The sequence below is a fragment of the Pseudonaja textilis genome, chromosome 1, assembly GCF_049901715.1.
Source record: "Pseudonaja textilis isolate UNSWEBS1 chromosome 1, rPseTex1.2, whole genome shotgun sequence".
NCBI classification, from domain to species: domain Eukaryota; kingdom Metazoa; phylum Chordata; class Lepidosauria; order Squamata; family Elapidae; genus Pseudonaja; species Pseudonaja textilis.
Window position 1 is genome coordinate 64,440,910 of NC_141990.1, and position 72,089 is coordinate 64,512,998.

Sequence of the window (72,089 nt, forward strand, 5' to 3'; positions counted from 1 at the left end):
TGGAGTAAGGAGGAAATTTAACACTGATACAGCTGCAAATGTATGTAACCATCTCTCTTCATCAGCTGAGGACAAGGTAAAGGCAATGTCCTAGAGACATGGCAGGAAAAGATACTGCTAGGCTATGTTTGTCTGTAACTAGATGCAAATGTGGAAAGGCTCATATGCAGGAATTGTAATCTATTCACATGTGGAAGACCACAGGTTACCTAAAGTCATTTTGGTTATTCAAGTTTTCATTTGCTTAGACTTCCAGTTTGTTCATCGTTGGAGTTGAAGCAGAATCTACGATCATGCACAGTTTTGCCCGAGCTCACTTGCTGGAGGGTCCTGATTGAGACCAGAACCACCCTGGAGGGGTGGTGAAGAAGGGAGGAATCACCTGGAAGGTTGAGGGAGTCACAACCCCCGGACAGGAAAACCACTCCCAAAGGCAAGCTGCAGTGGTGGTCTTAAAATGGCCACCATGAAGACGAAGAACACTACAGAAAACTAAGACTGTGCTGGAGAGAAGCAGCAAGCAGAGTGTAAACCAGACAAAAGACATAATTTTTGAGGTACCCCAGTATTAAAAATAAAGGACTATTTTGGAGGAAAGTGTGTGGAAGCGGCGACCAAAGAAAGTGAGAAGGAAATTGGATTTTATAAAATTGGCTTGAATTATTGTATTGGAGGAAAAAATTTAAAGGAAAATATTTGAACACAACAAAGGCTTAGAAATTAAACTGGTTAACTATCGGATTATGGGCACTTAAAGGGCATAACAAAATGCTGAAATTGAGTGTGTTGAAATGAAAAGAAATAATAGCTAATGATTGAAATTAGTGAATTTAATAAAAGTACTATATTTAACAAAGAAAGTTAAAGTTAAGGAAGGAATGGACTGTGGAAAAGGCTCATGAGCACCACCTGATGGTACAGGGCAAACTTCAGTCACCTTTTTAAAATGGTGCTTGGTCTTTCTAAGAAATTGGACTTTGGAACTTAAAAGAAAGTAAAAGAAACTCCATTATAAAAAATAAAAACCCTGGAAAGTGACATTAGATTACTACAAAGGGGAAGATACTTAAAAATATTGACATAGAACTACCCAGTGATTGTGGGAAACAGTCAGGAAAGGGCCCACTTGAAGATTTGAAACAAAGATTCAAAGACATTGATTGCTGAAAATAAACTTAAAAGATACTGGCTGAAATAATATACTGGACATTGGGACTGAATACACCAATTAGAGAAAAGGAAAGGAAGAAGAAGATACAATGGAAGAATTATTTGTTGAAATGAGATTGGAATTGCAAGATATAAGGGAAATGATGAAAATTAGACTTGAAATGTGTAATTATGTATTATAGAAATTAGAAATGGTGACCCAGCTTGTAGAAGAACAAAGTAAACCAGAGGGGGAGGAGATTAACAAAGAAGAAGCCAGTTTGAAGAACAAAGGGATCAACAATTATTTAAACAGGGGGGAAAAGGAATTAAAGTTAAAAATGTGGGGTCTAAAGTGATAATAAAAGGGAAAATGGTTTGGAAAATGAAAAAAAGGAGAGGGAAAAAGCTGAAAAGGGAAGTTCAAAAGAAAAACCGAAAGAGGGAGGGAGAAAAAATTAATAATTGGAATGAGAAATGGAGAGGGATAAGAATGGGGGGAAAGGGAATTAAAAGAAAGGACCAGAAAATAAAGAAAAACAGGAAGCAAATGAGGATGAAAAGAAACTATATTGTTAAAAGAGCGAGAGACAATGGGTGAAAAAAAAAGATCGGAAGGAGATCCTGCAAGGTAATAAGTTGTGATATATATGAGTTCGTACTGAAAATAGGTAAGTATGTAACTGATGGGATTTTGTTCTTTTTAATTTCTTTCTTTTTCTCTCTTTCCTGTTATTAAAGAATTACTGCTCTACTAGACATGGAATTCAATGGAATGAATATGGAATTGGGAATTTATAATAAAAATATCATATAGTAATTGATGACTCACAATGTACAAGAGAAGGGGGGAAGATGATGAAATGAGAACTATTACGGAAGGATTAATACCAGTTGCTATACTTAATTGATTAGACTAATATGTTTGTAATGTATAGATGATTTATAAGGTGATTGAGAAAATGTAATGGGGAAACTGATACGTGTGTGTGTGTATATACGTGTGTGTTATATAGTAAATAGGGAGATGGTATTAAGGTAGATTGAAGGTGGCTGGCTCGAATCAATAATCAGAGGGGACAATTTTGAATTAACAAACTAAGGATTGATAAAATTACAAATATGACAGAAAAAGGTAATATGGGAAATGAACGTAGAAATGAGATGAGAATTTTAAATAACATTGTAAAATAAGATGTGAGAATATTCTAAGGAAAATGAAATAAGTTATAATATGAATTGGAATTGGATAAGCTTAATATTTAACACTAATAAGGTAAATGTGATATGAAATTAAACAAACAAAGTGAATAGGTAAATATGGTCATGTTTGTATTGAGATGTGAAACCTGCAACCATACTGCTTGCAAATGAGAATTTTTTATTTAAAAAAAATTGAAGAGGAAATTGAATAATGAAATTACTAGGTATGTCTAACTGATATGGTGACATTAGGAGAGAGTATTGAAATCTTAAAAATAAGCAAAGAAGGATTTTGATTTAATGTGAATATGGGTAATAAGAGATACAATTGGTATTATTAAGCTTGCCTATATTAAAATGTATGATATATTGATGCCACCCAATTAACGTATTGATGTATATGTGTAGATTGAAATTTAAAAAATTATTAAAAGAAAGTTTTCATTTGCTTAGCTTACGGAGTCCCTTCTCTCTCCCAAACTTTGAGGGCTTTACACATCCTGGCCTTGCCCTACTGTAGCGCTCTAGTGTAGCTGCTTGTTGTTATGTGTCTTCTAATGGAATACCTTTGCCTGACCCCTTCCTGCATCTCCAGCATCTGAAATAGATAGAAATCACACTGCCTGTGAACAAATGCTGATAAAATAAATCAGATAGCCACCTCCTAGATCTACAGTGTGAAATGTCTTACTAGGGAAATCAGCCGTTGTCCCTTTGAGCTAAATCAATCTCCCAGGCAATAAATGGCATTATTTAAATAATAATAAAAGGAAAAAAGAAAGTGGAAAACATTCCTTTGATGATTTTAAATAATCATACGTAAGATATAAAAACATAGGCAATATCCAGGAAGGATCTCCCATAGAGAAAGCATAAAGGACATTCTAAGATTCCCAGAAGACACAAGATGATAATTCTATTATGCATTCATTCATTCAAACAATTTATATAGCTGCCCATTTTCTAACCAACTCTGCACAGCTCCCAATTAAAAAGGGAGTTAGGAACACAAAAGGCAATTCTGATGCAAAGAAGATCCAGTCTGCAGAAAATACACTCAGCTTGTGTACAGAATATAAATATCATAAACCATAAAACATTTAACTATCAGAATAACTATAGAATAGATGACCCTTGGATCAAATGTTATCTCTATCCAATATCTTGAAAATCCTGCTTCTTACAAATTCCAGCTTTCAGCTCACTTTTGAACCTGAAAGATAAAACTAATTCGTTTTCTAGACTGTTATCCTGCAGCTTGGCTAGATTTTTTAAAAAGGAGGAAAGCTTGCCTTTATAGAAAGGGAAGGGAGTAAGGGAATCTGTTTGTTGCATACAGTAACTATATAACTATTTATTGATTGATTGATTAGCCTATAAGCCATATCAGGTTCAAATACATATTACCAATAAAACTCCAAACAAACAATTTAAAATGAGAGTAGGGTAAAATACAATAGCTATAGGATAAAATACAACAATTTAATACATAAATATGTAAAATAGAATAAAATGACAAAAATTATATTTCTGTATCACCCCTGCAATCTACCCTAATCAGGCCCACAAATGCCAATCTCAGTTGGACCATTTTAGTCAGAAATTGTGCTGTATTAAATGTCATTTTCAGATTCTGCCCAGACATGAGGTATGTTGTTTTAATATGGGCCTCCCACTGGGCCATACATTTAATATGTGGATCAAGGTACTTATCTCTCATCCCCTCATACAAATAGCAATCGAATAATATATGAGTCAGATCTTCTACCTCTTCAGCTCCACAGATATATGTATGTTCATTGTATGGGATAGAATCGAGTCTCCCAAATCTAACCAAGCTGTTCAAATCTTGGTCAGGTAAATCTTTCCCTGATATGTTTTGGCAATTATGATTTTAAATAGTTGCCCATTTGGAAAGTGCATTTATATTTGCTCAGCCATTTCAGGCTACCAGCCTTACTCAGTGTGGCTATATCATTTTGAGCTTCTATAGCCATGGTTCTTTGGGCAACTCTTTTGTTGTTGTTGTTGTTGTTCTCCTGTTACACAGGGGTTAGGAAGACCACAGCTCTTTATATAATTTGACAATTTAGTAATCCAAAGGGTTTGTGGCTGCAGTTTTATCTGCTCCAGCTGTTAGATCTGGGAGGATGGGTCCAAGAACGGAGACAAGACTCAGATAGCAACAACAGCTCCTTATTAGTGACTTCAGATCTGAGCGAACTATCCCAGCCGCAGCAGCCCCTTATATAGGGCTGGCTGCGGCTAGGCAGCCAATGATGGCGATTTGAGTTTGCCGCGCTTGGCTGGGCCAATCGCGGCAGCCCATTTACTAGCCAGTCAGATCAGTCTGCGGTGACCAATCACGATCCGCTATTAGCGGGCCAATCAGAGTTGCAGGCTTTCGAGCCTGCTAGTCCGGAACACCAGCAGACATAGTTTAGGGAGTCTATCCACCTCCATTTCATTAATTTTGAGCCAGTAATTGTAAGCTGTGGTTTTAGGAAGTGCATGAATTGTGTAGATTCCCAATTCCACTCTACTGGGCTCTCGTTTGCAGAGTATCTCTTGACAGTTTGTTCCTTTATTGTTGATGGTTGATCCTAAAAGGCAGAAGCTATTTACAATTTCAGTATCTTTATTGTCAATTCTAAGGCTAGTTGCTGTACCTATTGTTATTTGTTCTTCTTTATATTTAATTTAGTTCAACTTTTGCACTGTGCTCCTTGATTGTTATTACTAGAGCTTGCAGATCCTTTGCATTTTCAGCATTCATCTGAATAATGTCAGCTTAGTGCAGGCTATTGGTGTTTCTTCCGCCAATTTTAAAACCATGCTCATTTTCATGAAACCCACTTTCCTCTAATATATGAGGGGAGAGTTTTGTCTCAGTCCTTTGTCAACTAGGAGCTCAGTCTGTTTTATCAAGTTCTATCTGTAAGGGTCTATCTTCCCTTTTGCATTGAGACAATGAGATGCATTGGGATTCCCATTTTTCTAAGCACATTCCACAGGATGACATGACTGACACAATCAAAGATTTTTGTATAATCCATGAAACACATACTGACTCCTGTTTAGTGTTTTGTTTTTTGCTCTCTCAATTGTCCAACATGCACCAATAATGATGTCTCATGTTCTTCAGCTTTTTCTAAACCCAGCTCAAACATCTAGCAACTTTCAAATAGTACTCTGAGATCTTAAGATTTTTGGATGATCTTAAACCTTGTTTTGCTAGAATGTGACACATTACATTACATTACATTACATTAATAGTTATATTATGTAATAATGTAATAATTACATTAATAGTTATATAAGCTATTTATTTTTATTTTGTTATTTATTGCAAACTTCTAAATGTTGCCTCATTAAAGATTCCAGGAAAATTATGGTACTTTTCTGGAAAAAAAACACACACCTTAAAACAGCTATGAACAACATCATTTCAACTATATTACAGTGAATTATTGCCAAGAGCACTTTTGAATTATGTTCTACCCTTTGCTCTGAAGGCTTTAATGAACTACATCATCTTACTGAGCTTTAAGAATGTTAACAGAGCACTGTAGGGACAGGGTGAACCTATTCAAAAGTTACTATCAAGAAAACTGACTTTAAGTCCATGCTTTTTTAACCTCTGTGGTCAGACAAAGACACAGAATGCCATCTGTGGATGCTAATGTATACTTATTGCATAGGTAGATTCTACTTGGAGCAGACAGTCCTGAAGATAACAAGCATACTAACCTTTATAGATAATTACCACCTATAAGCCAATTAACAATGCTGCTTTTACAGTGTGGGTGCTCTTTTCGTGCATTGCTTCTTCCTCATTAAGAAGTGGACAGCTATGCAGAATTGTCTTCAAGAGCCATGGAGAGAAATATGCAATAGTCAAGTATGAGATAAAATTCATTGCCAGAAATCAGAAAGATGACTAAATTGAAATCTAGTCTAATCTAGGCTGATATCACCCTTGCAGCCCTGGAACTGGAGAGTTTCTGGACAAGCATCCGTTTTCCCTGCTGGGATTCATCCGAATCCTTTCCCCTCTTATCCAATACCTTGTATTCACAGACATCTTCTATGCATTGTTAGATAGGTGTAGTCATTTTTTGAAGACGAGAAATAAAGCAACTTTAATCACCACTCCCTTAACTTCAACCTATCCACTATTGACCTTACCCCATTCCTAAGAAGTCTGTAAGGGCCGTGCATAAGTGCACAATTGTGCCTACCATCCCTGTCCTATTGTCCCCATTCATTCGTACCTATTTCCTGTATTTTTCTCATGTTTATACTTATACTTGTTAGCTTATAAGCAATTGACAAATCAAATAAATAAAATAAAAAATAAAACTTGAAGAGAGAAAGAAAGTACATACTTACTCAGCATTAATCTTAATACTTCTTTTATTTATGTGTTGATATTTTGTATAAGTGTGTGAGAGGAATTAAGTAATTTCAATAGCATATATAATTAAGAATTCCATTCTTCATTCATGCTTCATGAAGAATGCCCATGCAATCAATCCATGAAAAAAAGAATCAAAGCAACCTACACCAAGAATGTGCATTAGCCTGGCATAATGCATGATTTCTAGTAGCCTTACAAAATACTGTATATGCATTTTAAATTTTTATTTACTTTATAGATATATAAATATGGCTGCCCATCTCATACACATGGTTCTGGGCAACTAACAGTTAAAACAGAATAAAAACAAAGTAAAAATAACCCAAATTAAAACAACATAAATAATAACAAATTGCATAGCAGCCAAGAACATTTGGGACATCTCATCAATATAATCATGAGCAAGAAATGGTCTCATCTTATAAATGCCTTGTAAATGCCATTGTTCCTATTGAATTATGTTGTTACTCCTTATTAAGTATACCACAGTTACATATAATATTTCAATTTGCAGCAGTGATCATTGTTAACTAAAACAGTGAATATGAAATGAATAGTATCTATCTAGTAACATTCATGCAGAATATAGTACCTATATTTGGTAACATGCATATAGAAGATAGCATCTATATTCAGTAAGATTCATATAGAATATAGTATTTATATTCAGTAACATCCATATAGAACATCTGTAAGTCATGATCTATTCCTTCTCTAGATCCTCAGTGACTATTTGAATAATATAGTATATAACACCAATTCAGACAATATGATTTATTCAATGGGAGCGAAGATTCATCAATGAAAAATTAAATCAGATCTCAGTAATATTTACTGTATATTTGTCAAGAGAGTGAAAAAATTACATCAAGAAAAGAGATTTAATAAATGCAAAATTGTGTTCTAATGGATGGTTCCTTACTTTATTTCTGATCACATTGAAAGTTGGGAATTACATGAATTATAGCTAGTCAGTTTCATATATTCTGCCTATTTTTAGCAAACTTTCAACCTTTATCCATATGTGGTTTTTTTTTATTTTCTCCATGTGTTCTATTTAATCAAAAAAATCGTCTCACCACACTACTCCAGGTCTATTGATTTTTGTAACATATTTCACAACAACCTGCAAAAAGAAGCCAAAATGTGCTGCCTTTTTATTCTTTGACTGATACTTCCTTTTACCATAGATGACAAAGTGATAGATGTACTTAGTTAACTTCCTACAAAATCATTAATGCCACCCTTACCAGCTGGATGCCCAGGTATTGGTTAAATCTTTGTCATAGATTTTGCTACACAAAACTCTGCAATACTGAGTAAGAAGACCATTGATTTGCTTTCGGGGTCCATAAAGAATAATAGATATGAAATGTCACAACTAAAGTGGAGTGGCTGTTCATATACTGTATTGTATCAGACATTTTACTTATTTGCCATCAGAAGAGAATGAAATGGTAAATTATTACCTTTTTGAGGGCAACGGCAAGACATGAAAATATGACATTAACCTGTTTTCACTGAAAGCCTCCTTGCATTAGGATAGGGCAGGAAAAAAACACAACTAAGATTCCTCAGATGTAGGAATCTTGCAAATATTTTCAGGAGTACCCTGAAACTATGCAGCTATGAAAGGCTCTTGCTTTTTGAAGACAATCTTTTCTGCTTCAAAAGGCTGGATCTGTTCCATCAGCTGGCTCAATCTAGCTTCCACTCACTTCCTTACCCTACTACTCATTTTCTGCTCCATTTAATAACAATACTGACTGAAGACTCAAAGATTTAATACCAGCACTTCACTACATGTGATTAAAAACTTTACAAAGACTGCCTGTCCCTGTGCCAAGTTGACCATCTGACATTGCAGTCAGAAAAAAAGGAACTGGAAAGAAGAGTGTGAAGCTTAGGAAAAAAATCTGTTTCCAGATGTTGGACAACCTCAGATTCAAATTTGAGAAGGCCAGATTCTTCAATCTCCTCACTGATTTGGCTAATGCCCATTTACTTGCTACTATTGGCTCTCAATTAGCACTACATACCAAAGATAGAAATGGGTGGGTTATTTGTCATTTTTTCTTGGTCTTCTCACTCCTCACTCCTCACTCGGGACACTGCCACAGAAGAATCATGCACCTACTGGATTCCATGACCTCACCGTGGTCATGAGTTGAACTGATTTATTTCTGTTTCCATCCATTTGAAACGGCTGCAAAACTAGCATTGTATTTTTGGGGGTGGGGGGGGGGTGGGGGGTGAGGTTTTGAAATGTTGAGCCTGGAGGCAAATCTGCCAATTTTCACATTTGTAAAAATTCCTGCCTCATCCTATTGACTTATCAATTTTACCTTTCACTTACTTCACTAGATTATTCTATGCTGAGAAGAGTTCCAAGGATCTGCAAACTTTCAGACTAGCTTGAATTAGTAATGGCTATATTTCCCTACACTTACTGCAATTTGCTGCTGTTGCTGCAAAAAGAAAAAAAATCACTGAAACGTTAAAGGTATTGCATATAATTCCTGAGTGCAAAAATTACCAGCATGCTCTCCTTTCAGGTAAGTAGCTTTCAGTGGCTTATACACAAAAAAAAAGGAAAGAAAGAAATATCGGAATTGTCTATGTATGTGTGTGCAGCATATATTTTAAAAATCTGGTGCACCTGTTGCATTCTTTCTTTCCTGCCACTGACAAGAGTAATTCAAAGCTTCATCAACTCAAGACTAGATTACTGTAATGAGTTCTACTTGGGGCTGCCCTTGAGGACAAACTTCATTTGGTGTAGAATTTAGCTGAAGGATAAGAGCAATACAGCAATGCTATTCCTGTACTAAGATTCTGCATTGACTGCCCTTGTTTCTAAGTTTAATTCAATTAATTTGCTTAAACTATAAAGTCCATGGTGTCATGGTATCTTTGATACCATCTGTCAGGGTCAGCTTCAGGGTTGACACCATCTTTTCAAAATAATATTTCTCATTTTGTGCAATCCCTCTTTGTGATATTAGGTAGGAATTGGATCTCGTCCCTTTTAGTTTTAAGGAAGGTAACAAAGACTATGGTCTTTGAAGTCTAATGTTAATGCACTTAATTTTGCACCAAATTCAATAAAAAAATAATGTACTTAATTTTTACAATATTAAATATATATTATTTATTGTTGATATATTTACATATGTTTATTGAATTCACATGGCATACCCATGAGCATGCAGTAAGTATGAATTATATAACCACGCAAATGATATGACCTGTGTATCTGTGTCAGATGTCAATATTCAAGAGGGTAATGATGTGCCTTATGTGATGACATCACCATGCCCATGTTGCCATTTGGCATCATAAAGATTTGCTGAGGCTACCTGGAGTCAACTGAAGGGTGTAATATAAATATAATACGTACATACGTACATACGTACATACATACATACATACATACATAAGCAGGTCTTGGTGTGTTCGGGTCTTTTCCCATGTAAGATTGAGAGTATCTTGGCAACGTTTTGATGAGGTCCCACTCACCATCTTCAGGCAGTGCTTTTGGCTTCGCGCTTGTGCGAGCAAAGTGTGATCGCAGCTGCCGTCTCCCTATATATACTGGTGGGGAGGTTGGCTGTGTTGTCACTTCTTGATTGGTTGATGGAATTGATGTTTGCAGATTGCCTGGCTTTTTTGTAAGAACATGCGTGGCTGAGGTATTGGCTGTGTGTCTATCCACCTCCTGTGTTGTAACGACCTAGGTAATGGGTTGTGTGATGACCTTCTGAGTTCTATTGTTGTGACATCCTGAGTCTTGTGCTGTAATCTCCTGGGTCATTGGCTGTGTTGTGACAGCCTGAGGTTTTCGTGATGAGTTTCGTGATGTGATGGTTGAGCCTGAGGTTTTCATGATGAGTTTCGTGATGTGATATCCTGAGTAGGTGGCTGTGATGTGACATTCTGGGTTTTGGTTTGGCTCCGAGTTTGAGGCCTGACTATGTGTTCATGGTGTGTGTCAGTTTGCTTGGGTTGGGGTTTGGGGTGTGTGGCAGCTGGTGATGCAGCCATGATCTGGTTTCTGGATGGTGGTTATCTTTCATCTATGGGTGGGTTTGGGTTTGAGTCTGGTGAGGGAGATTGGTGGTGGCGTCATGTGTTGTTTTGGGTCCGGTGTTGGTTTTCGTGGCTGGGACTGCAAGCTTAGGACTGCAAGCTCAAACATCTTACCTCAGCAGTAAACATAACAACACAAGCCACTGGAAATCTTTACAAAGCTGTAAATGATCACTGTCAACTGTCCTAGTTTAGGGGGAAGTACAGTAAATTAATTAATGCAAGAAAGCAATTATTTTAAAATTATGGCCACAGAGGATGTTTTTCCCTGATGAACTAGTATCTTATTCCTGGCCCAAAAAGATCAGAACCTTAATTTCTCCTATAAAACAATAACCATTCTTTCTGTGGTAGATTTGCTGCTACTTCAGAAGCAAATATCCCTTACTTTCATTGAGTTTTAAAGAAAAGAGAGAGGGAGAGGAAAATAATCAAAAAATGAAATAGGGATCACCTTCAAAGTATCTCATGTAGCTAGAAATAAAATAATTTTGTTTCATGGAGTGATCTGTTTTAATGCTTTTTCTCTCTTCAGACTTACCAGCTTTTGGAAAAGAAACTTAAAATCTACACTGAAAGGGGGAAAAGAGGGATATTTGTACTCTTTTTCTGAATGAGGTTGAGGGAGGAGGCAATATAAGGCAAAGCCAATAAAAAGGAATCATAAAAGGCAGCAAATCTTGGCTTCTTTTGATCTTACAGATTAATCAAATATTAATCAGCAAAACAAAAAGATTCTCAACCCAACATTTATTTATTTGCTCACCCAAAAAAAAGTTACAGAAAAGCTTGTGGAACACCATTTTTAGAATCTTTCCCAATAACAAAAGGGGGCATCTGTGCTTTTTTCTATGTAATGTACTGCGTCTGTGTGTATTGTTTCTGCACTCTGTATGGGTCTGATCATTTTTATTTTGTTTGTTTGGCTCATTTCTAGCAGCTTGCTTGCTAGGTATGTAGATGAGGGTCTAACGTCTTTTACTTTACTTGCAAGAGTGAAAAGAATGGAAAGATAAAGATATTCAAAAATTAAACTTCACTCCTGTTGACTGCACCCATGCCATTTTCTTAGCTATGTGATGAAAATGATTCAGGGATGGTGTCTGTTTTCTTTTTATTTTAGTTCTCAATGTAGCTTACAACTCTAAGATTTCTGGGGAGTTTCCCATGCAAGCACTAGCTTGGAGTGACCTTTCTTAAGTTGCAAGTTCAGAAAAAATGAACCAGGTGCTGCCATATTTTTACATATTTGTCTTTAAAATATTTTTAAAGTAGTTAATTTGTCCTGCCTTTGTAATAATATCAAGTGTTCCAGATGACTCATAAAAATGAATTTGAATAAGAATAGAGTACAAAGTAATATCTATGTTTTATTTTCCCAGTTTGGTGAAGTTAAATCAATCCCCATGATTGGAGTGTTGCATTTGGCAGGGGAAATTAAAGAATGAAGTCAAACTAATTTCATCAGTGGATAGTCATAGACTAATCTGTACTTTTTAATCAATAATATCCAGTGTCAGTGATTTATATGGTTGCATGCACGAGTCCTTAAATAATGAGCTTCCAAATACTTATTGTGAATTTCTAGAACTTCTCACAAATTCTCAAGAAGAAAGAGAGATGGCTAATGGGATATACTCAGGGTGGAACTGCATTGCAGTTGGGCCTCAAAACCAATTTAATTTGGAGGCAAAGAAATATGGAGGGACTATGACACTCAATTTTTCCAGTAGGGAACAAAAAATATCATTAGAAAATTTAACAGTACTGGAATCTATTTCTTCCTCTCTGAATACTGCAGCTTCAACTATATTGGCTGCCAAACCACAATTTCCAGTGCCTACAATATGTTAGACTTTGCATTAATATTCGTAGAAAAGAAATATGAACTGTGCAGGGGTCAAATACACATTCTTATTTGTTTATTAGATTTATATCTTACCTTTCATTCAGGAATCATGTACAAAACACTGCAGTTTTTGAAATCTGTAAAGAAGGTTGAGCTCAGAGGACTCAATGAGCATCTGTGGTGAAAGGTCTTTCCACTCTTAATCCAACACTTCAACCTTCCTATCTTTGGGCTTGAAGCAACATCCAAAGTGTTCTTCCTCTTCTCTCCTTCAATTTCCCCCACAATAATTATTCTGTTAGGTTCCCCTATTACCTGATGAACTTCAACAGCAGTGGACACACTCAGATATCAGTTTTGCCAGCACCTCAATCACTATATCACACGGCTTACAGTTTGCAATTATCTGGCTCAAGATGGATTTTTGCCAAACTCTTAATACTTTGCTTTATTTAAAAAGTGAATTGGAATTTTATCTAATGCTACTTTTATGGAGCATTAAGAGTATACAGACTCCCAAATATAGCAGTAATTAGGGGAAGACTGAGAGTACACTGTGATACTGTGAATGGTGGGTGCATTGTTTGAAGTTTACATATATAAAAGCTTCCATCCATTTAAAATCCCAGGTTTCCAGATTCTGTTTCAGCCTTTGATACAAAAAAGAAACAAAACTGGAATTAGGTGATATAAAAGATGGGATTATTTAGTCCATCTGACCTTGCAAAACTAAACAGGATTGGTCCTGGTTAGATTTGGATGGAAGAAGAGGATTAAAGAAAACCTCAGAGCTGTGGTCTACACTTGGGAAATCATCATCATCCTGGAGGCAAACCTTTTCTAAATTGTTGCCAGGAAAACTAAATGGAGATGTCCTTAAACATGTCAGGAGTTGATTACTAAGACTTCAAGAAAACTTCCCCTAATGTTGCACACCCATTAAAGTCCCTCTCTGATATAAATATTGGAGAAGAACTAATGAGACACTCTTCATGTTGATTCAGCTACAGAACATTGCAGAGAAAACTACGGGTAGATGTTCTACAGATGTATGAACTGTACTTTTTAAATATTCCATTCCTCAATGTTGTAATTATCTTTGATAATTGATAATGTGGCTTGTCTTCTGCTTTTATTTGATTAGCATTATTTTCTTTGAAATAAATTCCTTCAACAGGTATTTGGTGGCTACAACAGGCTGAAAATCCTTGTTGTATGTATGTTTGATAGTAGGGGACAGTAAATTAAGTTATAATAATAGATCTTAAATTCTGAGGTCTCCAGTTCTAGAAGGTAATAGGTTAAGGGACATGGACAATGATGTCGGATACTATTTTTATATGTACGTAAACATTACAAATCAGGACACAAATCCTAGAAAGCATGTTTTTTTATTATACTGAATACTCACTAAAAGACTCATGAACACAAGGCCAATTTTTACTTAAGTGAGGGAAGATTACCTATCTTTACATCTGACTGTTTCTCTGTGGGCATACAGTAGATGGTGCTTTTCTATTGCATCTTGTAAGAGTGCTGCTGAGCTCATGCCCTTTGACATTGAGAAGCTTCATTTGTACTAGAGAGTTTATTGGGTCAAACATCGCTTCCTCCTCATGGAACTATTACAGTGTAAATCCTTGTACAGGTGTCTGAACCAGTCCTTCGGTTTCCTCAGCTGAGCTGTATACAAAACAATTTTTATGAAGTGGGATATTAAATCTACATTTAATGTTTGATAGAGTAGTTATCATGGCTGTTATGTTTGCTTTAGAAAATCTTCTCAAATTACTCTGAATTTTCCAGAGTAATTGAAAAACACCATTGGATGACCTTCTCACTACAATTAGGAGAACATAAGTCAGTTCTGATAATAAGAAATAATGAACCAAATGTTCTGTTCAAAACACAAAGCAGATGCAGTCCAGCTGGGACTTATCAAAATATAAGGCACATAAAGGCTTTGAATGAAAGGTTATTCTTGTTCAAAGAAGAAGCAAAAATTGTTCATCCCTTTACTTAAGAATAAATTAGATTGAGATTACTTTTGTCACACTGAGAATGGTGGTTTCAAGTACAGCTTCTTGACTACGCAAAGCTTCATATGACATTTCCATTTCAATGAACCATATTCTGGGATCTTTTGTTTATCTTAGATGGTCTTCATTAAACTACTCAAAGTTATATTCACATAACTCTCTCCAAACTTCCTTGATTTTTCCTTCTCTTTTCTTCTCTTAGGTGAACCAATCTACCACTGGGTTGCCTAAGGAAATTAATGCAGCTAATAGGTCATGGGGAAAGGTCAAAATTGTTCTTTCTTGTGAAGAAACAGCAGTAATAGTTTGAAGGGAAAAACAGATGCAAAGAGAATGAAATGGTTATATGCTTTTTCACAGTGTAAAGAAGTATGGTGTCTTAGTTAACTATCAACAACTATTAATACTTGATAAAGGCGGGTGCTATCTATGAGGGAAGCAGCTCATTGTGTAAACTAGCAAAGAGATTGGAAAAAAAGAATATTGGGACTATGCTAGACATTTTGTGGAAACATGTAATCATATTTCACTTTAAAAAATTAAAATAGCGGTTATGAACATCCTTGTTCAGAATAATAATGATACATGTGTAATTTAAACTTTCATCATCTGCTACAGTTCTGATGAAAAGTGTCCACCACAGATCTCCCAAAAAAACATTTCTAGAGAGTAATTTTATGAGGATCATTTTGTGACTGGAAAGACTAATTTCAGCCAGGGCACCAATTTTTCTTCCATCACCGAATAGCTCTTACCATTAAGAATTTTTCTCCAAGGATTAACTCAAATCTACATCCTTTAAATGCAGAGGTTTGTCTCCTGTTTTCTGGAATAATTCTACTTCATTTTCTACATGATAGCCCTTCATATTCGAAGGCAGTACTATATCATGTTACCATCACCACCCCAGACTCCCTTCCCTCAGGTTTTCTCTTTTCCAAGTTAAACAAATGAGAAATGGTTGCAGGTGTTTTGTCATTTTTTCTTTCCATTTTTGCTATCCAAACTCTTTATCATCTTTACTGTCTAGGATTGCTTTAACTATTTGATAGCAGTTTTACACTAGTAGCTCATATTCCACTTTGAACTACCAAGAAACGCAAATCCTTACCACTAGTACTGCAACTCACTCCCCTCCCCCAATTTCATTTCATTTTGTTTCATTTTTCATTTCATGTTTCCTTTTTCTTAACCCAGTGTGAGACTTTTCAGTTCTCCTGCATGAAATTTATCTTGCTGGTTTATGCCCATTGTCCCATCTTGTCAAATCTTTTTTTTTAAATTTGTTTTTATTCTAATTTTCAAAAATACAAATCACATTTATATTCATAACAATGATTTTGCATGAACAAATGCATATATCTTATATATCATATAATGTTGAATCTTAATACTCTCCTTTAAATCGTTTGCTATTCCCTATGTGCAAACTTTTCTATGCTTCGTCTAAGTTATTTCTGGATATTTTGAACAGCCCAGGGCATTGAACAGAGTCATAGGTACAGCCACTCAACACTTTCCTATAGCTAGATGCAAAATAATTGACTCAGAATGGTTTGATATAATTGTTCAACCTGCTCTGGATTCAAATAACAATAGCTTAGTTTTTCATTTTGTTTATGACTATGTTATGGGAGACTTTGTAAAATGCTTTGCTAAATTCAAATGGCATTTTATGGTCCACTAAACTAATTTTTTATCAAAAAGGAAATCAGATTGCTTTGGCATGGTTTATTCTTAACAGATTCACACTAGCTTCAAACAAGCAAGAGCTTCTTTTCCAAGTGCTTACAAAATATTTTTTTCTAAATATTTAGTCAAATAAATCCCTGTTTGTCAATTGCAATATTATAATTTAGAATTTAATTGCTGCCATATGAAACAAGTAAAAAAGAGTGTTCTCTATCATCCCTGAAGCAACCCTTTAAATATCTGAAGATGATACCTTATTACTTTTTAATTATCTTCTGTTCAAATTAAACACTTCTAACTTATTTAATTTAATTTTGTAGAACTTGGTTTCCTAATCTCTTCCTTCCCCAGAACTTCTGATTAAGTTTAAATACTTTTCTGACCATCTGATTTATATGGCAAACCATTGATTTTCAATATTAAAGTCTTACTGCAATACCTAAATGATATATCTCTTTTATCTTCAATATAAAAAGAATAAAGAGAGCAGAACATGTTTCCCAGGGATACACAAATGAAGGATTTTTAAAATATCAATAGAGTCTTTGAGTTCTTCTCTATAGCCCTAATACTACAATCTAAATACAAATAAATCTGACTTTTTAAGCCTCTTGAGATTAGCCAAGGATGTGTAAGTGCTGCCAGTAAAATTTGCCTACTGCAAGTAGAAGGCCAAAAATTCAGTGAAAAACATGGGCTGACATTTATCACTCATAATGCAAACTGGACAATATTTTACTTTCTTGGTGCTGCCCTAAAAATATTATGCATGTAGATCAAAAGAGGGTATCATAGGTGTATAGACAATGTTCACACATAAGATATTATTTTTTAAATATAGTTTGGGTCACACAGTGTGATTCACATGCATAAGTCATAAATCATGTCTCAGAAGAAACAGTGGTTACCAGTTGCATGATATTTTTCTTTATGTTTGATGGATAAACAGTTGGAGAAAAAACATGGGACTTGGTTTTCATATATGAAAACTTCAGCGATGCTTTTGTATGCCCAGTGATGAAAAGATATAGAAATTTCCACAAAAGAAAGTAGACAAGGAAATCAACTACCTTGATTAATGAAAATATTTTGTCTAGTTTTGTTTCTATGTGGTAATCACTTTCAGACTTTTTGCTAGAAACCAAAATAAATGCTATATTAATCTAGTGATTTTACAATTAAAATTGTTTATGATTATAAGAATATTGTATAATGCTGAATTTTAGATCAAAGATTAATGCATTTCATATTTATAACTGTTTCATTCATTCATTCATTTATAAACTCCCCTATTTGATTCCTTTTTCATTCTTTTTTTCCCTTGTTTTATTTTATGAGAAATTTAATAAAATCTATTTTTTTAAAAAACTAGTCAAACCATGCAATGGACTTGTAAAATGAATGAACTCTGACACAATGTAAGATACTCAACTATACATGATAGTATATTTTGCCAATACATTTTTCTCCTTATTTGGTAATGAAAATGCATTCATTTTTCATTTCCTGTTTCAGATAACATGGGTATTTAATATGTACAAGTAGAGGAAGTATATCACAAGGGCTCTTTAATACTGTAAAGCAGTGGTTCCCAAAGTGGGCAGTACTGCCCCCGGATGGTGGTGGGATGCCTTAGGGGGCACTAAGAGGCAAGGGGACTGACAGGGGGTGCTAAGAGGGGGCAGGGGGGCACCAGACATGATTGGCAGGGCACAATTCAGGGGTGAGAAAAAATACCACTGCCGCCACGTTCGAGGCAAGGCCCCGCAGGATCATCCCATTGACTTGCACACTCTGGTGCAAAGAGCTCCACCCCAAATGCAGCTTTGGGAAAGGAGAGCAAAGCCAGAGTGGCTTTGCTCTCTTTTTCAAACATCCCGCCTCCGCCGCGTTCCACCCCATTGAGCCCCTTGCACTGGAGGCACCTGCCCAAGCAAGCAAGTCCGAATGGAGCAGTGCACAAAGTCAATGGGGTGAGCCTGAGAGAGAGAAAGAGAGAGGAAAGAGAGAGAGATAGAAAGAGAGAAGGAAGAAGAGAAAGAGAAAAGAGAAAGAATGAAAAGGGGACAAAGAAAAAAGGGGGATGGAAGGAAAGGACAGAAAGAAAAAGAAATAAAGAAAAAGGGACAAAGAAAGAGGGGGGAATGGAAGGAAGGGACAAAAAGAAAAAGAAATAAAGGAGGGAGAGAGGAAGGAGAAAGATAATGAGATATTTATTCTAGTCCAATCACCTGCTCCAACAGGGTTAGAAGGGTGTGTGTGTGTGTGTGTGTGTGTGTGTGTGTGTGTGTGTTCTTGTAATTTACCAACACATTTTGGTTTGCCCTCTTCAGAATTGGCACTGTAATACATTGGGGAAAAGTAATTTTTTAGGGTGGAGATCTGGTCCAATGGATCCTGTTTAAAGCCTCAACAAAATGTGAGAGCTTCCTGATAGTCTTGGCCATGTTTCATCCACAATACCTTTAATTAATAGAAGCCAAAGATGTTTCAAAGTGGTGGACCTGTGGGGCCAGCACTTAGAACGTGCAGTGCCGGCACATTTGAAAAGTAGAGCAAAGACAGAGGTCAGTAATTTTTGCTGCAAAGAATCACAAAAGCTTCTGGGTTGTGCACAAGAAGGGACACACATGTCAATGCAATTCAGCAACATAAAATAAAGAAATACAAATAAAACAAATCAACAAGAATTGGCAAAGCATCTCTGATTAGATTTTTTTCACTACTAGAATCTAATCAGAGATGCTTTGCCGATTCTAATCCAATGACCTGCTCCAGCAGGGTTGGAAGGGACTGTGTGTATATATGTGTGCGTGGCTATCAAAACTCCCAAAACAGGTCAAGTAGTTCTGGGGAGGCCAGCCATAAATTAGAACACTTGCTAAGTAATCGGCCATTGTGAGGACCACTTGTATTTGGTTTGCCAGTCACCAAACCACACTCACCTAATCACATGACCAGCAAGCCATGCCCACTCACTCATGTGACCAGCAAGCCATGCCCACACAATCATGTTACCAGCAAACCACTCCCTCAAATTAGGCCACACCCACAGAAATTTGAATCCCGCCCCTGGGTGGGGGGCATTGAGGATGAGTTTGTAGCACCAAGGGGGCGGTGGACTGAAAAAGTTTGGGAACCACTGCTGTGAAGAGTTGCAAAGAAAAATATACAAGTAGTCCTCAGCTTACAACAGTTCATTTAGTGACTGTTCAAAGTTACAAGAGTACTTTAAAAAGTGACTTATGACCAGTTCACATTTACAACCAGTGCAGTATCCCCATAGTCACATGATCAAAATTCAGATGTTTGGCAACTGATTCATATTTATGACAGTTGCAGTGTCCTGGGATCATGTGACCACCTTTTGCAACCTTCTGACGAATAAAGTCAATAGAAAATCCAGATCCACTTAATAATTGTGTTACTAACTTAACAGCTGCAATGATTCACTTAACAACTGTGGCACAAAAGATCATAAAATGGGGCAAAATTCACTTAACAAACGTTTCACTTAGCAACAAATATTTTGGGCTCAATTGTGGTCATAAGTCAAGGACTACCAGTAGTTTCTGATTTGGCTACAGGAAAAAAAAGAACTTTGATTTCCTAATTAATTCATGTTCTGCTTGCTTTGCATTTTATTCATTTAAATTATCCTTCTGTCACTCACTCTCTTTTTTTCTTCTCCCTCCACTTTCATTTCTAGCTAGATTTGCAGGAAATGTTTTTTCTCATGCGTTTTTTTTTTCAAGACTTTCCTTTTCATTTTTTTAATGGACACAAGAATCTACATATTTGTCCTGTGAAAAAATTCTGAGGAAGAGTCAATTTCTGCTGCTGCTGCTGCAAAAAAAAATGTTTAGGATGGGAATCAAATTCTGAATGCAGTCATCCTGATAAGGTTTTTGCTTTATTGAATGAAAACTGTACACCTGCATATGAGCTGCGTCTTTATTCCTTTCCTCTTTAGCGCTTAGCAATTTCTCATTCTGTAATTTGTTTCCCTTATCTTTTCCCTGCAAGCTTTAACTCACTTTCTGTAGTTTTATTTGGTTTCTTCCCCTCATCTCCATTTCCATTAGGTCTTTGAACAGTCCCTTCTGAAACCCCATATTTCACCACTAATTGATTGCACTTTCTGTTTCAGCGAAACTGGCTGGCGCTTGTTACACATTAAATTAGTGTCCTTTCGGATCTCCTGGCTGCATCAACTTCTCCCCTGTGAGAAAAGTTCTAATGAAATTAAGAAAATGAAAAGTCTGGTCTGACTTTTGTTGACCCCTGCTTCTACTCCTGAGTTGGCACATCAACTATCTTGGAAAAAGTGTTTTGGCTTCTGCAATTAAATCCTCTCTGAATGAAAGAATTAGTATATCCAACATACTAAATGGAAGCCACACTCTTATGGGAAAACAGAGAATACTTTCATAAAGTATAATAACCCTTTCACACATACACACAAAGGGTAAGCATACAGAGAAAATACACCACTTGAATTTTCATGGCAGGAGGTCTGTGTAAGCAATATTAATACCTAGTTGAATGAGAATTGATTTTTCTTTCTTTCACAAAACAAACAGTACATTAATGTAACATTAAAGAAACAGCTAGCATAGTCACAAACAAAAAAACTTTTAAATGTGTTTTCTCTTCTATAAACATAATCAAATAGCAGAGAGAGAGTGGGGGGAGGGAGGGAGGGAGAGATGCCTATAGGCCATATCACCGTAAAGGTTCAAACACATATTACCAATAAAATTCTAAACAAACAATTTAAAACACAAACACAATCAAAATCAGGTTCATATTGTTATCTAACAATATAAATTTGGATCAGAAGGAGAGGTTCCTATTGACATGTATTTTTTTTTAATTTAAGATTTTCCTTCTCAAATATCTATAGTAAAACCATACATTGTATCATTCTGTAATCTGATGCTAAAAATAAATGTGGATCCATGTTGGCATTAGCATATTTCAGACTTAAATTTATGTCATAGTCTGAAGCCACAAATATAACTGTCAATTTGAAAATGGCTTGTAAAACTATTTAAATTAATTAGCATCCCTTTAAGGTGATTAGCATATCTTGGTCTGTTATAACTGTTTTGTAATTATTACAATGTCCTTAATTCTCTACATTCCAAAAGGACATGTAGGATAAAATAGCTGGAGATTCTTGGCCTTTAGACCCATCTGTCCATGTGCATGTTTGTGACCTATTAATATCAATAGTCCATGTTCTCATACATAGTTTTTCTCTGGCAGTCTGTTAAACACCACTGCATCAGATTTGACTCTTGGGGATAATGAGGATCAATGTTCATCGTGTTGATATATCTTTAATCAAGATGATATATATAGGGCTTCAGTATATTGAATGTATGATGAGTAAATGATGGTTTTATTTATGATTTCATTTTGATTTATTTTTAAGGGATACATTAAAATTCTCCGGAAAAAATATAAGAAGTCTAAAATCAGCATTGTCTACTGAAGCTCGTGCATATCAGAGTTCGAATTGCTGTCAGAGAACTGAGGTTTGTTTTTATTTTATTTATTTAGTTATTTTGTCAAACAATTATTAGATAACAGGTAGAAGTAAGTAACAGGTAGAAGTATAAGGTAGAAGTATCTTCTAGTGATTTTCATAATTTTAGACACGTCTTTGTTAATAAACAAGTGATAAAATGTCCTTGCTGATGAGGAAAAAGAATTTTACAATTATATTCTTGACTTATTATATATTTTCTTTTTTGAACTGATGAATTCATCAATCATTCTTAGGAAATAACCACAAATAACCCCATCTGTAATGGGGAAATTAGCAGGTTGTTACTTTCAAGTTATTATTTTTTTTATTAATTTTTAATTTATAAAGCCTTTATACTACATTTAGTTCCCTTTTATAGTCTCTACAGACAGTGAAAATAATCTCTTACTTCTGTCATTAAGAATTATATTAATTTCAGTCAAAACATTTTTAAAATGGTTTGGGGAAAAAAAGATCCCTAAATTTCAGTTAATGTATTTTAAAGTTGATAATTATCTTTCCCAGAGAAATCTTTAAATAGATTTTAAAAGAATCAGAAATCAAATTTCCATAATTCACAAAGGCAGCGCATGTTCTCTTCCTCCTTCCAGACTGATTCTATTCATGTCTTGGGAAAGGAAGAAAAAAATTCAGTGCCATTTCTCTTCTTGCAACGTAGTGAAAAAACAAAATGAGAACCACTTGATAGATCTGGTTTTCAGTGGATATTACTAATTCATCTATATGAATTTCCATTTATGTGATAAGGGGAAGAAAGAACCATCTTGACAGTTATGGCAAAAGGGGGGTATCATGGGATACTCTCAAGGATAATGGCTCTGCTTGAAAGCAGCCTGCTGTTTAGCCCACAGTCTCTCCCTTCAGAACCTGATGGGTGATCTTTGGTGGCCCTGGGATAGAGACGTTCCTTTTGAATGCCAGATCAGTGTGTTACAAAACTGCCTTCCTCCATGATCTTATCTCAAAGGAGGGCATCAGACTTGAATGACTTACTGAGACCCTGTTGGGCCTGAGCAGGGGGATTTCCCCCTTTAGAAATGTAACCACTCAGATTTCAGGTTTCAGCCAAGCATCCAGGAGACAGGGTGTAGTGACTCAGTATAACCGTAATTACACACACACACACACACACACACACACACACACATCTTTGAAAAACAAGATTTATTTTATTGCAATGCTGGGAATTGTTTTCATTCCCAGCTGGAATTAATCTCAAACAGCCCCCAGAGATAAGCACACATCTTTCAGTTCTGTGAAGTATCAAATGAACAGAAAAGAAACAAACTGAAGTAGAAAAAAACCCAACCAAAGTACAAAAAAAATCAAAGTACAAAGAGCTTCAAGAATGACTCTGAACTGATCAAACTACTTTGCTTCCTGCAAAGGTATCATCATCTTGGCCTGACCTTTATACTTATGGGAGGGGCAATCACCTCCCAGCCTTACCCCTGAGTCGCCCCTTTTGTTTCAGCTGCTCTCGCCTTCTAGTAGCTCTGCGCACAGGCTCCCATGGCTCCTCTGCCTCGCAGCTGCCAGATTCTGAAGGCTCCAAAGGCAGCACCCCACTCCAGATGGTCCTGGCCCCATCTTTGCATCAGACACAGGACCCTCGTCCGAGTCCTCTCCAGACTCTCTGACTCTTCCTCACTGTCCAATTGCACTGCCGTCTGTACCGGCTGCAGGTGAACCGCAACACATTGCACACCAGAACAACTAAACACAAGTACAGTTTTTTCCCAAATGCCATCTCTCTGCTAAACAAATAATTTCCTCTGTCCAACTGTTTACAAAGTACCTTATGAATCTTGACTCTTGATAAATGTATCTTTTCTTTTATGTATACTAAGAGCATTTATACCAAGACAAATTCTTTGTGTGTCCAATCACACTTGGCCAAAAAGAATTCTATTCTATTCTATGGCAATCATGGACCTACCCAAGCTACTGATGGCCCAATGAATACCAGTGGCTACAGCTGGAATCTGGGTTTTTTTCTTGGGGTGGTTGAGATCTGATCGCTCAGTGAATCATATTAACTGCAGTCATCCCAAAAGTGCTTTTCCAAAATGAAACTGAACTTTCTTGGTTTTTTCTTTTGAAAACATTTCGCTTCTCATCTAAGAAGCTTCTTCAAGTCTAACACTTCAGATTCTTGGATAAGAAGTGAAATGTTTTCCAAAAAAATTAAGAAAGTCCGGTTTCCTGTTGGAAAAGCACCTTTGGGAACGACCTGGACGATTGAGAATCTCCATAGATATTAATATCAGCCCATTGCCAGACAGGTCACTATCTGATTGTCTTTCAACTCACCAGCCAATCCTTTCAACCTAGAAGCACTCTCTGTAGAGAGACAGGATCCATTTGATTGACCTATATCAAGAGATTGATTAAACCTATGAGGTTCCAGAAAACCTCTTGTTTTTCCAATGCATAATTCAGCTGAGACACTAGCCTGTCTGCAATGGGAGCTTAGCTGGGGCCTTAGAGCATATTGTTCCTCTGCAGCATTTCCCCCATACTGACCCCAGGTTACCTTTTAGTTTACTGAGGATCTCTGGCACATGATTCATCAGAAGAGATACCTGGGGTGCTGTTGGAAGAAGAGTCAAACCAGTCTAACCAAACATACAGTAGGTAAGAGATCATTTTGGGGATTATTTGTGGAGATAAGGGTAGCAAAACATCAAAATTTACCCTTACCTCAATAACTTATCCTCAACCCAATAGTTTTCAATAACTATTAACCAAGCTCCAATCTTCCCTTTTGGGGAAGATTGTTGAGAAGATAGTCTGCAGAGGAAATGCTATAAAGATCCAATTCAATCAGGTTTCAAGCCAGCTGAGACAGCTTTGATCATACTTGTTGAATGCTTGTGGTGGAGCTGGGATGGTGATGACATCCATCCTTGTATTCCTTCATTTCTCAGCAGCTCTTGATGCTGTCAACCACACTGTTGTTCTGAGTTGACTCCATAAGTTGGGGACTGGAAACATTATTTTATATTGGTTCTCTTCCTTTTTCTGGGACCAGTTGCACTTGACGTTGTTTTCCTTTCTTCCCATCCAGTTTTGTCATTCTGGCATCTTTACCTTTTATTTCAATTAAACAATGCCATCTGAAAGAATTTTGGAAGCACACCTGCTCTCTGGAATGAGATTCCTTATGAAGTCTGATCTAGATTTTTGGTGATGATAAATAAGACCGTCTTTTAGACTACAGGTTGCTTGTCTTTTTGATGTTTTAAACAATATGTAAACCTGGAGTCACTGGGAGTCATGCTCATAATAGAATTATTAAATAAATAATAAAGAGCATACCTAAACAAACCTCTTATAGATAGATAAAATAATGTACATTGAAGAAAATATGGAATCTGTAGGGCCAATCTATATGTACAGAGATGACTACATGTATTTATTTGTAATCCAGTTTCAAACTGTGCTGAAAAGATATTGAGTGTAGGAGAAGATTCACTATGAGCAAAGCATGATGTTACTTTATTTCTTGGATTTTTTTTTTCTTTTTTAAAGGAAGGTGTTTTAATGAAATAAAGAACTGGCTATGTGGTCATATATATGGTATTAATATTAGTCAAGTTCATGAATTTGTCTGAACAGATAACGGTTTTCCAATGCTGAAGTTTTCTGTTGGCTCAGGCCTTTATTGTGTTAGAAAGACAATTTGACATTGTTGACCATGAAACTTTATAGTACAGATTTATGGATTCCAATTTTAGTGTGAAGTTTTTCTCTTCTCTGAATTGATGCTTCTCCATAAACAAAGATGCATGGTTTGTTACTCTTCAGCCAAGGTCCTAAAACACTCACAACACTCTCTTAACAGTCCTATATTTTTCCCCTCTGGTTTCCTAAGCTAAAATTAGAGAGCAGTGTGGTTTGGAAATGCCATATCACATTTATTGAATTGTTGTTATTTTTCTCTTCCTTTTGCTTTCAAATTCAGAGATGTGTAAAAAAAATTAAATTTGAACTATGTATCTACAATTAGCAATTCTATTATCTTCTCTATCCTAAATCCTTAACTTTAATCTTTAAATTAAGCCTGGTTTGATACTGATGTACTATACCATGTTTCTCAACCTTGGCAACTTTAAGAGAACTGGACTTCAACCTCCCGAATTCCCCAGCCAGCGTAGCATAGCTGGCTTCAGAATTATGGAAGTTGAAATCCAGATATCTTAAAGTTGCTAAAGTTGAGGAAAAACTGAACTGTACTGTCATTGGAACAGCTACCTGCTAATTACTTCAATTAGTATTTTTCAATCATTTCAAAAAAATAAAACATTGATCCAACAGAGTCTATTCAATCTGCCAAAGTAGATATCAGATATGAATGGAATGCCACCCCCTTTTTAATTTCCTTTCTTATAGATTCTTACTATTGAAAATATTTATCTGATTCCAGCAGAAGGGAAGTTTGCCATTTGCTCTCCTCTGAACATTATGCCAACGTGGGACATGTTGAAGGAGAAAATGGTGGTAATGCGATATCAAAATAGAAGGACCACTAATGACTGCCATGCTTTTTGTCAACTATTTTTACAAAAACCTGCTGCGATTTTTCACTTTGTTAAGGCAAGAAAGGAAAGGAAAACAAAAGAATTACTCTTCAATGAATTCACAATAAAATTTATCTTTATGTATTTTATTTACACCTCTATGACAGGGTTGCAAAAACTTTATGCCATGAGCTACTGCTAGCACATCTTCTGCGGATGGCAGATTCTGCAACAAAAATCCTGGAAAAAAGTTTTATAGGGCTAGAAAATAGACATATATATTGATTTTTATTCTCCTTTTATGCACGATGTCACTAAAAAGCCCCCAGGCTGGTCTAAAATGCTTCCTGTCTATTTGTCTTTAGAGAATAAAGCTTGCCTTTCTGTTCTAGGCAGTTGTCAGTTTGAGGCAGCTTTTTACTCAAGAGTTGTAAATACCACATTCTATTCAGATCATTCTATTTTTTCCCTGTTGTCTCTTGTTTTTAAGCCTCATGATACAACAACAAGCAGAAATTGATGCTTCCCTGGATAGCTTTCTGTTGTGTTGATATATACTAAATACTTGGTGCCTGCCTTAGTTTGAAACTTTCTGAAATGCAACTTGCAAATTTAAAACTTATTCATTCATATTCAAACATACAGATTCATCGGGGTAAGAAAATTCTGCCTTTGTTTTGAGTACATTGTATCTTCAACACACAACACTTTTACTAGTGTTGTGTGTTGGGTTTCCTTGTTAAGTTGTTGACCAAGGTTAACTTAATTGCTTTGTTTCACTCCATGGAAAACCTTGCAAGACCCCAAATGAAATGCTGGTTTCATAGATGCAGAGAGGGAATTTCAAGCTTGGATGAATTATGAATATATAATAAAAGACTTTTGTAGCAATCGAACACATCAGATTTATGTGCAAAAGGTTGTTTTGATGCATTCATTGAATCAGATATATGTTCTACATAAACATGCTTCATCAGGGACCATGAATTATTGCTTGCAGATAAATCATGAACTGAGCCCATAGGCTTCAAAGGAAGACTTTACTGTGTGTCTCAAGACCAAATTCAAGTCAGAGCTAAATTAGTACTCTACATGCAACTAATATATTCATTTATCATTTATTATTACAGCTATACCTGCTGTAATCAACCAAAATCTCAATAGTTTACAGTATATGATATACAACTGCAGCAGCTGGAACATTAACATTATAAATAATAAATTTGGAGTCTCAGCTGTTTTCTATTCACTTTTAGCTAGGATCATATAAATGCAGAATCAGGCTTCCACAGTTCTAGGATTGCCCATGACAATCATTGTACCCCATCAAATATGTGGTCCATCTATCTCAATAAGTATGGTTACTTGTCAATATTCTGACAGGTAATAGCAATTCCAGCTTTCAGACCATATTTTTTCCCCATGGGCCAACCTAAAAACAGAGGGCAATTGAACCTGCCTTCTTTTGTGCAATAAAAATTACTTCTATGACCAGGCTGGGTCTATCCATAGCTGGAAGGAGATTTGCATATAAACACCCAAATGAATGCTGTGTAGGATTCTCATTTCAATCCAGCGTTATGAACTATGCATACAAAACTCTTTAAGCATAGTCATAGCAACCCAAATCATGCATATGAAGAGTGTGAGAAGAGTTGGGAGCTGTATATTTTCCTCATCCTTCCTTTTTAAACAACAGACAGGATTAGTGCTAGCTTATATTTTGCACTTTTATCATAGAAAGTTAGATTCCTAGTAGCAACTGTGGCCACTCATAATGGGCCTTTGTATTACAAACAACACAAGCCTATGGCTTCTGCCCCCACAACCCCCAAATGCATAGGAAAACACATCTTTAGAATGTCAGGTGAGGGAAGGCTGACTTATAAGAATGGGGTTTCAACATAGCAAAGTTAAGTAACATTTTGTAAAGCACTACAACATAATTTTTCAATAATTAATCTTTGAAGAATGGACTCTCCAGGAATCTGCAAAAGCTACTGATTCATTTGTAAACCAGAAAATGTTCCTCATGCTGAAAAAAACTCATAATGAATCCTATTTAAAGGTACTTCAAGTATGAGGATAAGAGAAACCATGAATCTTTCTGTATCAATGCTAGTAAATCATAACCAAGTATGACAATATGATTTCTAATGTTTCTATATAATGGGTTGTGTTTTTCTTTAACCATGCATAAAATAGTATTACTGTATGCTACATACATTCTAAAATGCACCAAGAAGAACAATTTTGATTGACTTGTAGTCATATTCCTTTGTTTTTTCACATCATTTTGTTAAGGTTTATTTCTTTTGGGGTTAAAATCTGGAGGAATATTTTCTAATTGTAAGACTACCATGAATGATTCTTCGTAGTGTGAAAGGAACAAAACAAGAAACAACCCAATTGGTGGCACAGTGGTTAGAATGCAGTATTGCAGACTAATTCTGCCAAGTGCCAGCAGTTGAATTCTCACTGGCTCAAGGTTCATTCAGCCTTCTATCCTTCCAAAATCAGTAAAATGAGGACCCAGATTGTTGGGGGCAATATGCTGACTCTATGAACTGCTTAGAAAGGGGTGTAAAGGACTATGGAGCAGTATATAAGTCGAAGTGCTATTGTTATTGATGATCCTTGCTTCTTCTATAGATCTATTGCAAATGCTGCTGTGCATACATATATACAATCCACTTAAAATAATTCACCACCTAGAATTGAGAAATAATTAAATAGCAGGGATTTAAAATAAAATAGATTAAAACCCTTCTAGGTAATGTAATAAAATCATTATAGGTCAAATTATAGAAAAAATAAACTTTTCAGAGCTTCAGTTACTTCCTGAAATAGTTGTGAAATGTAGAAATGCTCCTGCATTAGTTTCTAAGGACTCCTAAAAATTTTAATAAACAGAATAACTCCACCCACTAACAGAAAAAAGCCAGTGGATGGGTCCAGAAAATATTATCTCACTCCACATGTCTAGAAACATTAATATGATTTGTTTGCAGACTTCAATTATGGCTCTTGCTCTTTAAAATCTCAAATATTTCTTGAAGCATTGATGGAGCAGAAATGATATAATACCCATCAAATCATCATCCATCAAGGGTAATCATATTATTAATTGTGTGTCACATTATTCTGCAGGTTGCTTCTTGTTCTCCCTATCTGTCTAAACAGCTGAACATGTTTGCTTCAATCTCTCCAGTTGAAAAATAATTTCCTTCCAAATATACATTCAGATTTTGAGACCTGATTCAAAACTCCAGTATGCCATTTTCACAAATTATTAGCTAAATGAAAAGCAGATTATTTTGCATACAGATGGGAGGTTGTACAGCTTACCTTGTGGTATAACCACAACAATCTGGAACTGAACACACCCAAAACCTTAGAAATGACATAAACTGTTTCAACTCCTTCCCTCAAAATGACGCCATAAAGCACTGCACACCAGAACAACTAGACACAAGGATAGTTTTTTTCTTGAATGCCATCACTCTGCTAAACACTTTCCCTTACACTGTCCAACTATTTACAAAGTCTGAACTACTATTACCATTAACCTTCTCATCACTCCTTATCACCCATCCCCTCCCACTTGTGACTGTATGACTGTAACTTTGTTGCTTGTATCCTTACAATCTATATTGACTGTTTCCTAGTATGATTTGATTGCTTATTGTACCCTATGACTATTATTAAGTGTTGTACCTTATGATTCTTGACTCTTGACGAATGTATATTTTCTTTTATGTACACTGAGAGCATTTGCACCAAGACAAATTCCTTGTGTCCAATCACACTTGGCCAATAAAGAATTCTATTCTATTCTCCCAATGAGATTAGCAAGAATTTATCCCAACAAAGCCCAAAATGCTGGAAATGTAAGAAGGTTGATGATACATTTTATCATATATGGTGGCTATGCCCCAGGACTAAGACATTCTGGATTCAAATTAAAAACTGTATTCAAGAGATTACTGGTTATCAGATTGAGCTCAGACTGGAAACCTTCCTTTTAGGAATTATTAAAGATAGAATACCAACAGAAACAAAATATTTATTGCTACGTATCACAACAGCCGCCAGAATAGCCTTTGCACAGGTATGGAAAACTCCCAATATTCCTAAAGAAGAACTGATATTACAAAAGTAACAGAAAGTGCTGAAATGAATATGGTAACATTGAAATTGAAAGAAAGAGATTACTCTGATTTTTACCTAACCTGGAATAAATGGTGTGATTGGTTAGCAAACAGAACTAAAAAATAAGACAAGAAACTTAACTGTAAGAAACCTTAAGAATGTGAAATGTAAATTTGTAAACTATATAAGAATATAGGAATAATGATTATAGTTAAAGTTATTAATTAATATTAGATAAATATAAATACAATGTGTTACGATATTTATGATAGGAACGTGTATACAGGTAAAACTCGAAAAATTAGAATATCGTGAAAAAATCATTTATTCAGTAATGCAACATAAAAGGTGAACCTAATATATGAGATAGATTTATTACATACAAAGCAAGATAGTTCAATCTCAGAAAATTATAATATTGTAAAAAGGTTCCATACTCTAGGCTCAAAGTGTCCCACTCTAATCAGCTAATTAAACCATAACACCTGCAAAGGGTTCCTGAGCCTTTAAATGGTCTGGTCTCTCAGTTTGGTTCAGTAGAAATCACAATCATGGGAAAGACTGCTGACCTGATAGTTGTACAGAAAACCATCATTGACACCCTCCATAAGGAGGTAAAGCCTCAAAAGGTAATTGCAAATGAAGTTTGATGTTCCCAAAGTGCTGTATCAAAGCACATTAATAGAAAGTTATGTGAAAGGGAAAAGGGTGGAAGAAAAGGGTGCACAAGCAGCAGGGATGACCACAGCCTGGAGAGGATTGTCAGAAAAAGGCCATTCAAAAGTGTTGGGGACTTTCACTGGACTGAGGCTGGATTCAGTGCATCAAGAACCACCACACACAGACGGATCCTGGACATGGGTTTCAAATGTCGTATTCCTCTTGTCAAGCTGCTCCTGAACAACAAACAACATCAGGAACGTCTTACCCTGGGCTAAAGAAAAACAGAACTGGTCTGTTGCTCAGTGGTGCAAAGTCCTCTTTTCTGATGAGAGCAACTTTTGCATCTCATTTGGAAACCAAGGACCCAGAGTCTGGAGGAAGAATGGAGAGGCACACATGCAAGATGCTTGAAGTCCAGTGTGAAGTTTCCACAGTCTGTCTTGATTTGGGGAGCCATGTCATCTGCTGGTGTTGGTCCACTGTGCTTCATTAAGTCCAGAGTCAACGCAGCTGTCTACCAGGAAATTTTGGAGCACTTCATGCTTCCTTCTGCAGACGAGCTTTATGGGAATGCTGACTTCATTTTCCAGCAGGATTTGGCACCTGCCCACACTGGCAAAAGCATCAAAACCTGGTTCAATGACTGTGGGATTACTGTGCTTGATTGGCTAGCAAACTCGCCTGACCTGAACCCCATAGAAAATCTATGGGGCATTGCCAAGAAAAAGATGAGAGACATGAGACCGAACAATGCAGAAGAGCTGAAGGCCGCTATTGAAGCATCCTGGTCTTCCATGATACCTCAGCAGTACCACAGGTTGATAGCTTACATGCCACGCCACATTGAGGCAGTAATTGCTGCAAAGGGGGCCCAAACCAAGTACTGAGTACATATGCATGCTTATACTTTTCAGAGGTCCAATATTGTTCTATGTACAAATCTTGTTTTATTGATTACATGTAATATTCTAATTTTCTGAGATTGTGGATTTGGGGTTTTTATGAGCTGTAAACCATAATCATCTCAATTATGACAAATCTCATCTTGAACTATCTTCCTTTGCATGTAATAAGTCTATCTCATAAATTAGTTCACCTTTTCAGTTGCATTATTGAAATAAATGAATTTTTGCTTGATATTCTAATTGTTCGAGTTTCACCTGTAGATGTCAAGAATGTTGTTGAAACTATGATGCTTTATATTGAAAATTAGAAATTCAATAAAAATGTATTTTTTAAAAAAGAATTCTATTCTATTCTAATACTGTGCCAAAATCTATTTTCCAACTTTCTGAAATATTTATATTCTTTCAAAAAAAAGTATGTTTTTCCATTAACTGCTCCAGAATCTAAAAAGTGTTAGAACTTTCTCTGATGATGCTGTTGAGCTCATTTTACACACACATTCACACACACACACACACACACCAATCTCTCTGCAGCTTTCACTATGGTTTATGCTTTCCAATCTGAAAAAGGCTTCAAGATGCCTTCTTGGCAGAAAAGTATAGTAACATCAATTGTACTGTCAACATAGTTGAGTTGCATTGTGCCACAGCAAAAAGAGCCATCTATTCTTAAATATATAATATGGGAAAAGGATTGGAATTGGTGGACAGCATGGCATCCTTGCCCTTTCCACCCAACTTCACCTGCTAGTAAGGATTAGCAACCATCATTAGCTCTCCAGAGCACAAGAGTGTAAGAGAGCAGTAGTAATTTGAAGAGCTCCATCCCATTTTATTCTATCTTCATGGTATACCCACTAACCACTCAGCTGGATTGGGGGTGGCATATGAGGACTATCAACCTTCTAGGTAATTAAACAATATTTTTCAATATTTTTCAAACAACAGATAGCCCTAGATTTGAAGAAATGGGAAAACTTACAACTGTCATTAATAGGGAGGATCTCAACAATCAAGATGAATATTCTACCCAGAATCTTATTTTTGTTTCAAACAATACCAATTAGGCTTGGAAAAGACTATTTTGAGGACTTAAATAAAATTGTGTTGAAGTATATATGGCAAGGTAAGAAAGCGAGGATAAAGCTAAAGCTTTTGCAAGATGCTAGAACTAGAGGAGGGTTCGGCCTGCCTAATTGGGAGTTGTACTACCAAGCTGTAAATTTGACGTGGGTTAAGGAATGGATAACATTAAGGAAGACTAGATTGTTGACACTAGAAGGTCATGATTTGTTGTTGGGTTGGCATGCTTTTCTATGGTACAAGGGAACCAAAACACACGGCTATTTTAGAAGACATTATATACGGGAGTCTTTGTGGCTAAATTGGGAGAAGATAAAAAAACAATGTTATTTGAAAATTCCAGTTTGGTTATCGACGATAGAAGCATTTTCTTATCCTATAATTTATAAGAAGGAACAAACAGCTAGATATGGGGAATTACTAGATGAAAAGGGTGAACTTAAATCGATACAAAATTTAGAGGAACAAGGTATAAAGATGAATTGGTTTTCATACGTGCAAATACACTCAAGGTATGATGAAGATTCCAAAACAGAGGGATTTTATGATAAACAGACTGATTTAGATAAGATTTTAACAGGTACTGATGAAAAGGTGATTAAAAAATTATATGGTTACTTATTGGGAATTAAGCTAGAGGAAGAACAAGTCAAAGAAACTATGATTGCTTGGGGGAGAAATTTTGGATATGGGATTGACTTAGAGAAATGGCAGAAATTATGGTCGCAAAATTATAAAATGACAATGTCTACAGCTTATAAAGAAAATTTGTATAAGATGTTTTACAGGTGGCATTTTCCCCCGACAAGAATAGCAAGAATGTTTAAGAACAAATCGGAAAAATGTTGGAAATGTCATCAGACACCTGGTTCATATTACCATATGTGGTGGACTTGTGAGGACGCTAGAAAATACTGGACTAAAATCCGCATGTGGTTGGAAAAAATGACAAAGAAACATATAGATTTGAAACCGGAGCTTTTCTTATTGGGAATCCTACCAGATGTATACAGTAAAGATTTGAAATATTTGATTGTAAATGTATTAACTGCGGCTAGGATTGTATTTGCAAAAAATTGGAAAAATGAGAAAATTCCATTGCAGGAAGAAATTATTAAGAAAATATTGGAATGTGCTGAGATGAGTAGATTGACATTTGAAATTAGAGAGCAAGAAGATAAACAATTTTATGCAATTTGGGACCTTTTCTATCAATGGTTGGACAATGAAATACAAAAATAGAATATTTAGAATGTTAGGTAATAAGGAACATTATTGATTTTTTTTTCTTTTTTTGCTACTTGACATTATATTTATAAAGTGTTCTTTTTTTTCTTTTTTTTAGGATAGAATTGGTATGATTATATGATTTGTTATAGAATAAATTATTTAAAGTATAGTTATCTCATAAGGCATGAATGAGTAAAAGTATAGTCAAATGTTTTTTTTAATAATGACATGAGGATATACAAGTTTGGATTGATAATAAGAGTTATTATGTAACATAATTGTAATTGAGACTACGAAATGAATGCACAAAACTGATGAACCAACCGACACACTGTTTGTATATAAGTATGGAAGGGAGCTGATGCTTTTATGTTTTGTTTGTCTTGTTTGTTTGTTAAAAAACCAATAAAATTGTTTTCAAAACAAAACAAAACAATATTTTTCATGGATCAATATATTATATTAGTACTTTATGCAAGACCTAATTCATGCCATGATGTCACCATCAATGTATAACTCCATTTCTTTTGTCCATCCATGTCTTTGCTTTTCCTTCTTCTTCCCGCACAAATTATGTACATAATATGTATCAAATGAACCAGATTATCATTGCCCAAAATTTAGGCAACAATACATTTATTATTTTTTAAGAAGTCATTTTACATGAAATTTTAACTTTAAGTTGGACTGTTCAGAGAGCTACATGTATTACTGCTTTCCATGCCACAGAATTAATTTAAATCTACTTGTAGTCCCATGGTCTTGATGAGTCTGATCAGTCCACAAAGTTAAGTTTTCAACTTTCTATGAATAAATATACTGAGGGAAAAGTATACAAGATTTATGGAAGTAATAATGATTAAAAATAGATGCCAATATTTATGGTGGAAATACAGAGCACCTTGTCATGGTAACCACTATTTACAACAAGATCTTAGGAAACAGGATGTAACAATCATCTGGAAATCAATAGAAAAGTCATTACTAACAAGATTTTTAAAACTGACATGAATTGCTTAAGGGTCTCTGTAAATAAATAAAAACAGGTATGAAACAGGAAAGAGACAGATCGCATTTGTTCAAAAATAGTGTTTATTTCAATGCAATTTTGGAAATTAAGAGACATACAAAAGCATTCATGCTATGGTTTAGTGCCCATTAGCCTGTGAGATAGAGATAATGATCAGATTTGAGCTTGTTTCCTCAAATCTGCTCATCAGCTGCAAAAGAAAGAAATGAGAAAAAGACATGGTTTGGACAAGGGCAATGCAGTGTATTCTAGAAAGAGGTTCCCTGGAACACCAAACAAAAGCACTGCATTTGATCTGCCAGAAGATCAATATATCCTGATATTTGTATGGCTTCAGCAGAATCTTTTCTGTACAAATGCAAACTTCGGAGCCCTCATGACCACAAGGATAATTTTGCTTTGTTTAACCAACACTTGATTATATACTTTAAACCTTACAGTGAGGAATACATCTTCAGGTTTTTATCCTTACTGTACATTCCTTTGCCCCACACTAGTTTAGTTTACTTTATTGTCATTGCACCTCATACAACTAAATCAAACACCATCTTCACTGCACATCATGACCATGACCATGAAAATAAACACAAATACACATCCTTCACACATTGAACCAGAAACCCCTAACACCACACCAACACTGCACTATACAGCAGAATTCAAAAGAGCTACTGCCCTGGGATAGAAGCTGTTTTTCAGCCTATTTGTCCCTGTTTTTATTATTCTGTACTGTCTGCCAGATAGTAATAGTTCAAAAAAAGGGTTCCCAGGATGAGATGGATCTTTGAGAATGTTTTGAACTTTCTTAAGGCAGCGGAATCTATAAAGCTCTTCCAAAGAGGGGAGAGGGCAACCAATGATCTTCTGGGTAATGATATTAACCCTCTGGAGTGCTTTCCTATCTGCCACTATGCAATTGGCAAACCATACAGAGGTGCAGTATGTTAAAAAGCTCTCTATGGTGCAGCGTTAGAAGGTCACCAGCAGTTTCTCATTCAGTTGTTGTTTTCTAAGAAGTCTCAGGTAGTATAATCTCTGCTGGGCCCTTTTGACCAGGGCTGCGATGTGGGCACCCCAGGTCAGGTCTTCTTTTAGGGTAACACCCAAAAACTTAAAACTGGCCACTTGGTCCACTAGGTCTCCATTGATAAGCAAGGGCTGGATCTGATCTGTTCCTTCTATAATCCACTATAAGCTCCTTGGTCTTTTTGGTGTTGAGGACCAAGTTGTCTCCACATCATGAAAGCAACTGGTCCACCTCAACTCAACCCCTGGAGATGAGTCCCATTACCTGCAAATTTAGCAATAGTATTACTAACATGAGTGGGAATGCAATCATGCACATAAAGAGTATAGAATAAGGGACTCAACACGCAACCCTGTAGTGTACCAGTGTTAAGAATAAGGGCTGAAGAGGTATGATTACCTAATCTGACCCTCTGTGAGTGGCCAGATAGGAAATCCATAATCCAAAGGCAGATTGAATTAGAAAGTTCAAGGTCCAGAAGTTTAGACACTACTCTATGTGGAAGAATTGTGTTAAACGCAGAACTAAAATCCACAAAAAGCATCCTCACATAGCCCTCCTGCTATTCTAGATGAGTCAGAGCAGTGTGAAGAGTGATGGTTATAGCGTCCTCTGTAGATTTATTTTTTCTGTATGCAAACTGGTGTTTATCAAATGTATGCGGAAGACCAGAAATGATGTGCCAGCAGACCAATTTCTCAAAGCACTTCATGATGATAGGAGTGAGTGCCATTGGTCTGTAATCATTGAGGTTACTGATAGGGAACTTCTTTGGCAGCAGAACAATGGTGGAAGCCTTCAAACAAGATGGAATAGTGGACTGGGAACTTCTTGATAGGGAACTTCTTTGGCAGAGGAACAATGGTGGAAGCCTTCAAACAAGATGGAATAGTGGACTGGGATAAAGACCGATTGAAGATCCTGGTAAAGACTCCAGCCAACTGATCAGCACAGTCTTTAAGCACTCAGCCAGAGATACTGTCAGGACTGGCAGCCTTTCTAGGGTTCACAGCCCTCAGAATGCTCCTCACCTTCTGTTGCTCCACAATGAGGTGGGGGCTACAATTGGCTGGTTGTTGTGTTTTATCTGTCCCTGATGTCTCCACTTCAAAGAGAGCAAAGAAATGATTCAGTTCCTCTGCCAATGAAGCATCCCCCTCAGCAAGGATGACACTGGTCAGTTGATGGTTTGTAATTTGTTGAATCCCTTGCCACACCTGCCTCATGTTATTGCTATAAAAATTATCCTCAATCTGCCTCTTATAATCAGTCTTGGCCTTCTGAATACCTTTCTTCAGATTAGCTTTGGCAACACTGTATCTTGCCCCATCACCGGACCTAAAGGCCTTGGTCCTGTCATGCAACAGGTGCTGGACTTCCTTGGTCATCCAGGGTTTCTGATTGGGGTAGATCCTAATACGTTTATCCACAGTGATGGTATCTGTGCAGTGTTTGATATAGCACAGAACAGTTGCAGTGTGCACCTCTAGGTCACCGTGGTAAAAGATGTCCCAATTTGTGTTCTCAAAACAATCCTGAAGTTGTTGGGAAGCATCTTCTGGCCAAGATTTCACTGTCTTTATTATAGGCAGAGCCCGTCTCCTAAGGGGGATGTAAGCTGGTGCTAAAAGCAATGACATATGGTCTGATTGTCCCAAATGTAGTAATTTTATAACCTTATAGCCATGTTTGATATTGGTATATACTTTGTCCAATATGTTTGCTCCTCTAGTAGCACACTTAACATGCTGATAGAATTTAGGGATCACTTCTTTTAAATCAGCTTGATTAAAGTCCCCCACTATGATATGCACAGCATCAGGATACTTATTCTGTTGATTACTAACAATGTTATACAAGAATTCCAAAGTTATGGTAGTGTTGGCATCAGGTGGGATATAGACTGCAGTAATCAAATTCATGCTGAATTCCCATGGAAGATATATGGGTCTACATTTAAGTCATATACTCCAGATCCATGGAGCAGTGACTGTCTACAGTCTTTGTATTGATACACCAGCTTTTGTTCACATAAAGGCTTAAACCTCCCCATTTGATCTTGCCAGAATCTCTACTCCTATCCTGCCAGTGAGCTATGTAGCCTTCCAGCTCAACAGCTGCATCTGGAATGAGTGAATGAAGCCAAGTTTCTGTGATTAGCAAAACACAGCAGTTCTTGATGAATTAGTTCATCCATTTTGTTAGTCAGAGATCTTGCATTGGTAAGAAATATACTTGGAATTGAAGGTTACTCAGCCTAAAGAAAACCCCAGCAGAGCATCCTCTCTTCCTCTTCCTGTTCTTCTTTCTCCACCTCTTCCTCCTTCCTACAGGGATAGTGATCTGTGGCTCCCCCAGGGGCTTAGCTGCCTCCTTCAGTATGTTATAAGAATGTATAAAATCATCCGTAATAGCCTTTTCACATTTCAGTCCAATTTGTAACAAGGCTTGCCAATGATAGATGCTCCTTGCCCCACAGGATTCAATCAAGGAAAGGATCCAAAACACACACAGAATCATACACACCATACACTGAAAGAAGGAGTGGTTAGCCGCAGCATCCATGGGCAAAGCCATCTTGAAAGCCATTTATCACACTAAAACAACATTTTACACAGATAGGGCAAACTGAGATAAATTTCCCCACCCATATCTCTCAAATCCCCATCTCCTCAGTTTTCTGTCCGTCCAGAATATACATTGGATGGAGATGCTTGTGTTATTATACACTAGTTCAACTATTCCAAGGTTGGCCATCATAGTGGTTTGTGGTCAAGTATTTGTGGCCAAGTGTCTTGGAGAATTACATGTGGGTTTTTTATATTGCCATTTATGGTTTATGTCCATTTGTTCTTTTGAATTGAGAGTTGCCAGTTCATCTAATGAAAAATGTTGGAGACATTGGTGATAGATGATGGGCATGTGCTTTGTTGAACAAGATATCTCCTAGAGTAATTTACTTCCAGACAAACTTAGAACAAAATAGAATTCTACTTGTTATCACAGACAGCTATGCGATAAAATCATTCAAGTATGATTTAACTGCTATTAATAAACATATGGAAAATCACTGTCATACTTCTTTTATGTTCTCCAGATCATTGTAGATGATAACAGAATCTTTTGTTTAGAATCTGTTTTTGCTTACTATAATCACTCATTCTAAAATTACTCAGAGAGCTGATGTCTTCTTTTCATGGGATGTATTCATGCAAAGGTTTGAGTCACCTATCTGGGATGCTTTAAGTTGGACTTCTGCACTGAACAGAAGAGCATGCCTGAAGAATCAATAGTATAATTCAAGGATTCTATAAACAGCTGCTAAGTAGCAACAACAGATCAACAGAGTAGAGATATCAATAAGTGGAATCAAACTCTGAGGCAATCAATATAAATTTTGTTCTATCTATTCTGGAAATATTATTATAGGAATTAACAATATTACCCTTAATGTTAGAGTTGTGTTCTCTAGACAGCAAGAAAATTGTCTGTGGAATAAGCTTTGTGGTTCTCCTTATGGTATTAAATAATGATAAATGTTATATGACCTGCATTAATCTGAAGTCAAGTGCTTTACATTTTGTTTGTAGATATGGTGCAATTCCAATCCTATTAGATTATCTTTTGAAATATACAGGTATATGTCTGTAAATATTTAATTAGCATTTTGTATGAATTTTACTTAACCCTCTTCTTTAGTCCAAAATAAAGCTTATCTTAAGACCCTGTTTACCTTCAACATAGACTTCAGAATATTCAGAGTACCAAAAGATGTACTCATTTTTTAATATATCTTATTCTGTTCTGGTGAAAAGCAATAGAGATTGTAGGTAATCCTATAACCCAATTTGAAAAATAATGTAATTCAACACCTTGGTTTGTATGACTGTACCCATAGAGTACTTATTAACAACTCCCCTACAGCTTAGAGAGAACTTTCAAGCAGAAATCCACAGGGCAGTCCTGGGATCTGTGATGTTTAGCATTAGCAGTGACTTGATGACTGAAATTTATACAGACTGCAGATGACAAAGAACTGGGAGGGATGGCTCATACTTTAGATGAAAGAGAGGAGATTCAAAAAGATTCAGAGAGGCCTGGGTAGTCAGCTGAAATAAAATAAAATGTACAGTTCTACATATGAGTAGGAAAAAAATATAGGGCACAAATATTACAGGAATTCAATGTGGATTTCTTCTTATGTTCACAATTGTTTAGCTTTCCTGCCAAGGGAAGTGGGATGAAGATAAGGAACAAAAATTGACCATAATGGGAGATTTGGCTATCACAAAGTATGCTTCCAAATAGAAAACTGCATTGTAATGTCTTTAGTAAATATAGATTCTTTGAATCCCACAAGAATTTTTGGATTACTACTTCTTGATCTTTGGCCATTCTGATACATTTATTGGACAATACTTGGCTCTTCCTGCACACATTGACTGAAGCCCAGCATATCTGACATTTGGGGAAGTATTATTTTGGGGGCACCAAGAGTTTGTTTGTTTTTTATGTTTTCTTGATATTTATGAGCTGCCCAGGATTAAATAGTATTATATATACATATTTTAAATAAAAAAATAGCTGGCAATTGTTGGTGACCTCCGCATTAATTATGAGAAAGTAACACTTTAAAGTTGCCTCTACTATTTTTTTAATTTATTTATTCATATATTTCAAAGATCTTCATCATCTCCCTCATACTATCCCTATCAAAGTTTTCCAAGTGGCTACTTCAATTCTGTTTCAGTGGTAGTATATTTTTTGTCTGTTTAATATCTAACACGCCTCTGTTCTGTTGATTTCTTAGAGATTGCTGAATGGCATGTATTGCTTCTAAAGAATTGATTCCTTGAAGAAATGGGGAAAAGAAATCTTTATTTTCAGTAGCCTTGGTTACCTCATCCAGGTTAGGCCTCTCCCATCTTTGAGGAATGGGAGTGAGGGGAATAAATGAAGCATATCAGTTGCCTGAATTGTTTTGTCTAAAGATTGCTTGAGGGAATTGTGAGATTCCTAAATTGAGTAATCACATGCATCCCAGAAGGGAATGAATTGCAGGAGATACAGTGGTTATCTTGAGTTCATTATTTCTTCATGAAGACTTTTGGCTCATTTGTTTGTAGGCTATTTGCAGCAACTGCCAAGATATAAGGCGTATCTTTTTAATGAGCATCTATTAGAAGTATGCAAGATGTTCCAAATACAAAATAGTCTAACCTAAGTATTTTGTCTAACCTTATATATATCTCTGTATTTTTCACGAGCCTGGAACAAAATCAATTATTCCATTCCATTTTGTTTCAAGTGCTCCAATGTAGTGACTGTTTTTGTTTTTATAATAAGTCTTCCAATTCATAAAGACATGGGCAATACTTCACTAAATAAAACAGTCGCTCCTTTAAAGTGAAGCTAATTAAGATAGGAGGAGCAGAGAGAGAGAGAGAGAGAGAGAGAGAGAGGAAGAGTTAGTTAAGTGCATATTTAGAAACGGAGAACTATCTGAGAATAACAAAAAGGTTGATACTAGTCTTGTAAGTAAATTTGACACTGCATTTAAATTCACTATTATGTGGAAGTTAAAGTTCATGAATTTTAATGGTACACTGTGTCTCCTGTGTGCAGCATGAATTTGGGGCTTTTATTTTCAGGGAGACATCCAATTGCAGAGCTATGTTCTATGGAAATGCATAACTAATAAGTTTGTCATACAGCTGAATTCTCAGGATGCCAAATACAAAAACTGTATTGTTTTGTTCTGCTGAAGAAATATGGCCAGGCATTCACATCTTCTCTTTGTGAAAAAGGAACTGTAGAGGAACTATGATAGAGCCATTTTTTACAGTTGATTTTACTAGCTTCACCTTTTTGTTTTGTTTTGTTTTTTGGCACAAAATTTTATTAACAATTTTTGTTTATGATAGTAAAAATCTAATACAAACTAAAGTGAAAAAAAGAAAATACAAAAAAAGGAATAAAAAGTACAGTAAAAATAAGAATATAAAAAAAGAAAAATAAATATATAAAGTAACTTCTAACTTTCAACCTGAAGTTAATGACTTTTCATCCACTCTAAGATTACCAACATTTATCTCTTCATCCATATTCCATCTCTTATCTATGAAAAACAAAAACAAAAAACAGTCATCTTTTCTGCTGAATCTATTGTCAGCAAAAACTCCATTAAGGGCTGTCAGAACTAACAACAAATCTTATTTGCTCAACCTTGATCAAATAAACCAATTTTATATTCCTTCTTTTTCACTTCTAACAGTCTTAATTTTTAATTCATTCATATATGTCACAGAATTTATTTCTCACTTTTTTATTGTTCCATTGCATAAAGTTCTACATCTTAGCCAGTTTCTTTTGTAAAACCAGTGCCATTTTCTTTTATAAGTCATTCTCTTAGCTTGTCAGTAATAAATCTCTAGCTTGTTAAATGACATTTGCTCTACAACTCATTTCTTCAAAACCATCTTTTGGATATAGAAGAGGACATCATTATTGACTTTGGGTTAGGCTCAAGAACCAAGAAAGACATGTGGTGATTCTTCCAAGTGGAGTTCTTTATTGTTCCACAGCTATAGATAGAATCCTTCCAAACTGAAGCTTTCTATTATGCTGACTCTGTAAACCGCTTAGAGAGGGGCTGTAAAGCACTGTGAAGTGGTATATAAGTCTAAGTCAAGGGTCTTCAAACTTGACATCTTTAAGACTTGTGGACTTCAACTCCCAAAATTCCTGAGCTAACATGATTGGAGGAGGAATTCTGGGAGTTGAAGTCCAAAAGTCTTAAAGCTAGAAGTGGTATTCAGCAGGTTCTGACCAGTTCTGGAGAACCGGTAGCAGAAATTTTGAGTAGTTCAGAGAACCGGCAAATACCACCTCTGACTGGCCCCGCCCCCATCTATTCTCTGCCTCCCAAGTCCCAGATGATCGGTTGAGCCTTGTTTTGTTGCCCTGCATAGGAGAACAGAGCTAGAAAGCAGGTTAGTGGGGTGGAGAGGGAATGGGATTTTGCAGTAACCTCCCCCAGGAGTGGAGAGGGAATGGAGATTTTGCAGCATCCTTCTCCTGGAGTGGGGTGGGAATGGAGATTTTACAGTATCCTTCCCCTGCCACACCCACCAAGCCGTGCCATGCCACACCTACCAAGCCATGACCACAGAACCAGTGGTAAAACTTTTTGAATCCCACCACTGCTTAAAGCTGTGAAGTTTGAAGACCCCTGGTCTAAGTGCTATTGCTATCCAATCAAGCATACACTCTGGGAACTATTGGGGAGGGGCTAGCTTCACCCTCTTTCTCTCACACAAAATAACTGGACCTACTTGCCTCTTACTCCTCTGGAATGCATCTCCTCTTCCTGGAAATTCACCCTACTATATTCTATCACACATTGTTGATATTGTGGCTACATATTTCTGACTCCATTTTTCAAAAGTCTTCTTTACTATTTTCATTGTTATAACATTTTGCAATATTTTTCAGGCTTGTAAATCTTTCTGGTGTCCAGTTTTTGAAATCATGAAATTGCTTATCTTTGTTTTATCTTGTAAAAACCAAATTAGAACTCCTTTTCCATAAATTTATAATTAATTACAAAGTCTTACTGTAAAGGTTTCAATATCCCAATTTTATTTCAACCTCCTTATCTGTTTATAATTTTCTAAGATCAAAATCTTAGTTAGTTTTTTGCTGTTTATTTCCTCTAAATTCTCAAGCTTATTATTAAAAGTTTTTATTCAACTCCCTAAGTTCTAACTTCATCACTAGCTGCAATGAACACATTTGTAATGTATTTATTTGGTTTGTGTTGTATCTTTAATTCAGAACCTAAAGATGGTGTGCTTAGCACTCCTCTCTTTTTTTTGCACCTTCCTCCTTTTAAATGCAAATCTTATTCTGTTTTAGCCATTGTTCTTGCTATAAAAATACTGCATATTTTTACAGTCTCATCTTTTTGTTTGTTGGTTGACCCAGCCTTTCACTCATAGTTTATAAAAATGCTAACTGACATCACTGATTTGTATACATATTCATGTAATAGTTAAAATATGATGCCCACCACACTGTATGATCATTACCTTCCATGAGATTCATGGTAAATGTTTTCATCCATCTGTCTTTTGATTTAGTTGTCATGCAACAGCAAAAATGAAGGCATAAATTAAACAAATCTCTACTTTTTTAGCATTTCCCATAGACAATTTTTGTAAATATATTCAGAAATTAAATAATTAAATTCAATAAATAAATTGAATTGTGCAGATATATTATTTTTTATCAAAGTAATTGTTACTACATGGACAGGAACATATTTAACATATTATTTTGTATCAGATGCAGGTAGTGTAATACTCCTTGTAGCCACAAATGTCTGTGATCAGACTCCTTCAAATATAGTTTTCTATTATTGCACAAAAATTCAGCATTCTTAGTTTTTTTTCAATATATTAAATGACTGCATTTTGAAATATTCTGTATCTCAGTCAATAAACTGTCTAGTTATCCTTATAATTCTCTCCAGGGATCAGAGGGGAGTAAAGTATGGCTTTTTCCATTAAAGGAATTGTAACAGATGGACTCCCTTTTCTTTGGCTAGTGAATGAAGTGCCAGCATGTGGACATTGGTAGTAATTGGTTTCAAGATTAGAATTGGTATCTGTTTGCCAATTTTATACAAAGAATCATGTACATTGCAAGACACAATCTCAGATTAACGCACCTTTGAGCAGACAAATCCACATTTTGCTAAAAAATATGAGAGTCAGATTTTGCGGACAAAGGTGAGCAATATGTTTGTGCCATGTGGATTGGAGATGTTGCCTGAACCAAGGAGCATGGACTATAACTACTGGAAGAAACCAACCACAATTGGATAGATGATCCCTGGTGGAAGGGGGAATCCATAACTGAAGACTCAATAGGAGCAGGCAGGATTAGAAAGAGATATCTGAAGAACAGACTGTCTAGGAAAAAAAAGACTGAAGTTGTCTTGAAAAGGACAGACTGGGAATCAGAAAGGAATAGTATGACCAAGGTTCAGTGTTCCTCATTAGGCTAAAATGAAACTATCTACTAAAGAAGATAGCCAAACAAAATACTGATTAAATAAGGAAAGGATACTGTTGAACTACAAAAACGCTCAGGAATAAGAAACATTTTGCTAAGCCAGGGTCATTGTATAACTGGGATAAGTACATGTGGTTTATTTATAAAACAATTTATTAATTTTAACAGTTAAAAACAGCCAACAATACATATACAAATAAATGAAAGAAAAAAAGAAAGAAGAAAGAAGAAAAGAAAGAAAAGAAAAGATTGAAAAGAAAGGAAAAAGAAAGAAAAAGAAAGAAGGAAAATTAAAAACATTCATATTTATTTTACAGTTTGCAAGATCTTTTTTTTTATTATAGCCTTTGATTTATGTCATATATACACCTATTCTATACATATATCACTATCTCATTATTATCAGTTAAAACTTTTCTCTTATGCCTTATGATATATAATTTATCTATGATTAATCCAATTATACCAACAATTCCAACTATCATAATATTGTGAAGTATCTTTGTTTTTTAGTGCCAGAGTCAGTTTGTCCATTTCTGCGCATTTTGAAATTTTATCAATAATCACTTCATCTGGTGGAATTTGATGTTGTTTCCAGTATTGTGCAAAGGCTAATCTGGCCGCAGTTAATATATATATTGTTATATATTTAGCTTTTTTGGAAATTTGTTTGTCAAAGATCCCTAGTAGGAAGGACTCTGGTTTATACTCGATCTGCTCTTTTGTAATTTCTTCCAACCAAGTTTGGATTTTCTTCCAATAATTTTGGGTTTCTGTGCATATCCACCACATATGGAAAAAGGTTCCTTCTTTTTTCTTAAATTTCCAACAATACGGACTCATGTTGGGGTGCATCTTCGCTAGCCTCGAAGGAGGAAGATGCCATCTATAAAACATTTTATAATGTGGTTTATTTAAATAACACTGTAATGATAAACACCTTAGTTTGTAGAAACAATGGGTGTGTGGAGAGGGGTGGTGATTGTGTGTATGTGTTTAAATTCCCTTCTCATCCTTATAGGTGGTATGTGTCAAACTCAGATCTTTTACTAGAGGCCCTGGAGTTGAACCCTTAAGTACTCTTGAGGTTCTGTGCAGTATCTTAGTTATTCCAAGCATTGCACTTTTCTGATAGAGAACTTTGATGTTGTTCCTGGGATCAGTTGAAACAATTCTCCAAATTTCAGAGTCACAGCCCCAAGTGTTCCTACTACTACTGTGAGCATTTTGATCTTTACTTTCCACATTTTCTCTAGTTCCTCCTTCAAGCCCTGGTACTTTTCTAATTTCACATATTCATTCTTCTTCATGTTGCTGTCATTTAGCACTGCTATATCTATCACAACCAAAATATATAATTTCCCATCTCTTTCCCACCTTCCAATGTAGCAAGAATTCCAAATTCTAATATAGTTTGTGGCAGATTATCAAAGAGAATTTTTAAAAAGCTCAGAATCAGGGAAGATTCTGGAAAAGATAATCAAGCAACAAATCAGCAAACACCTAGAAGCAAACAAAGTAATAACCAAAAGCCAACATGGGTTTGTTAAAAACAGATCATGCCAGATTAATCTTATTGCGTTCTTTAACAAAGTGACAAAATTAGTTGACCAGAGGAATGCTGTTGATAAACTTTACCTGTACTTCAATAAGACATTTGATAAAGTAGCCCATAACCTACTACTAGATAAAGTAGAAAAATGTGGGTTAGACAGCATCACCACCAGATGGATTCATAGCTGGCAGGAATAGCCAACACTCCAAAAGATAGGCTTAAGATACAGGAAGACCTTGACAGACTTAAACATTGGGTGCTATCTAACAAAATGAAATTCAATGGTGAAAAATAGTAAGATTCTACATTTACGCAAGAAAAATCAAATGCACAGGTACCGTACATGTGGTAACTTGCTCAATAGTAGTAACTGTGAGAGGGATCTCGGAGTCCTAGTGGACAATCATTTAAATATGAGCCAGCAGTGTGCAGCAGCTGCCAAAAAAGCCAACATGATTCTAGGCTGCATAAACAGAGAGATATAATCAAGATCATGTGATGTGTTAATACCACTTTATAATGCCTTGGTAAACCCACACTTGGAATACTGTATTCAGTTTTGGTTGCCACGATGTAAAAAAGATGTTGAGACTCTAGAAAGAGTGCACAGAAGAGCAACAAAGATGATTAGTGGACTGGAGGCTAAAATATATGAAGATATATGAGGAACTGGATATGTCTGATCCAATGAAAAAAAGGACTAGGAGAGACATGATAGCAATGTTCCAATATCTCAAGGACTGCCACAAAGAAAAGGGAGTCAAGCTATTCTCCAAAGCACCTGAGGGCAGGACAAGAAGCTATGGGTGGAAACTAATCAAGGAGAGAAGCAACTTACATCTAAGGAGAAATTTCTTGATAGTCAGAACAATTAATCAGTGGAACCACTTGCCTCCAGAAGTTGTGAATGCTCCAACGCTGTGAAGTTTTTAAAAAGATGTTGGATAACCATTTGTCTGAAGTGGTATAGGGTTTCCTGCCTAGGCAGAGGGTTGGTTTAGAAGACCTCCAAGGTCCCTTCCAACTCTGTTATTCTATTCTATTCAAACTACTAGCTTGCTATCCTATGATTCCAGGCATTGTGATTTGCTCTGCTCTACAGTATATTGCTATTCTTAGGCAAGTGTATGAATGAAATGCAGCCACCAGCATATACACATACACATGGAAGGCACAAGCATATGCACATGCACTCCACATGATTGTGGAGTGCAGAAAATGAAGTTTGCTTGAAATCACTACTCAATTGTGGATTCAAACAAGGAAGCAGAGGAAGACAATTTGAAACACTGAGTGACAATCAAAGCAAAGCTAGATGGAATTGTGATGACTCATGATGGGAGAGAGAGAGAGTCATCAAAACCAACATTTCAATCAGCATCTGAAAGCTGTGTTACTATTCACGTTCATCTATAGAAGCATGCACATGATATTGCTGAAATTGGGAATCAGTATTTAGCTGGATGAGGAAACCTTTTGATTTTTTTTATTTGAAAAGAATACAGTCTGAAGATGGGAAACCTCCATCACTGCAAAAGTTGACATTTCATTCTGCAGATTTTAACTCCTCTATTTTTTAAAAAAAATCCATGTACAACTTTTTTTGTGTTTATAAATTACTGTAAATATCCAGCTGTCAATAAACTAATTTCTGGAAATTCTAGTTTCTGGAAATCGACCAGACTGTTTTAATACAGCAGAAATGAACAACATTGCCAGTTAAAGCCTAAGCTAAGAATTTCTTTTTTCTGCATAGTTTTAGTTTGACTTTAATAATCTCATTTCTCCAAAGACTGTTTATCTTTACCTATCATTTCTATGGGTTTTAATAGAAATACTGCAACATTCTGGTCCTGAGATTTGATAAAGCATGGTCTGACTGAAATTTTGCCTACATAAAACCTTTGGACATTAATAAGTAAATGGCTTTAAAAGTAAAGTCCCATTCAAGTCAAGTTGGATTCCTACTGACTTTGTAGACTTGCCATGTAGTTTTCTTGGCAATACCAAGTAGTCTCACATTGCTTTCTTCCAAGATGGTTTTGTACACCTAACATCAAAAACATCATCAAAAAAGCACAACAAAGAATGTTCTTTCTGCGCCAATTCAGAAAGCTCAAACTGCCCAAGGAGCTGCTAATACAGTTCTATAGAGGAATCATTGAGTCTATCATCTGCACCTCTATAACTGTCTGGTTTGGTTCTGCAATCCAACAGGACAGACACAGACTTCAGAGAATAATTAGGACTGCAGAAAAAACAATTACTACCAACCTGCCTTCAATCGAGGACCTGTATACTGCACTAGTCCAAAAGAGGGCTGTGAAAATATTTACAGACCCCTCACATCCTGGACATAAACTGTTTCAACTCCTTCCCTCAAAATGACGCTATAGAGCATTGCACACCAGAACAACTAGACACAAGAACAGTTTTTTCCCAAAAGCTACCACTCTCCTAAACAAATAATTCCCTCAACACTGTTCAACTATTACAAAGTCTGCAGTACTATTACTGTTAATCTTCTCATCACTCCTTATCACCCATCCCCTCCCACTTGTGACTGTATAACTGTAACTTTGTCACTTGTATACTTATGATTTATACTGACTGTTTCCTAGTATGATTTGATTGTTTATTATACCCTATGACTATCATTAAGTGTCATACCTTATGATTCTCGACTCTTGACGAATTTATCTTTTCTTTTATGTATTACTGTATTTATACCAAGACAAATTCCTTATGTGTCCAATCACACTTTGCCAATAAAGTATTCTATTCTATTCTATTCTATTTTGCCTGCAACTTTGAGATTTTCTGGTTTTCTCTCATCTTAAGTACAAACCGCATATGATTTTGCTTAACTTTTCAAAATCAGCCAAGCATAGCTAGTTCTTTCCATCTGTCTGGCTCAAATAACTTGAAAATGTGTCACTTCTTAGTACATTTTTACAGATAAGACTTAAGTATATTAATGTCATGAAATATTCATTAACCATAGACATTGATAAAATATGTGGGGGCATTTATACTGCAATCTTAGAAAACATTTAAATTTGCCTTATAAACCAGACTCTCCCCTTTGTAAAAATGACTGTGATCAGTTAGCTTCAGGAATAAGACTACAACTCAATCCTTTAACTATAAGTGTTAGCTCTACAAATTCACCCCCTATAATTCTTGTTTGGCTAGGACTGCTTCAGGAATAAAAAGCTCTTTAAAGCCACTGGCAAAGGTTGAGGAATTCTGAGAGTTAAAGTCCACAAGTCTTAAAGTGGCCAAGGTTGGAGACTCCTGCTTTAAAATATGCTTAAGGCTGGGCCTATTATTAGGCAAAATGTTCAACTAGACTAGTTGATACCAACTTCCACATTACTTTCCTAAGTTACAATCCAGAGAAGCAAACCTACCAGCCATCTTTTTTACATATAGCTCTGAAGGAATTGAAACTTCATCTACAAGGAATCAGGCCAGTGTATGACAAAAGGCCTGCCACAGAAGTGCAAATAATAAAAGGGGCAGTTGATCTTCCTCCTACCTCAAGTGACAAGAGCTGCTTGTTTAATCATTTAAAAAATGATGTAAAATATAACAGGAAACTTAAGTTTATTAAAAGGGGAATAGTTTGGCCTTTCAAACATGCATTTTGTCTTGTAACCAAAAATGAAATATAATAAAATCCAATCATCAGCTGGGGGTTCTGTGTCATTTCCTTGATGGTTAAGCCATACCAGATAAAGAGGAACCATATACTTGGTTCGTAAATGGTCAAGTTACCCTCAAGAACTTATGGAGCATATGAAAGCTACAAGCTTGTAAGACAAACAACTATACCCAATAACCTTCAATAGTGAAGGGGGATTAAAAAGACAGCCATATAATTTACTACTACTGGATGATAGCTACTGTTCTTCAGATCTCTCACTCTTTTTGTCATTTCCTCTACACAACTGAGAGATCAGGAAACTTCAGGGGGAGGCATTCTCAAAATGAAAGATTAATAGTTGGGACAACGTATTCTAACTGGAAGACATGGTCCTAAGCATTAATCTTGCATTTTGAGAATGCTTTCCCCAATAATTTCCCCATTCTGATGGTTCTCCCTCAAATGAGTGTGGAATCATATAAAAAAAAACTCATTTAATTCACCCCTTCCCCTTTTCTACTTGAAAGGGACATACTTTTTTTTTTTTTGCATAAATCGTAGAATGCAGAAGCTCTCCACAGATTACAGACCACAAAATCTTATGCCTGCTGATCATTGGAAATATTGGCTGCAGCTGATGAGAATTATAGACCTAAAGCAATTGTTTTTATAATTTTATCTTATAAGTCAGAACTCTATATTACTGTTTCATATTAAATTAAGACAGGGAGAAGCTGTGCATAGCTAATATATAATAACATTTTTTATTTGCATCGAGCCAGCTAATGTAAATAGATCTCTTGAACCTTATATTCCACTTCTCATTCCTATCCTTGGATTAAACTGCCTTTTAAAGCATTGCTGAATTTTTCATGAGCGGAAGAATTTCTGGTTTATGAGCTGTATATGTTTTTAAAAGCCATGAAGATTTGCATATCAATATAAAAATATAATAACCATTTTTTTCCTTGGGGAATGTTGTTCTATGTGAGATTTTTTTTTCAATAGGTGGCCTATTTGAAAAAACAAAACAAATCCCAAACTTGGCGCAGCATGTTGCTGAAGTACTATAGCAGCTGCTACTTGCAGATGTGCTGAGAATTTAATTATGTGGAATGTTTCTGATAACTGTAGATTAGTTTTCTTTGCTTTGCCAATGGACTAAAAATTTACTTCTGGCCTAAAAAGACAGAAGCTGCATATTTTAGTACTCAGGTTCTGCGATATGGAATTGCATCTAAAAATGTTTATTTCATGCAATTTTGATTATTTCATACATAGGACAGCTTTCTGGAGGAGGCAGGTTACTGCAATTAAATTATATGAATTGTTAGATGAATCTGAAAAAACAAAAAGTTTTCAGCATGATTATGCCTTTGAAATTTAGCACAAAGCTAAAGCTAATAACATCTGTACCAACTATTTTAAGAACTGCCATTATAGCAGATACAGTACATATTCATATCTGCCTGGACCTCCTTTACTATCATGGTATTTAAAGATTAGTGAAACATCTGGAAGCAAACAAGGACATATATAGGAACAGGAAAACAAGGCTGAACACCAAGAAAATTAGCCTGAGATTGTAAATCTGGTATCGAGAAAAAGATGTGCTGAGTCACTGAAAGCTATTAAGATGGCTTTCTTGAGATTATGTTAAAAAGAAAAAGAAAAGAATTCACTCTATTTAGTCAATGAATTGTTGGAAGAAATGTCCATCTGGGTTCAATTCCAAGTTGGGAGAAAGACACTGGAAACATAGAGATTCCTTGGAAAGATAGTGGACAACAGTGTTAAGTCTGGGAGGACGGTTCAAGAATGGAGGCAAGACTCAGTAACTAAAGCTCTTTATTTGTGACTTCAGATCTGAGCAACTAACCCCAGCCGCAGCAGCCCCTTATATAGGGCTGGCTGCGGCTAGGCAGCCAATGAAGGTGATTTGAGTTTGCCGCTCTTGGCAGGGCCAATCGCGGCAGCCCGTTTACTGGCCAATCGCATCAGTCTATGGCGACCAATCACTATCGGCTTTCAGCGGGCCAATCAGATTTGCAGGCTATGAGCCTGCTAGTCTGGAACACCCCTCCCCTCTCGGTTCCGTTTAAGGGGTGGAGTAATATAGTCTCGCAGGTAAGCAGGTCTTTGCACCTGTCTGCCTGACTTACGCAGTTCCTCCTGACCCTGTTCAAACCCGGGTTCAGGTGTACTGCTTGCTGGATCAAACAGGAACAGTGAACCGGTGTCATGGTTAGGGCTCTCCTCTGGTGCCCCCGGGGTGATGAAGTCCTCAGCCTCGCTGTTACCGTCATGGCTCCCGGGGCTCGCTGAACCTGCCTGATTGCTGCTTCCTGGCGAAGCGTTCGACTGTCCAGTCTCAGTTGCAGCTGGTGAGTGTTGCCAACCATGGTGCGGTGATCTCGGTGATAGCTCGGAATAAACAGGTGTTGGTTCTAATTCTGAGTTCACTGCTTCCCCTCCCCCCCTAGTGTCAAAGTTAGGGTCAGGGTTGGAAGATGTGGTTAGTCTGGAGCACAGTTGGTCAATATGGCGTTTCCATGGTCTGCCATCAGTGGTGAGTAGACGGTAGGAGCGGGGGCCCGTAACTTGAGTTACCTGGGCAGGAATCCAAAGGGGATCCCCAGAAAAATTTTTTGCGAAAACAAGGTCTCCTACCTTGAAAACACGGTGCTTGCTGCTGGAACCCAGGGGCTTTTCCGGGGTGTAGGCAGGGTGCAAACGATCTAGAGGCGATCTGAGTTTCCTGGCCATCAGGAGTTCAGCTGGGCACTTGTTGGTCATGCTGTTTGGTGTGATGTGTTGTAGGAGCAGCATTCTAGTGACTTTGTCATGGATGTTGCTTTGATCCATTTTCTGTAGGGTTTTTTTTCATAAACTGAACCATTCGTTCAGCCCGGCCATTCGCCGCAGGATGAGCCGGCGATGTGAGTGCGTGTCGGATGCCCCGTTCCGCTAAATACTGTTCAAAGACTAAGGCAGTAAATTGGGGCCCATTGTCAGAGACCAGGACATCTGGTAACCCGTGTGTGGCAAAGAGTCTGTTCAGTTTTTTAATGACCGCCTCAGTAGTGGTTGATTTCATTTTATTGACCTCAAGCCAGTCTGAGTAGGCATCAACAGTTATTAAGAAAGTGTGGCCTCTCGTAGGTCCCGCAAAGTCAATATGAATGCGAGACCAAGGACCCCTGGGTGTTTCCCATTCTGTTGGTGGGGCTTTAGGTGGAGCTGAGTGGTTTTCCTGACATTTGTTACAAGAGGCGACCCAGGTTTCAATTTGTTTGTCTATACCTGGCCACCAGGCGTAACTTCTTGCCAGCGCTTTCATACACACGATGCCCGGGTGTCCGTCGTGTAGCATTTGCAAGACCCTTTTTTGTAACTTAGTTGGTACAACAACTCGGTCTCCCCACAAAACGCACCCTTTTTGTGAAAAAAGTTCCGTTTGTCTGTTTTTAAACAGCTTAACCATTTCCTTAGTGTTGTAATCTGGCCATCCCCTCTCCACCCAGCCAAGAACTCGTGCCAAACAAGAGTCTCTTTTGGTTTCAAAAGCGATGTCTTGAGCCGTTAGTGGAGGCGATGGCATTGTCTCTATTTGCAGTACAGGGAGTGTGGGAGCTGGGTCTTCCTGTGGCTCAGGTAGCGGTGAATGGCTCAAGGCATCTGCGGGGGGAATAGATTTCCCCGGGTGGTACTTTAATTGATAGTCGTAGGCAGCAAGAAATTCCGACCATCGCGTCATTCTGGGGGAGAGAATGTGTGGAGTAGGTTTGTCACCCACCAGGATCCCAAGTAGTGGCTTATGATCCGTTATAATAGAAAACGGTCTCCCATAAACATATTCATGAAATCATTTTATTGCAGAGACAATAGCAAGGGCTTCCTTATCTAATTGGCTATAGTTTCTTTCTGTTTTTGATAGAGTTCGTGAAAAAAATGCAATTGGTGCTTCTGAGCCGTTTGATAGGACGTGGCTCAGGATGGCCCCTACCCCAAATGGTGAGGCATCACACGTGACAGTCAAAGGTAGTGTCTCGTTATACTGAATTAGTACTGCCTTTGAGGTAAGGAGGTCTTTTACTTGCTGGAAGGTGTGTTCCTCCCGACGTCCCCAATTCCAGGATGCCCTTTTATCAAGTAGTCTATGAAGGGGCTCAGCAACAGTCGCCTTCTGGGGTAGGAAGATGTTATAAAAGTTAATAAGTCCCAGGAAGGCTTGGAGGTCGGTTTTGTTTTTGGGTCTTGGGGCGTTTTTGAGAGCTGCCAATTTTTTTTCTGTGGGGTGGATTCCTTGCTTGTCAAGGAGGTAGCCAAGAAACTCCACCCTTTCTGTGCAAAGCTGGCACTTTTCCTTCTTAACCTTGAGGCCAGCGTTTTTGAACCTCTGTAGGACTGTTCTGAGACGTTTTTCTAATTGGTTTTTTGTGGGTGCTGCTATTAATACGTCATTAAAATAGGGCATGACCCCTTTTATCCCTTGTAATAGTCTCTCCATCAGGCTTTGAAAGATGCCTGGGGCTACGCTTACACCAAACTGGAGCCTGTTGCATTTGAATGCACCACGATGTGTGACTATAGTTTGGGCTTCTGCAGTCTCGGGATCAACTGGTAGCTGTTGATACGCTTGGGCCAGATCTAATTTTGTGAATATTTTGCCACCCCCAAGTGAATGCAGGAGATGTTGAACAACTGGTCCTGGGTAGGTGTTCTGCTGTAGCGCGTGGTTGAGGGTGGCCTTGTAGTCACCGCAGATTCTTATGGACCCATCAGGTTTTATGGGGGTGACGATTGGTGTCTCCCATCGGGCGTGGTCAATAGGTTCTAACACGCCTTGCGCAATTAATTTGTCCAGTTGCTCGTCAATTTTGGATTTAAGAGCAAAGGGAACTCGGCGTGGCTTTAGACGAATGGGTGCTATGTCGGGGCGAAGATTAAATGAAATAGGGGACCCCTTGTACTTGCCTAGGCTTTTGTTGAACACTTTTTGGAAGTCGTGGATGAGAGCCGCCTCCCAGTCATTGTCTTCAGTATGATGGATGCCAGCCACTCCGATTCCTAATGGCGCGAACCACTGAAGACCCAATAGACTTGGCCGGTCTCGGTCTATGATGGTGAGTGGTAGAATTGCCTTATGTCCCTTGAACGAGACCTGCACATGGTGGGTACCTGCGACTGGAATCCGGTTGCCTTGATAGTCTTTCAGTATGAGTCTCTGACTGCTGAGGTCTTGGCGTCGGATGTTGGGGACTAGCTGCTTGAGTGTTCTCCAGGATACCATGGATAGTGATGACCCAGAGTCGACTTCCGTGTTGCACGGTTTGTTTTCAATTGTGACCTCTACTCGGATCTTTTTAGCATCAAGTGATGAAGCGTGGCCGATGGTGATGATTTGATGAGCCTCCTCTCATCTGGGGGCGTCGTTAAACCTTTGGGGTCTGCTGTACCAGTTCCACTGGTTGCTAGGGTGGTCCCTCTGCATGGTGGCATTGCCATCGTTTCTCTTTGGGCTGCTCCCTCTCCATCTGGGGCTGGAATTTCTCTTGTTTCTGCATACCTTCGCGATGTGTCCCCGTTTCTCGCAAAAATGGCATATGGCATCTAAGAATCTACATTCGGATCGGGGATGGTTTCCCCCGGATCCGGCGCATTGGTAGTTGGCTTTGCGACCCCGCTGGTCCCGTTGCTCATGTTCTGACCGGAGTCTGTGGACTTCTTCTTCCTCGCTGTCTGAGGATGACTCGACGTCTTCGTGATGAGTGGTTGATGTGTACTTGTCTGAAGGTTTCCCAGCATCGTTGGTGGGTTGGCGGTTGGTCCCGCTGGTTCGACGTATTCGTGCTGCCAATTTACGAGTGGCTTCAGCTGCTGTGGCATCTGCTATGGCATCTGCAAGCGAGATGTCTCCCTTGGCCATGATCTTGCTCTGGACGGTTGGTTCTCTGAGGCCAAGGACGATGCGATCTCTCATGGCTTCTTCGAGGTTGGCGAAGCCACACAAATCACCCAGGTTCCTCAGGTCTGCCACAAAATCCCCAATGCTCTCACCTTCACGTTGGTCCCTCTGGTAGAACTCATGCCTGTGAATGAGAGTTGGAATGGCTGGGGCGTAATGGTTGCGCAGGATGGGAGCAAGGGTGTCCCAATCCATGGTTTTAACTTCAGCTGGCTTGGCTAAGGCTTTAGCCATCTTAAAAATGGCTGGTCCACAATGGGTTAGAAAAACGGCTCGTTTCTTGCTGGGCGTGGCATCTTTGAGGTTGTTGGACTCCAGGAACATTTGAAATCTGTCCATGTATGAGTCCCAATCTTCGCTAGCTGGATCGAATGGTGCGGGTGGTATAGCACTGCTGGCCATGTCGCTGTCATTGCTCTCTGTCAGCCACGTGCTCCTTCGGCTAGCTCAATTTAATAGCTTCTGTTGCCTCCGCATCCCATCCTCGTCGCCAGTGTTAAGTCTGGGAGGACGGTTCAAGAACGGAGGCAAGACTCAGATAGTAACTAAAGCTCTTTATTTGTGACTTCAGATCTGAGCAACTAACCCCAGCTGCAGCAGCCCCTTATATAGGGCTGGCTGCGGCTAGGCAGCCAATGAAGGCGATTTGAGTTTGCCGCTCTTGGCAGGGCCAATCGCGGCAGCCCGTTTACTGGCCAATCGCATCAGTCTATGGCAACCAATCACGATCGGCTTTCAGCGGGCCAATCAAATTTGCAGGCTATGAGCCTGCTAGTCCAGAACAAACAGGATCACAAGATTTGAGGGCAAAAAGAGCACACGGGTGAGAGAGGGAGAGAGATTTATAACCACTGTTGGGTTTTGAACTTGCTTCCTGTTCCCGTGGCAAGAAATGTATCCTGACTGGTCGTCAGACTCCCATGGGGCCATGCAGGGGTAAATTTATAGGTTGTCTTTTGAGTCCCAAGCTTGGTTGAATCTTGCTGAGTGATGTAATGAAAGGGCTTTGGGCAATTCCTATTATGGCTTAGTGGCTTTGCCTTGAAGGATCTTGAGTGAAGATATTTGCTTATGAATAGACCTAGCCATCTCTTTATCTCTTAAGTGCTGATATCTGTTATGGGCTATTGAAGAGAGTCGGGGATATTAAGAGGCATTCCTTTATTTCTGTTTTTGTTTTGTTGTTATTCATATCTGATGTGGGCGTTATATTATGATGTGGCTTTAACAGTTTTTCTGTTTGTAAGTTTTCAGTTACTTTTTATCAGATGGGCAGCTATGTGAATTTGCTAAATAAATACATGCATGTTTGTAGTAGCAAAACATTTCCTAAATTTCTTTCAATTGCCCTTCAGACTCATATCCTGTCAGATTTGTGAGTATGCTTATACTGAGAGGGGGGACTGCATTTAGTCCTGCACCTCAGTGTCTACATTAGAGAAACTCCTATGTTTATGAAGTTTGTTTGGGTGCAACTAGACCAAGGGTATCAAACTCACGTCATCAAGACAGAATCATGTGATGTATCGGGACTATTTTCCCTTTGCTAAATGAGGCATGGGCATGGGCATGGGCATGGCCAGCGTGTGACACATCCGACTCAGGGGCCTGGAATTTGACAGCCCTGAACTAGACAATGTCAGAATGTTGGCTGGAAGGACCTGGAAGCTTGCCTTTTCTGCAATAGCCCCTGGAACACCCTCCATCCTGAAATTAGGATGGCCCCTGCTGGCCTTTCAGAAGACTTTGAAAACCTGGTTATGTACCTGAGCCTGCAGTCCTTCATGTGTGATGGGTCCCATTTCTAGTTATGCTGACAATGATTTTTATAATTTCTCTTGACTGCTATTTGGCTGCCCAGGGTCACTGGTTTGAGTTACATATGTTGAATTAATACATAAATGAATGAATACATTTTATATATTCCCCCACAGAGTAAACATTTAACTTCATAATTAGTCAAGACAGATTAGGTCAAGGGAGGGAATAATTTGAACAGAAGAACTTAGTCAGAACCAGCATTCAAAAACTAATTTCCACTGTGGTTCCCCAGATCCAGGAAATCACAAGCAAATTTCTTTGCTATACTATTGCTATTTAAAGCTGAAAATGAGGCTTAATTCAGTGATGCACATGATTATTTGAAGCTTGCTTTCCTGTAGTGTTTATACATGGCATATGCACATTGGTAATATCAGAATGAGTGTGTGAGTAAGAGAGGAGAGACACACAAATGGGGGGGAACTATGGCAGACTGGATATCTAGGATGCCAAAAACTTCATTTGGGGAAATCATGGAAGGTTTACAGGGCATCTGACTGGAACCAGAAACAGGAAATCAAAAGATCCAACAATTTGATAAATGGAGGAGTTGAGTGTCCTGAAATGTTCTGTTATTAGATAAATTCTTTCACCAGGTACCCTGATGCTGAGCAACACCTCTTTGATTATCCAACAATTTAGATCTTGATCCTGTTAGCTAGTAATGAGATTTGTAATCTGATACATCTGGAGACATTGCTTATTGTAGAATGATCATCTGGTTCCAAATGATGAAAGTAGAACAAGGCACTATATCTTCTTAATTTTGCCCAAAGGTTGGAAACAATCAAGCTCATCCTGCATGACATTTTCAGTACCTTCTTACTCTGATAATCAGAGTAAAGCTATATCCAGGCAAAAACAATTAATTTCCAAACTGATACTAAACTGAAGATTTTTTTTTAAGATCAGGATCTTTATTTTCTTACTTATAAGCAGATAATATTGAATGGTGTACTAAACACAAGTGAATCCTATAATTACTTATGGGTACTCTTTGCCTGCACATATGTTCATACAGTATATGTTTATGTGGAAGAGAAAAAGAAGAGTTCTAGGAAACGATTTTGTTCCTGCATAACTATTTTGTTTTGTAGCAAATGAAAAACAGAACAAGATAATGGCCCTGCTGTCAGATTAATGATCCATCTCTCCCAATACTTTCTCTACTGGTGCTGGACAGCCAGATGCTTCAGGCAAGTTCAGAAAGAGAATGGGATAGTGAGATGGATCTCCTGTTGTTAATTCTCATCATTTCTGTTCAGGTGTACTGCCTTTGCATGCAAAAAATGAACATTCCCCTTTTGGCAATCATGTTTTATTGTGCATATAGACAGAAATTCTTGAATTAAAGAAAGGCCACACATTTCTCACTAACTCTGCTGCACTTTAGAACTTTAAACTATGTGTGTATTCCACTCCAGTGAAAAGATAAAAGCCCATTGAAACCATTAGGTGAGAAAACTTGCTTTGTTTACTTTTATCCAATCATACTGTCCTACATTTCCCCATTCACATCCCTGCATGGGCACACTTAGGGTCCATTTCCAATACCACTGTTGCTCCTCACATTTTATATATCAAAAATTATACTGATGGGAATCTGGTTGAACCACCACCTCTTCAGCCAGTGAAAGGTTTGTGAGGAAGCAGGTTCCTAGAGGACTGATTCCTGAATCCATAGAATCTCAAAGCACTGAGGGAAAAGTTTCAGGTGACATAAGCAATTTGCTAAAATATCTTAGTTAATCATACTACACTGACTTTGTATTCAGTGAAATATAAATTACCAAACAACTTCTATACCACAAAATCTCTTAGGCATCTCTCCAAAAAATCAAATGGATCCACACCTAAACTATCGGAGTGAGTGGCAACTTCAGAGGAGACAATGAACAAACTACAATGCAATAAGAATCCTATTGTTGCTCAGTGAAATCCCAGGAGAAATAGGATACCTATTAGATTTGATAGCCAATGGTCCATTTGCATGGGCAGAATCAGCTCAAAGCCTGAGAACACTTCAGAGCTATGGAAATATTGAATCACTGAATTGGAAGGGATCCTTGATAACATCTAGTGCTATGTTTCTCAACCTTGACAACTTTAAGACTTGTCGGCTTCAAGACACAGAATTTCCCAGCCAGCATGCTATTTGGGGAATCCTGAGAGTCCACATATCCTAAAGTTGCCAAGGCTGAGAAACATTGATCTGATCCAATCCACCTTTTATTGCAAAATCTGCATTGCAAGCCATGGCATATGGGTCTCCAGTCATTGTTTAAATATGCCAAGAGAAGTAGAATCTTTTTCCATCGAAATCCATAAGGCACTCTGTTCTAATGCTCAGCTATTTCTTTACTTAGATGCTTTATCTTAATATTTAACCAAAATGTTTTCTTGCAGTTCCTGTCTATTGATTCTAGTTCCATTCCTTGAAGCGATAGAAAAGAGCTCTACTTCATCTTCCTCATGACAGTTTTTTAAATACCTTAAGATAGCTATTAATCTTCACTTCTCCAGACTAACAAGGTCTTTCAGCTTTTTCCTGTGGGACTGAGATAGACAACCTGAAGCTTACATGCTTCATGGCATGCTCTGGTACACAAACTTGCTTACCAGCATCCCAAGACTGTGCTGCCAGAATTCAGTGATTATTTGGATAACATTTTCAAAATTAAAGCTTGCTTGTTCCACAGATTCTGCAATATGGTGTGGACCTGGCCTCTTTTATGGGTTGACATGGACTGAAATTTGACCATTTTGTGATGAAAATCAGTGCTGTAATTTGGAGGTGTTTTACAAACCAGATGAGAATAAAGAGCCAAAAATAGCCCCTGCTGATGATATTGTCACAACTTCTTGTAGCCTTCTGGAAGGTTCAAAAACAATCATATCCCCTGATTTTTTGAATTTTGCCCAATGCTGCCAAAGGATTTGGTTTTGAATTTCTCAGAATTATTCTTTGGATGCAGTTCAGTTTGGTAGCACTCTATTTAAAATATATCATCTAGAATTGGACACAAGACTGCAAACACAGACTGACCAATCTAGATTATGGAAGAAGTTGGGTACTTCTGCTTTCAAGTTTTTGCTTTTTTTTATATTGATGGCCTCTCAACTCATCTACACATTTCATGAGAAATCCTTCAATTCCCTCCTGCAGGTCCTTTATAAAAATGTTGATGGTTCCAAGGGCAAAGATAATATCCTATAGCCCTCTTCTGAAAATTTCTTCCAGACTATTATGGAGCTATTAAGTAACATTATGAACCAGTTTCTAATATATCTAACATGGACACACAGCTTTTTAACAATGAAGTCATGGGAAAATTGTGAGAAGAATTGGTGAAAAATTGAGAGATAGTATATGCCTAAGGTTCCAGGATTGTTGGGACAAATAATTCTACAAAAGAAAGAAGGGAGAATTAATGCAGGTCTGATATTACTTATTCAGAATAAACTAGCTCCTTCAGTATTTTTTCCTCAATTTTGCTGAATGTGGGGAGGGCGGAGCTGGCATCGCGATGATACGGCATGTGATCTTGGAAGTCTGAGATCGCTGCTGATATCTTTGCTCCTGGACGGTCCAAATGGATCTAAACTGTCCCAAAGAGACAATGAATGTAAAGAGCACATCCTGTCAATCCCAGGGATATTGAAAAGTCCCTGGTAGATCCAGGAGAAGCTCTTTTTGCCAGTGGCAAAGAGGCAACCATTAAAGCTGCTGAAGTTGGGACAGCTCCAAAACAAAAGAGAACGGAAAGAGAAAGTGTGCCGGTTTGGTGAGAATTTTTTCTTTACTTTAGGATTTAAAAGGACACCCTAAGGAAAAGAAAGAATCTGTAAAATCTCAGACAGAAGTGATTAAGCAGTGATTTTAAATGAGAAGTCAAATTAATTTTTTCTCTCTTTTTTGCTGGACTCTTCACATATGATTTTTTACTCTAAACTGGACTGGTCTTTTTTTTCTACCTTATTTTTTCTCTTTTGTCTCTTCTCCTTTTTGTCTTTATAATATTTTAGGCTAGAGATTCCCTTTTAGCTTTTTTTTCCTCTAAACCCCTTTTCCTCTTTAATTAATTTTTATAATAATTTGTTTGGAAAAGGAGGGGGAAAGTGAAAACAGAGGAAACTTTGTAACACTGCCAACTAGAAGCTTAGAAATATTGTTTCTCTTTTTTTCTCTCTCAACCAGACAAAGCTGAGAAAGAATTCAGACTTCTTTTCAAGGACTTTGAACCTGTCTGATAAGATAGAGGGAAGAGCATGGGAAAGTATTACTGCAGGTGCTTTTCTGAGTTTCTATCAGTATCTGGAGTCTGGTGTTGAAGTATACAGAAAAAAGACGATAAGACTCTAGAGAAGAGAGCTATAAAACTTAACAAAAGCCTTGGATAACTAAATAGGTGCAGTGTGTTCTTTTTCTCTTTTTTAAGCTGAGTTATTCCTCACACCCCCTCCTTATCAGCTTATTATTTGAAATAGTCATTTGGATCTTTGGCCTTTTGGAACTTGCTTTTGTCTTTCTTTTTGTTTTTGGAGCCTAATTTTTACTTTTGTGTTTTATTTTAAAGGAAAAGTCTTAGTATTAATGTTTTCCTTCTTTTTTTTTTAAGGGAGTAGTCTTTTTTCTCTCTCCCTCCCCTGTATTTTTTTTTATTTACTTTCCATATTGGTTTTTTTTTTTGGGGGGGGGCTGAGACTTTTTAATTGGATTAAGGTGTTGAAGAACCTGAAGAACTTTTTTCTTCTTCTTTAGTTTTTTACTTGTTATTTTTCTGCCTTCTACAAGATTTAACAATTTTTTCCTTTTTCTGTTCATGGTTTTTTTCTTCCTTCTTTGAGTTTTTACTGTTATTTAACTAATCAATTTGATTAAGGTATACAAGAACCTGAAGAATTTTTTTTTTATCTTGCTTCTTTTTTTCCACTATTTTTACTTGGAATTACAATTGGTTATTTCATGAGGATTAAGGTCTAGAAGAACCTGAAGATTTTGAATTGTCTGAAATGAGCAGGAAACTAACAGCAGCTGGTTCTTCAATTCCTACTTCTTCCTCTTCACCATCTGGAGGACAACGCTCAATACAGATGATGTTACGACAAGAAAAAGAACAGGAAAAGGTGACACTGCAGATGATAATGCAAGAAATTCAAAGCATATAAGCAACAGAGAATATTGAAAAGAGAATAGAAAAAAACTGATGAAAAGGTGGAGAATATTCAACAAATGATGATGAAGTATGATGAGAGATTACAAAAAATTGAAGAAGATAAACAAAAAGATAAGAATATTGGAGATATTGATGGCAGATTAACAATGGTTGAACAAGATAAAAGTGGGATGGTGAGATGGGAGATGGATAGATCAGAATTTTATCTCAGATTCCAAAACATAGAGGAAGAAAAGGGACAAAACTTAGCTGAGATAATGATAGAAATCTTGGCTGAAGCTCTGGAAATAACAAAGAGAAGATGATGGATGGAATAGACAAGGTTTTTCGAATCTTCACAAGGTATGCAATGAGAAATAGCTTACCAAGAGAAGTTCACATCAGATTTACAAAGAAAGCCATTAGAACGCAAATATTGCAGGTGGCAAGAGAGAAAACATTAAAATATAAAGATAAGGAGATTGTGGTCCTGAAATAAGTACCCAGAAGAGTGAGAGAGATGAGAAGAGAATACCGATTCCTGACTAAAATTCTACTTTAAAAAGAGGTGAATTATAGATGGCTGATTCCAGAAGGTTTAATGTTCACACGGCAAGAACAGAGAAAGATGTAGTACACTAAAAGAGAATAACTATATTAAACTTAAGCAGCAGATAGTGCTAGATTTGGCAAAATGGGAAAACTTACAACTGTCATTAATAGGAAGAATATCAACAATCAAGATAAATATATTACCCAGAATTTTATATTTGTTCCAAACAATTCCAATTCGGCTTGGAAAAGATTACTTTGAAGATTTAAATAAAATTGTGTTGAAATATATATGGCAAGGTAAGAAAGCAAGAATCAAATTAAAACTTTTGCAAGATGCTAGAATAAGAGGAGGATTTGGTTTGCCTAATTGGGAGTTAGCTACAAATTTGGGAATTAGCTACAAATTTGATGTGGGTTATGGAATGGATAACATTAAGAAATGCTAGATTGTTGACATTAGAAGGACATGATCTGTTGCTCGGGTGGCATGCTTTTTTATGGTATAAAGGAACTAAAACACAGGGGTATTTTAGAAGACATTATATGTGGGAGTCTCTGTGGTTAAATTGGGAGAAGACTAAAAGGCAATGTTATTTGAAAATTCCGGTCTGGCTATCGACTATTGAAGCATTTTCTTATCCTATGATATACAAAAAGGAACAAACAGTTAGATATGGTGAAATATTGAATGAAAAGGGTGAACTCAAATCTATGCAAAAACTAGAGGAACAAGGTATAAAGATGAATTGGTTTTCATATGCGCAAATACATTCAAGGTATGATAAAGATTCTAAAACAGGGTTTCTATGATAAACTGAATGATTTAGATAAGATTTTGACAGGTACTGATGAAAAGGTGATTAAAAAATTGCATGGATATTTATTAGAAATTAAACTAGAAGAACAAGTCAAAGAAACAATGATTGCTTGGGGGAAGAATTTTGGATATGGGATTGATCTAGAGAAATGGCAAAAATTGTGGTCTCAAAATTATAAAATGACAATGTCAACACATATAAAGAAAATTTGTATAAAATGTTTTACAGGTGGCATTACCCCCCAACAAGAATAGCAAGAATGTTCAAGAACAAATCTGGAAAATGTTGGAAATGTCATCAGGTACCTGGCTCATATTACCATATGTGGTGGACTTGTGCAGATGCCAAAAAATATTGGACTAAAATCCACACAAGATTGGAAAAAATGACAAAAAAGCATATAGACTTGAAACCAGAGATATTTTTATTGGGAATTTTACCTGAAATATATAGTAAAGAATTGAAATGTTTGATTGTAAATGTATTAACAGCAGCTAGGATTGTATTTGCTAAAAACTGGAAAAATGAGAAAATACCAACACAGGAGGAAGCTATTAAGAAAATATTGGAATGTGCTGAAATGAGTAGATTGACATTTGAAATCAGAGAACAAGAAGATAAACAATTTTATAAAATTTGGGATCTATTCTATCAATGGTTAGATAATAAAACATGGTAATGAAATATACAGATTTTTAGAACATAATGAATATATAAAGATGTATTTTTTATTATATCTACAAAATGATTATAGGATAGATTTGAGATGATAATATGAACTGTCATAAAACAAATTAAGTAAAATATGGATTAACTTGTAAAACATGAATGAATAATAGTATAGTCAAATGATTGATTAACAATGATATTAATGGATTTAGGAATATTTGATTGACAATATGAGAACATATACAATGCAATTGTAATTGAAGACTAAGAAGTGGAAGCACAAAACAATTTGTAAACCAACCGACACACTGTACGCACATATATGGAAGTTGGTTTGATGCTTTTATGTTGTGTTTGTTTATATTTGTCTTAAAAACAATAAAACTTTTTTAAAAAATTGCTGAACATAACTACCCCTTTTCATTTTCTTTTTTTACCTTCTTAAGGTTTGAAACATTTCCTTAATTCTGGTCAAGTGGACTGCTATTACAACTATTTTTATGCTACAGTAGTTAGTGAAGCTAGATTGGCAAACTAAATAAATTAAGAATCACTCAGTGAGGGAATGTTTACTGCCTTAAAAGTACAATGCTCAGCTCTACATGCCTCCTTAAAGTCACTACGTGCCTCCTCCTTTTCTTTTTCTCTCCCTAACACATCAGTTTGCAAGACTTGCAGGTACCCTGCAAGTTAGCCTAGACAAGAAACACAACCAAGAACTAAATTGTACTAAGATTACATCAAGCGAATATTCTCCCTTACAGTCCTTTTGCTATCTGGAAAACTAGGGAGGATCCCTTCTGAAACAGTTTCAATGCCACTTGTGTTTCTGCGAACTGAGATATCTTTTACATGCCAGTTGTACAGTTTGCATCTCTTCCTCCTGTTTCCTAAGGCAATTCCCACTTCTCATCAGACACCATGACACCAGAATAGAATAGAATAGAATAGAATAGAATAGAATAGAATAGAATAGAATAGAATAGAATAGAATAGAATAGAATAGAATAGAATAGAATAGAATAGAATAGAATTTATTGTCATTTTAAATGTACACTAATCAGCATACTTAAAATGAAATTTCACTGTATCCAGCTCTCAAAGGATAACCATTATGCATAGAGACACATACACATACATCTATGACACGGAGGAAAATCTGCAAGCACAATAGGCATGTATAAATGTACTTTACTTTCAATCTTTCTTCTCATGATCTAGTTGTGTACATTGTAGTCCCAAGATGTTCTGGAAAGGGAAATAAATGTACTACAGAAAATAATAGTACCTGGTTTGACATTCAGTCTGTTGCATCTCTGTTTCAGTGGGCAATTGGAACTGACAAAGAGTGAATAACTTCCCCAGTTCATTCTGCCTCTATCACCCAAGATTCTATACATTTGTGTGAATGCTGCTAGATTTTCTAGGTTAATGGTGATACATCTTGTTCATAGAAAAAATATCCCATTATATGACTGCATGTGTTAGCACATGCTATCTGTACATCTAACTGTGACATTATAGGAAATCTTTCTGTACACTGAATTGCCATCTGACAGCCACAAAGGAACAATATAAACTGGTCTGAAATATACAAAATTTTGTCAATTTTCTGGTCAGTATCACTTCAATTATGGATAGAAAAATATTTCCTTACAAACTTTTCCATTTCAGCTATACATTATACATGTAATGTAATAAGGAAACTCTTGAATTCTTCTCAAGTGAATAATTTAGTGGAATCCATAAAATTCACAATCACAATCATAGACTCACAAAGTTTATACTTATCTATCTGATATTACTTAGTTCCAACATTGGCACTTGACTATTAAAGACTACAAAGGATCTTACTGAAATTTTGATCAAAAGTTATAAAATATTGTCCCTTGATGCCAGAGTTCAAAGGATTATAAATAGAAAAAAATGAGGGAATAGAAAATGAACTTCTAACATTTAAGAGTGGATTCTTATTTGCACCTCATTTAATAACGTCTAGTATAAGCTGAATCTGATATAGCAACAATCATCTATTAAATATTACCCTAATCCCAATGTTCTTTATTATAGCAAAATATATATAATGTAGTGAATCATCCAATTTTTACCTAAAGTAGGCAAAAATTAGTCTCAGATTGATTGATTTAGTCTCTTTCGACATGTCTTCAGTGGACAAGTCTCAGGCCAAAACTAAATGAGTAGTTAAATACTTAGCATTTGTGGCCCTAGAAATATGTCTTACCTTGAACAAGTGTTTGGTGGTCTAATCTACAGTAGACCAAATGACTACCCTATGGACTTCTACAATGACTACTGTAATGCATACTGTATATAGTATCCATTTGGATCCACACATCCATTGCAGTCAAATTTCATTCACTTTTTAGTAGCTATAATAAATGATTAAAAGCCAGTTTGCTATAATGTTTAAAGACACTAGGCTAGAAATCAGGAGATGCCAGTCCTAGGCATGAAGCCAGATGAATAATTTTGATTCACTTGCTCTCTCTTAACCCTAGGAAGAAGGCAATGGCAAAACACTTCTGAAAAATGTTGCCAAGAAAATTGCCTGGCTTTGTCCATGTATTTACCAGGAAACTTAGAATAACGTTATTGTCACTTTGAATGTACATTAATCAGCACATTTTAAAATAAAATTTTGTGGCATACAGTTCTCAAATTCCAATATATACTACATGAACATGAATACATACATACATACATATATACATAATTATGCATATACGCACAGACTGACTTGAAGGTACCAAAAGAGTCCAGACTATCTTGAAGGTACCCACACACAAACAAGTAAGGTTACAATATCTGGATTGCAAAAAAATGAATGAACCCTGAATGGCAGTAAAGAGATTTAGAAAATGTTCTTTGCTACTCTTTATAGCTATGAAGATTTTCCCAGCTCAAATGTACTAGCCCTTTAATAATGTTCTGTGGCTGAAATGTTATCCATGATCAGAGTTTTCAAACATCATCTTCTTCTACCTTTATCTTCATGGGCCATTACATGTGCTTTTTGATGTATTGCTTATCCCATTACAGTTTATTTTTATTCTGTTTGATAAATGTTGATACTAGGGCATTTGTATACTGGCTCACAGCACAATAGAGTGGGGGCAAGGAAGAGTTGTCTCAGTGGTTTCTCAGGCAGAGAAGAAATAATGAAGGAAACTCTGGCAAAGTCAGAAAAGTCAGCAAAATGCTTATGGATTAAATGAAGCTGAAATCCCCTCTTTTATATCCTTATTCATCTGAACAAGTAACACCCCTTATTTGGTGCCAGCTTGTTTTACACCAGAATGTCATCTTTCCAAACACGTCACATTAAAAACTTCTCAGTTGCAGTCCCCTCATTCTTTTTGGTGGACTCTAAGCTCAAAAAAGCCCGACTGAAAGGAACCTGTTCTATTTGAGAATCACAGGTTACCAATTCTGTTTGTAATTCTGCTGTGTGAAAATATTTTAAATGATTCTGTCATTCCTTTGGACCTTTTTAGGCCAACAGCTAAAACAATTGACCAAAATGATGAGGAACAACTCAACAAGAGTTGGACATGTTTGGAGAATATTAAAGAATGCGTGTGGGTGATTTCCCAAAAACTTATAAAGTAGAAGATACAAAATTTAGTTTTGTTCAGCATAGAGGCATATGAGTAACAATTTTAGAAAGAAGGCTTTTAAGTCTTCACAAAGAGAAGCTTGCTAATAATAAGAGCTATTCAATAATGAAAGAGTCATCCTAGAAAGAAGTAGGCCATTAAACTGGAGTGGGTTCCTTAAGTAGGGGCTGGGTCTTCTACTTTTTATTTGAAAGATTTTCAAATTACACAAAACTAGGTAAGTTTAGTAATATTCTACAATATAGAAATAAATGCTTCGAGAAATGGATTGAAAGCAACAAAATGAAAAAGCAAATGTCTTTGCTTGTGAAATAAAGATCAATTGCAAAGTATAGTTGATTTCAAATGGAATGCAAGTCAGCAGTATGAAGTATCTTTTAAAAGAGGGCAAACACCATTTTAAGAGGCATTCATGGAAATATCATTTCCAAATCACTGGAAGTTAATTGATCCAATTTATTCTGTTCTGACGTACCTCAACTGCTATGTCCAGTTTGGGGCACCACATTTGAAGGCAGGTACAGCAGGCCTGGAATTCTGAGAGGTAGTAAGTATGGTCAAGGGACCATACTGCAAAGAGAGATTGTAGCAACTGTGCATTTCTAGCCTTGAGAAATAAAGACTGAGTGAGGTTGACATTATTCAACTACCTGAAAAGATATTTTGTAGAAGGACAAGTTTTTCTATCATTCTAAAGCACAGGACACAAAATAATAGAGTCTAATTAAAGTTTGGGGGGGACTTCCTAATACTAAGTACAATTTGATTATAAATCAAATATATCCCTTACTGCATGTATTTAAACAGAAATGTGATTATGTGCTGTCATATTTTGACTCCTAGGACCACAGAAACATAGACTGTTTTAACAGAGATTAAAGATACATAGTTCTGGGATCCTATAATTTATATTTCTGCATTAACTAAATGGCCCCTTCCAACTCTTTGATTCTCTTAGAAGAGCAATAAAGATGATTAGAGGACTGGAGGCTAAAACATATAAAGAATGGTTGTTGAAATTGGGTATGTTTAGTTTAATGAAAAGAAGGACTGGGGGTAACATAATAGCAGTATTCCAATATCACAGGGGCTACCACAAAGAAGAAGGAGTCAAGCTATTCTCCAAAGCACCTGAGGACAGAATAAGAACTAATGGATGGACTAAATAATCAAGGAGAGAAGCAACCTGGAACTAAGGAGAAATTTCCTGACAATTAGAACAATTAATCAATGGAACAATGTGCCTCCAGAATCTGTCGGTGCTCCAACACTGGAGGTTTTTTTAAAAAAAGATTGGACAACCTTTTGTCTAAAATGTTATAGGATTTCTTGCTTGAGCAAAGGGCTGGACTAGAAGACCTCCAAGCTCCCTTCCAACTCTATTATTCTGTTATTTTTGTTATTTCTGTTATTTTAGCTCTAACTTGATCTCAGTTTGTGCAATAACGATTATGTGCCATCAAGTCCTTGTTGACTTTTAATGACCACATTAGTATATTCTTCAAGGTTGTTGTGTGATACAGTTAGAGGATAAATGTAAAACTATAACAAAATAGGAATGTGTTTGGAAAATGTGTTATAATATGATCTTAAAATTAGAGCATGGAAATCAAAATACTAGGAAATATAAGGATAAGAAGAAGATAAGAGCCAATCAAATGAGCAAATGGAAACAAACTTTGAGAGATAAAGAGACGATGAAATTAATAGTTTGTAGTGCCTTATAGAAAGAAAATAGGGAGAAATTATAGCTATATATTGTGCAATACTTTTCTATCTGCAGTACTTGGCCAGCCTTTGAAAATTCCCCAGATACTATAAATTCATTAGATGCCATTTGATGTAATTTGGATATCTGCAAATATTGGTTTATATCAGATTTCATAGAGTCCCACTGTAGGAACAGCTGCATATGAATTTCTTATTTGTGCTAGTGCAAACACTGGAATATGCACAGAAATGCAATGTCATGGAAGAATCAAAGAGCATTTCCTGATGTCTCTACACATATGCCCATGCACACAATCAAGGGATGCATAGTCTTCTTGACAAGTAAGCTTTTATACACAAACAGATGTTGCTGTAAGTTGTTGTTCAACAAATAAATTCCTTCTGTGCATATAGAGGGCTTATTACCAGCTGCAAGAATGGAAAACATTCTACTCCTGAACATTTGAAACAATATTAATGATGATCCTAGGAGAAACACAGGGTAACCAAAGGCAGCAGCATTGCACTGTAAAGTCAGATTATTTTAATAGTGGCCCATTGTTAAAATATTGCTGTGGTATCACTGATATCTAATTCCTCATTATATTTATTAAGGAGAACAATATTGATAATTTAGATTGATAAATTCTGGAAAGCAATATTCATTATCGCCCCCGAATAAGATTAACACTTTTCCTAGTAAAGGAAATTGAGACAGAGGAAACAACTGAAGTGTGTATTGAGTACCATTTAGCAACGAAATGAAAAAAGTTAAATGTTCATGTGACATGTCATGAAGATTATTTGTGGGCAACAGTAATAATTAACAACAGAATTCTTATTTGATAGCAGAACTAA